Source organism: Nerophis ophidion, linkage group LG15, assembly GCF_033978795.1.
Source record: "Nerophis ophidion isolate RoL-2023_Sa linkage group LG15, RoL_Noph_v1.0, whole genome shotgun sequence".
Classification (NCBI taxonomy): Eukaryota; Metazoa; Chordata; class Actinopteri; order Syngnathiformes; family Syngnathidae; genus Nerophis; species Nerophis ophidion.
The window spans coordinates 24,973,517-25,045,605 of record NC_084625.1 but is presented as its reverse complement, the minus strand read 5'-3'; the positions used below and the strand labels follow the sequence as shown (position 1 = coordinate 25,045,605).

The window sequence follows — 72,089 nt, the reverse complement described above, 5'->3', positions numbered from 1 at the left end:
CCTTATCAGTGTGTTAGCTAACCACATTTTTTTCTTCTATTGCTGTATTTTATTTGTCCTTCATGTATTCTGTGCACAGTGTGAGGGACTTCAATGTTACTTTAGGTCAGGGGTCGGCAACCCAAAACGTTGAAAGAGCCATATCGCACCAAAAATAAAAAAATAAAAAGTCTGGAGCCGCAAAAAATTTGAATATGTGTTGTAATGAAGGCAACGCAAGATGTGAGTGTCAATATTAGCTATATTAGCCTACTATCAGACGCTGACGCAAATCTTTGTTGACAGAAATGTTGTATCTTATTTTTTATTCTACACATTTTTGCAAGATTGGAAATCATTAGTAAAATAGAGGCTTCTCACAGAATGAGATTTTTTCTAGAAATGACTGGCTCAGAATGGTCAAAGGTATTGATGTGTGAGTCCAAGTTTAAGGAAACAGCAGGCTGTTTTATGCTAATGGTTTGATTATAATCTTTGCAAGCTGGGTAACGTTTGTTGTGGTCTGGAACAACATGGCACACAAACAAGTATGAGAAATGCAGCCAATAATACATACAGATAATGTGTCATGAGACAAGGAAGTATAAAATAAATACACAGAGGATATCCATACATCCATCCATTTTCTACCGCTTGTCCCGTTCGGGGTCGCGAGAGGTGCTGGAGCCTATCTCAGCTGCATTCGGGCGGTAGGCGGGGTACAACCTGGACAAGTCGCCACATCATCGCAGGGCCAACACAGATAGACAGACAACATTCACACTCACATTCACACACTAGGGCTAATCTAGTGTTGCCAATCAGTGCATGTTTTTGGAAGTGGGAGGAAGCCGGAGTACCCGGAAGGAACCCACGCAGTCACAGGGAGAACATGTAAACTCCACACAGAAAGATCCCGAACCCAGGATTGAACTCAGGACCTTTGTATTGTGAGGCACACGCACTAACCCCTGTTCCATCACCGTGCTGCCCCACAGAGGACATATTGTGCATAGAGGAAATTAGATTAACTCAATTATGCCTACAAATGAGGCATAATGATAATAATAATAATAATGGATTAGATTTTATATCGCGCTTTTCTATTATTAGATACTCAAAGCGCTCACAGAGACGTGGTGGTAAGCTGCATTTGTAGCCACAGCTGCCCTGGGGTAGACTGACGGAAGCGTGGCTGCCAGGTTGCGCCTACGGCCCCTCCGACCACCACCAATCATTCATTCATCATTCATTCACCAGTGTAAGCGGCACCGGGGGCAAGGGTGAAGTATCCTGCCCAAGGACACAACGGCAGCGATTTGGATGTCAAGAGGTGGAGAGCGAACCTGCAACCCTCAGGTTTCTGGCACGGCTGCTCTACCCACTATGCCATACCGCCCCTAATGAGACAATAGCTACATACAGCTAGCTTAAATAGCATGTTAGCATTGATTAGCTTGCCTGATTAACACTCAAGCAAATCAATAAAATCAACAAATTTCGCCTTTTTGCATTCACGCACAGCATAAAACTTTTGGTGGACCAAACGAGACAAAGAAGAAGCGGTGTAAACCAAGTCTTTCTGTGGCAGCATCGGAGAAATGTGTACATGTAAACAAACTACGATGAGTTCAAGGATCGCCGAAATTAGTAGCACAAAACGGTGCTTGCCAAATACTCTCATCATTGATGCATGTATAAAATAAACCAGTGGTTCTCAAATGGGGGTACGCGTACCCTGGGGGTACTTTAAGGTATGCCAAGATTTTTTTTTAAATATTCTAATAATAGCAACAATTCTAAAATCCTTTATAAATATATTTTTTGAATAATACTTCAACAAAATATGAATGTAAGTTCATAAACTGTGAAAAGAAATACAACAATGCAATATTCAGTGTTGACAGCTAGATTTTTGTGGACATGTTCCATAACTATTAATGTTAAAGATTTATTTTTTTGTGAAGAAATGTCTAGAATTAAGTTGATGAATCCAGATGGATCTGTATTACAATCCCCAAAGAGGGCACTTTAAGTTGACGATTACTTCTATGTGTAGGAATATTTATTTATAATTGAATCACTTGTTTATTTTTCAACAAGTTTTTAGTTATTTTATATATTTTTTTCCAAATAGTTCAAGAAAAGACCACTACAAATGAGCAATATTTTGCACTGTTATACAATTTAATAAATCAGAAACTGATGACATAGTGCTGTATTTTACTTTTTTATCTCTTTTTTTTCATCCAAAAATGCTTTGCTTTGATTAGGGGGTAATTGAATTTAAAAAATGTTCACAGGGGGTACATCACTGAAAAAAGGTTGAGAACCACTGACATAAACAGTGGGATTTGTAACAATTAGAAAGGTTTGTGTCATGTTTGTTCTACTACATAAAAAATATATTATAACTTTTTCCAATCCCACACATCTCTGAAAGAGGTCCAGCGAGCCACTAGGGCAGCGGTAAAGAGCCGCATACGGACTGCTGACCCCCGCTTTAGGTGTAAGGTACACTAAAAATCAACCTACAATTTGTTGTAAGAACAGAAGTTGTTGGTGAACCTATACTCTCTCATGAACTATGCAGATGCACACGTATAAAGCCCTGCACGAAAAGAAAGACCAAGAAGGTTCTTTTAATGAGTGACACAACTAATAAACAGCACATCCTGCTTAAATGTCTTCAGGAAATCTATTTAAATCCAGACTGATACGCATCTCTGCTTGTCTGCCCCTAAGTGAATAATGCAGATAGGAAATTAGCAGACGAGGAGAGACCCGAACTGGACATGTGTTTGTGTTTTAAAGCTGCGTTTGTGTGACTGAATCATTCGCCGGTCCTCCTTTTTTCCCCCTCACCGCTCCTCCTTTTTTCCCCCCGTGTCTTTTTTTTTTTTAACTGGCACAAGTTTTCAGAACTCAATGTGAAAAAAAAATAAATTGGGTTTTGTTCAAACCCCTTTTTTTTCCTGGAGGTATGTTTGGGTTAACATGAACAGGTCCTAATGAGAGTGACAAGTTCAGTCCCCTCAAAAAATGGTAGTTTTTGTGTTAGACCGAGCGGCAGGGGCCTCCTTAAGGCTGGGACCAAAAAAAACCTCAGGCGGCTGCAGCTTATTGATGCATGTTTTGTTTTTGTGCATTGTTATGGAGCATAAACACAAACAGGTATGCAGGGGCACTGTGTGAATCTTTGTCATTTTCAAAACAAGTAGTGTCAGGTTTGATAGGTCAATATTTGCAAGACAAGTCAGTTGAGAGCCTTAGGATGACCTAAAAAATGATTGTATGATTCTAATAGATCAGTAAGATGGAGGCTGCTGCTTTTTGTTCAATGGCGTGGCACTCAATTAATTGCTGGTGCTGTCCATCCATCCATCCATTTTCTACCGCTTATTCCCTTTCGGGGTCGCGGGGGGCGCTGGCGCCTATCTCAGCTACAATCGGGCGGAAGGCAGGGTACACCCTGGACAAGTCGCCACCTCATCGCAGGGCCAACACAGATAGACAGACAACATTCACACTCACATTCACACACTAGGGCCAATTTAGTGTTGCCAATCAACCTATCCCCAGGTGCATGTCTTTGGAAGTGGGAGGAAGCCGGAGTACCCGGAGGGAACCCACGCATTCACGGGGAGAACATGCAAACTCCACACAGAAAGATCCCGAGCCTGGATTTGAACCCAGGACTGCAGGAACTTCGTATTGTGAGGCAGACGCACTAACCCCTCTGCCACCTCTGCTGGTATTTTAGAATTAAAGAAAATATGAGCGCTGTCAATCAATCAACAATTGTATTCAGATTTCTTTTTTTAAGTTTAATTTAAAAAAATTTTTGGGAAAATCCCAATTAATTACAGTAAATTGACTGTATACTTTAATCATCTTCCAGAAAAATGTCAATATATTATAACTTCAAATCAGAACAAATGCACTTTTGATTTTTGATTAATAACAATTATTCAAAATTAATTACAGTAAATTATTTGCTTGCGCTATATAAAAAAACAATTTTTAAAACCCTAATATTTTTACTTTGAATCAGATTAATTACTGTTTTGAATTTAGAAAAATCGCTAATAATCGCAGTATGTGACTTTCTTGCACAATTTAGATTAACTTTTAAAAAAACAATAGTTTGACTTTGGGTCGGATTAATTACACTTTTGAATCTTGATTCAGCCCGATTAATGGCAGTAAAACACAATTTAAACTAACTTTAAAAGTCACCGGTATTTTAACTTGAAGTTATTAATAACTTAATAACTTAATAATCGCAGTATGTGACTTTCTTGCACAATTTAGATTAGCTTTAAAAAAGACCCTAATATTTGACTTTGTGTCAAATTAATTACACTTTTTTAATTTTGATTCAGCACGATTAATCACAGTAAATTACTTGCTTGCACAATTTAAACAAACTTTAAAAAGTCACCGGTATTTTAACTTAAAAAAATCACGTTTAATCGCATAAGATTACTTGTTGGCTTAATTTGAATGATTTTTTTAAAAAACTGTAATATTTTCACTTTAATTAAGACTAATTGCATTTTTGGCTTATGATTAATCACGATTAATTAGAGTGAATTGCTTGCTTGCATGATTAAAATTAACTTTAAAAGGACCCCAATAGTTTGACTTTAAATAGGGTTACTGTATTTTACCGGACCATAGGGCGCACCGGATTATAAGCCGCACTTCCGATGAATGGTCTATTTTTGATCTTTTTCATATATCAGGCGCACCGGATTGTATGGCTCATTAAAGGAGTCATATTATTTATTTTTTTTTGTAAAAAGAAAACACCCTCTTGTGTTCTACATAACATGTTATGGTGGTTCTATGGTCAAAATGTTGCATAGTTGCATGTTTTACAGATCATCTTCGAGCCGCTTTCTGACGATCGCTTCCGGATGCGCCGTTTTGTGGGGGGTCTTATTTACGTGGCTCACCTTTGGCAGCGTCTTCTCCCCGTCATCTTTGTTGTTGCGGTGTAGCGTGCAAGGCCGGGAGTGGAGGAATTGTCAAAAGATGTAGCTAACTGTTTTAATGACATTCAGACTTTACTTAAATCTACAACGGAGCAGCATTGTGTCCTTTGAAAAACCGACCGACCGGAACTCTAATAACTAAAGTTCCTTGGGTGAATAATGTAAACTGTTCCCTGGGTGAATAATGTAAACTCACTACACCGGTATGTTTTAGCGCTTTCATGGCGAGTTTACTGACAGATATAAGTAAGAACTTTACACTACTTTATATTAGAAATGGCAACAGCGGAGGATGAATGTCACATAACAAGAAGATAGAGAAAAAGAAGAGACTTATCGAAATTGTTTTCAAAATTTATGCAGATCCCAAATACAGATCAGCAGGTATCAGAAGGTAGGAAAAGTTGCTCTTGCATAACATTGCGAAACAAGACGCCAGATAATTGTCTTACCTTATGCACACACCATAATAATACGTTTGTACTTGTATGTTTAATGCGCCGACCATTCATCAAGCGCTGCGACATTTGAGCGCTGTGTGTAATGTGTTATATTTTCAATGGAACATTTAAAATGTTGGTGTTGTTTACTTGATACTCAACATACTGTAGCCTACACTTATCTCTTGTGTTTGACCGCCATTTACTAGTCACACTTATCATTATACCATGTACAAGAAAAATAGCTTTGAGGTGGCTAAGCTCAGCCAAACATATTCTTTACATTAGGCGCACTGAGATATAAGGCGCACTGTCGAGTATTGAGGGGAAAAAAAGGATTTTAAATGCGCCTTATAGTACGGAAAATACGGTAATTGCACTTTTAAATTTTTAATTAATCACAATACCAGTGAATTACTTGATTTTATCACTCAAATTCACTTAAAAAAAAGAAATGCACTTTAATTGTCGGAATATTATACACTAAAAAATTTTAAATGGTTTACTCACCTGCACATCATTTATTTACTCACAACTTTGTGTCATTTGTATCTAAAGTCCCATTAGGGTGTATTTCGAAGTGACCTGATTACTATCAATCAATCAATCAATGTTTACTTATATAGGCCTAAATCACTATTGTCTCAAAGGGCTGCTAGAGAACACAAACCACTACGACATCCTCGGTAGGCCCACATAAGGGCAAGGAAAACTCACACCCAGTGGGACGTCGGTGACAATGATGACTATGAGAACCTTGGAGAGGACGAAAGCAATGGATGTCGAGCGGGTCTAACATGATACTGTGAAAGTTCAAACCATAGTGGATCCAACACATCCGCGAGAGTCCAGTCCAAAGCGGATCCAACACAGCAGCGAGAGTCCCGTTCACAGCGGAGCCAGTAGAAAACCATCCCAAGCGGAGGTGGATCAGCAGCGTAGGGATGTCCCCAAGCCGATACACAGGCAAGCGGTCCATCCTGGGTCCCGACTCTGGTCGAGCGGTCCATCCTGGGTCCCGACTCTGGACAGCCAGTACGTCATCCGTGGCCACCGGATCGGACCGGACCCCCTCCACAAGGGAGAGTGGGACATAGGAAAAAAAGAAAAGAAACGGCAGATCAACTGGTCTAAAAAGGGAGTCTATTTAAAGGCTAGAGTATACAAATGAGTTTTAACGTGAGACTTAAATGCTTCTACTGAGGTGGCATCTCGAACTGTATAGAAACCCATGGTTTTTAGGCAAACATAAATGAATTCATCCGTATTTATACAAAATAAATGCAATATTTTTTGTGATTACTTGCATGCGTTGATGCAATTCATTTGACAGATGTAAATGTGTAATGACAATAATAAATTAATAATGTTTTGAATATGATTATTCTATGTGGCATTAAAAATGCAATAAAATACTAATAATAAATAAAATCTAATTAACACAATATACATTAAACATCACGATTAATCACAATAAGTTGCGTGCATACTTTGATCAACTTAAAACAAAGTTTATATACAACTTAAAATCTGAATAAATATACTTTTGATTTTTGATTATACACGATTATTCACAATTATATACAGTAAATTACTTGCTTGCATTATACATTTTTTGTATTTTTTTTTAAACTTATAGTTTTACTTTGAATCAGATTAATTAATCTTTTGAATTTAAAAAAAAAATCACAAATAATCGCGGTACGTTACTTTCTTGCACAATTTAGATTAACTCTTAAAGAGCCCCCAATAGTTTGACTTTGTGAAATATTAATTACACTTTTCAAATTTTGATTCAGCACGATTAATCGCAGTAAATTACTTGCTTGCACAATTTACACTAACTTTAAAAAGTCACCGGTATTTTAGCTTACTCTCATGTTGGCATAATTAGAATGAACTTTTAAAAAGACTATAATATTTTGACTTTAATTTAGACTAATTACATCTTCGACTTATGATTAATCATGATTAATCGCAGTAAATTGTTTGCTTGCATAATTTGAATTAACTTTAAAAGGACCCCCAATAATTTGTTTGACTTTAAATATGATTAATTGCCCTTTTGAATTTTTATTAATCACAATTAATAGCAGGCAGCACGGTGGCAGAGGGGTTAGTGCATCTGCCTCACAATACGAAGGTCCTAAGTAGTCCTGGGTTCAATCCCGGGCTCGGAATCTTTCTGTGTGGAGTTTGCATGTTCTCCCCGTGACTGCGTGGGTTCCCTCCAGGTGCTCCGGCTTCCTCCCACTTCCAAAAACATGCACCTGGGGATAGGTTGATTGGCAACACTAAATTGGCCCTAGTGTGTGAATGTGAGGGTGAATCAGTGACGTGCAGTCAGGGGAGGCAGGTGAGGCGGGGCCTCATGTGCCATCATGGAAAGAAAAAAAATGTAAAAAGAAAAAATATTAATTAAATTGTTACTGTATATGTATCCATTGATTATACTTTTTAAAGTTATTTTTCATTTAACTTCACCAGTTTTAGATTATTTTTATTAAAAATCGCTGAATTTTCACATTTGCCGTTCAATAACTGAGAAGAGACTTGCGGTGAGTCAGCAGCCAGTTGAGCCTCACCATGGATTGCGCAATGACTCGGCTAACTGCTGGCTGCTGTGCAGTGAGACCGTATTTCTATATGAATTATATTATACATTTCCATAGTTTAGTTAGCTGAGGTATATAATGTACAGTGTATTTTATCAACAACTATATGTGTGTAACGTATTTCTTGCTGGGCAATCATAAAGCGGCTGCGAAGACGCCCTGGTGAGGCACCGGTTCTCCCGCCTTCTGGTGATAGAGGGCGCTAGTGATCCCAGGGATCATTATTGCGACAACTCGGCTGCAGAAGAAGTGACAACAAGCAGCAACAGTGAGCAGCATGTGTTTATTTTTTCCTCTCCCCTGGACTTTTAACACGGATGATTACATATCTAAAATAAAACAGTTTTCTAAACTGGACTTTCAATCGAAGCAGGAGGTAATAGTTAAAGGAAGACCAACGCCGAAGCTAAAAAGTTTGCTTCAGACAGGGATCTCCATCAAGACAGAGAGACTTTTAAAACTGAAGAAAGATAAGGAAGACTTCTATAAACAAGTTATCAATGTTTTTGTTAAGAAGGAGCGGCCCATTGACTTCATTTATAAGTAAAGGTAAGAGCATAATAACGTTTTTGTTTTTTTTATTAAATGTGCTGTTTTGTGTGCTAGAGTTTGTATGTGTAAAGAATGTTGGTATGAGTTTATAATCATAACCCGTTAACTGCTGCCAATCTAATGGTGAATAAGATACTCTTTAGGGTTCATCCATCCATCCATCCATTTCCTACCGCTTATTCCCTTTTGGGGTTGCGGGGGGCGCTGGCGCCTATCTCAGCTACAATCTGGTGGAAGGCGGGGTACACCCTGGACAAGTCGCCACCTCATCGCAGGGCCAACACAGATAGACAGACAACATTCACACTCACATTCACACACTAGGGCCAATTTAGTGTTGCCAATCAACCTATCCCCAGGTGCATGTCTTTGGAAGTGGGAGGAAGCCGGAGTACCCGGAGGGAACCCACGCAGTCACGAGGAGAACATGCAAACTCCACACAGAAAGATCCCGATCCTGGATTTGAACCCAGGACTGCAGGAACTTTGTATTGTGAGGCAGACGCACTAACCCCTCTTCCACCGTGAAGCCCTCTTTAATTCTTTAGGGTTCATATGTTTGTAAATCTGACTGTGATGAAGTCAGTGCCTCACCAGCCATGAACCTCACCGCACGTCACTGGTGTGAATGTTGTCTGTCTATCTGTGTTGGCCCTGTGGTGAGGTGGCGACTTGTCCATGGTGTACCCCGCCTTCCGCCCGAATGCAGCTGAGATAGGCTCCAGCACACCCCGCGACCCACAATGGGACAAGCGGTAGAAAATGGATGGATGGACAATAAATAGCAATAAATTACTTGATTTCATCACTCAAATTAACTTTAAAAAAAGACCACGATATTGACAGAAATACACTTTTATTGTCAGAATATCCATACACTACATATTTTAAAATAGTTTACTTGACTGCACATCATTTATTTGCTCAAAACCGTGTGTCCTTTTTATCTAAAGTCCCATCAGGGTATTATTTTGAAGTGACCTCTTGAAGGAACCCTCGTTTTTAGGTAGACATAAATGGATTCATTCGTGTTTACTTCATACAAAATAAATGCGATATTTTTTGTGATTAATCAATGCGATACATTTGAAAGATCTAAATTTATAATGATGATAATAAATGAATGTTCTAAATATAACAAATCCATGTGGCATTAAAAATGCAAATAAAAAATAAAATCGAATTAAAACAGTATTCAAATATGCAAACATGATAACTTATTGGAAAATATGAGCCATTAATGTGTGCACAGTATACCTGAGTGTAGTCAACAGTGCGGCTGACATTGACCCTGATAGAGTCCAATGAAAGGCATTAGTCCTGGGTCATTACATGGCTAAACTGGGGTGTCTCACACACACACACACACACACACACACACACACACACACACACACGACGAGAGTGGACGTGACACGGGCGGACATCTCCATCTAGCTCATTCCCACTAAACGTTAATGGGGGGAATGCCTACTAAGTAATCATTGCTCAGCTTTGGTTAGGGAGGTATTTATATATTAGAATGAATTCATTAGTGGGCAGCACGGTGACAGAGGGGATAGTGCGTCTGCCTCACAATACGAAGGTCCTGAGCAGTCCTGTGTTCAATCGCAGGCTCGGGATCTTTCTGTGTGGAGTCTGCATGTTCTCCCCGTGAATGCGTGGGTTCCCTCCTGGTACTCCGGCTTCCTCCCACCTCCAAAGACATGCACCTGGGAATAGGTTGATTGGCAACACTAAATTGGCCCTAGTGTGTGAATGTTGTCTGTCTATCTGTGTTGGCCCTGCGATGAGGTGGCGACTTGTCCTGGGTGTACCCCGCCTACCGCCCGAATGCAGCTGAGATGGGCGCCAGCGACCCCCCGCGAGCCCAAAAGGGACAAGCGGTAGAAAATGGGTGGATGGATGAAGTTCATTAGGCTTGCTGTGCATCATGCTGATATTTGGATTGAAAATAAGTTCCTATGTCCACATTTTAATTCCGATATGTAGCAAAATGTATTGTGTTCTTGCTGTGCACAAGTGCCACAAATGCACAAAGTTTCCTAAAAATCAAGGGGTGTGCTTTTTGTGTCATAATCTAATACACACACCAAGCAAGCCCTGTAGAGACTGAGAGTCTTCGTTTAGTGTCGACCAGTCTCGTCCGGCACTGATTCCCCCGTAATAAGCTTTGGTCTGGGCTCCCAGCGGAGAGTTTCCTTGACAATCTGACAACGTTATCTCAAGATAAATGGGTTACGGGTCGGAGGTGACGGGAGAGGAGCGAGAAAGTGACTTGACTTGTGATGTTTTGATGGAGGATGCGTTTAGCCACCAGCGCTCGCAGGTCCCGTCCCCCCTCCCCCCGCAGGTAGATGGCGATGATTGCCTGCAAACAGAGCACTCGTGCGGCGTAAGTGCGCCTTTGCTTGTGTGTGCATCGTTAAATCTGATCGCTTTACTAATAAGTGGGGAGATTCGCGAAGACAGAGCCCAGTGTCACCAGCAGGGCTGCAGACACCTGGGGCAAAGGTCACAAATTCATGATCCTAAAGATGGACAAAGATGATTGGCCATTTGGGTAATAACTGGGCCTGTCTCTCACCTCGGCACACACACTTACACACACAGGCAAAAAAAACTTCACCAGGATAGGACCGATATCGCCGAGCCAGACCTCTTTCAGCCTTTCATTTTCCAGATAAACAGACTTTTCTCTGATCGTGTCGCTCCACGTTATCGGCAACACCGCTCAGCCGGTCTGCCGCATGAAATGAGGTCCCCGAAATGTCACAGTCGTTACACTTTATTATGTTAATTAAAGACAGAGTGAAAGGACAATCTAGGCACTTATAGCACACCGATTATCTTGACACTATTCTCATTAGAAACCATTATTGTGTTCATGCTTGCAGCGTATCTGTCCCTAAATATTGTTTGCTGGGCTGGTTCTGAACTCCTCTTTCTGTACCAGAGCAGGACGGTTTGCGTTGTAGCTCAATCATGTTGTACTTCTTTAGAGAAATAATTATCTGCAAGTGCATCCACAGTGGTGCACTCTGTTTTGCCTAAAAATTACGTCAACCCTCGATTAAATTTTTGGTGACGAGGTAAGTCTTTTTTTTTTTTTTCATTAAATGGAAAAAGGTATTCACTTTACGGGTGATTTTCTTTTAGAAACATTTACCAATTTGATCTAAATAAATCTAAAATTAAATTAAAATTAATTATTTGTGCACTCAATACTGCCCCTGATTTTTTTACGTTTAATTTGACTTTATCTTCAGTTCAGTTCAGTTCAGTTTCAATTTATTTCCAACATGCATACGATACAATGTAATTCATCACACATTTCCAGTTGTTTCATCACAACTCGTCCGAAAAGGAGTAGGAAAAAACTGAGCTTATTTAATCCTAACCTTTTTCATACCATAGCAATTTTATCCTAGTTCCTTGTTCTCTGTAACATAACAGTGAACAAATAAATAAAATACCATAGTAAGTAAACAAATATTAAATACATAAATAATCTTTGTCTTAATAAAAAAAAATTTAAAAAAATTAAAAAGGGTTTAAGATGTTCATCATAATTATTGTTCTGTGTACTTTGTGAACACTTGTCTATATATAATGTAGTAACAAACACGTTTATAACAATATGTTATATGTACAATATTTACCCTATTTTGGTCAATTTAAGCATTTTCGCAGACTGTTTTCTTCAGCGCTTTAATTTTTGTTTCCACAGCAGCACACTTCTGACATCTGGCAACAAATGTGTGTTTCTACTTCGGGATACAAACAGAAACAAACACAAAGGTGTTTTCTAATCCCCAAAGATATTTGGTAATAGACCACGAAGACAACTATTTTTGGACAAATGAGGATTCACAACCTTATCTTTTTTAACTTGAATATACAGAAGATGAACAGCTGCTTATAGAAGCGAGCACGAAGAAGAGGGTGAAACGTTGGAGCAGACGGAAGTCGAAAGAGTGACATTGGTGAGACTCGAAGCTGCAAAATGTGGAATATGGAGCCACGTTATTTCGACATAAATGGATTGCTTAAGCAAAATCAACAGAGAACATCCCCGGCCAGCGGGATCAGATGAACAACTGTCCATCGAGTGAGTCACATTTTAATATTGATCATGATGCACGCAGCACGTCCTGCATGTTATTACATCTACAGTACATACATTGTCCAGCTAGCTGTGTCTAAAAACAAAACATAGAATGTGGGTTAATACTTTACAGAAACTGTAATATGATTGTTCATGTTTTTCAGTCAGTACAGATTGGTGTCCTGTTGCAGTTGTGTGCATTACAAACTCAAAGGTGTTTCGCATTGATGTATAAGTTATCTTATCTTTTGCTGTGGTTAGCTTCTTCAACTAATACCGGAGCATGGTGATGTGTTACTATGCTACAAAAAGAGTTCATCATTGTTTGCTCTTACAATAACAATCTTGCTACAGTTTAGTTGTTATACAGTTTACGGAATGTGAATTAAGTATTGTTGACTGTTTTTAAATGCATTTTTAAAGTGATCTAGAGGTAGAATTAGTTTCTCCCATTAGCTGCATTGCTAGACACCAAGAATGAGCCGAATTTTACATGTTAAAATGCAGAACAAAAAAAAAAATGTCTTGTCTCTCATAATGATTAAAGTTCAAGTTAAAGCACCACTGATAGTCACACACACAATAGGTGTGGTGAAATTACTCTCTGTATTTGATCTATCCCCTTGTTCCACCCCTTGGGAGGTGAGGGGAGCAGTGAGCAGCAGCTGTAGCCGCGCTCGGGAATAATTTTGGTGATTTTACCCCTAATTCCAACTCTTGATGCTGAGTGCCGAGCAGGGAGGTAATGGGTCCCATTTTTATAGTCTTTAGTATGACTCGGCCGGGGTTTGAACTCACGACCTACCGATCTCATGGTGGACACTCTAACCACAAGGCCACTGAAGAAAAATAGTTCCTCTGTGTTTGCTCTTACAATAGCAATGCTGCTACAGTTAAGTTATTATACAGGTTATGGAATGTGAATTAAGTATGTTTACTGTTTTTAAATGCATTTTTAAAGGGATTTAGAGGTAGAATGGATTTCTCCCATTAGCTGCATTGCTAGACATCAACAACGAGCCGACTTTTACATGTTAAAATGCAAAAAAAAAAAAAAAACCTTCTGTCTTCTTGTCTCTCATAATGATTGTGAACGAAGCAACATGGTTTTTCCATTCATTTATGTCAACGTACCGAACAGTCAAGCCCTTTCCTGTGTCCCATTTCTGGCTCTATGGTTATCATCACAAAAAGCCAGGGGAAAAAAACATAAACAATATATGAATATGGGAGCCGGGCTTCTCACTTTCCATGGTTCTCAAACTTTTTCTTTTTTTTTTTTCCGAAAAAATTTGGCTTTCAAAGTGCCACCATATTGACCGACAGTAAAAAAAATACAGTAGCGTAGTAGGCCCGAGTATCCATTAAAAACAAGACAGAGGTTTTATTTAATAAAATATATTTAATATTTTTCTCCACTTTAACACTACACACAGTTTGAGCAATAACACGGGCGGTATAGCTTAGTTGGGAGAGTGGCTGTGCCAGCAACTTGAGGGTTCCAGGTTCGATCCCTGCTTCCGCCATCCAAGTCTCTCCCGTTGTGTCCTTGGGCAAGACACTTTACCCACCTGCTTCCAGTGCCACCCACACTGGCTTAAATGTAACTTGGATATTGGGTTTCACTATCTCAAGTGTTTTGAGTCACTAGAGAAAAAGCGCTATATAAATATACTTCACTTCACTTCACTTCAACACCGTGGTTGAATATAGGAAAATTTAAAAATGTTTACTTTTTGGGTACGTGCCACAGCTTGCTCTATTTCTTTTGTCAGAGTTCCACATTTCAGAATCAAATACCCCTTGGTATGCAAAAACAAAAACTGCGCTGGTTCTCAGTGTTGATGTATTTATTCACCGATGTGTGTAAATTGGTCCTACTTAAATACGCAGGTGTGCCTAATGTTATGACCCGTGAGAGAATCATTTTGCGTGCACCTTTGTGCTGCTGCAAGAACCTCTCCCACCATCGCAGATCCATGGAAGCCGGCCAGTGATCAATGCCTCTGCAGACTGTTATTAATCGATTAGGAGCTGAACACGCGGGGACGGATCTAATGGCTGGTCCTGAATGAAGGGGACCTTTTTTCATAGGAGAGCAGTTGTTCATTACAGGGCCATTTCATGCTGTTGGTTACTTTGCAAGCTTGTGTCTTTCAGTGCGATGGCCTCGGGGTTATATCGTCTGCTCGCAGCCTCACTTTTGGCATGCTAGTTCCCGCTGATTTGCCCCGTGCGCTTCAAGACTTTGAAAAATGGGAAATGTGTTCCTGCGGGATTGTGCAGAATTGGGGCGGTCTGGATCCGAGTGGAATGCTGGAAGTTTTCAGTGCTCGAGGTTGCGTCGATGTTATATTGTTGTTTTTAGCATTATACTCCGAGAAGTCATGGACAAAGTCATAGTTTCATCACTTCAAAAATATGTCAAGTATCCATTAGGGCTGTGGGAAAAAATCAGAATCAATTCTCTTTTTTTTTTTTTAAATCGATTTTTTTTTTTTAATCAATCCAACAAGACAATACACAGCAATACCATAACAATGCAATCAATTTCAAAACCAAACCTGACCCAGCAACACTCAGAACTGTAGTAAAAAGAGCAATTGAGGAGACACAAACACGACACAGAACAAACCAAAAGTAATGAAACAAAAATGAATATTATCAACAACAGTATCAACATTAATATAATTTCAGCACAGCAGTGATTAAAAATCCCTCATTGACATTATCATTAGACATTTATAAAAAATAATATAAAAGAACAATAGTGTCACAGTGGCTTATTCTTGCATCGCATCTCATAAGCTTGACAACACACTGTGTCCATTATTTTCACAAAGATAAAATAAGTCATATTTTTGGTTCGTTTAATCGTTTAAACAAATTTACATTATTGCAATCAGTTGATAAAACATTGTCCTTTACAATTATAAAAGCTTTTTATTTTTTTTAATCTACTACTCTGCTAGCATGTCAGCAGACTGGGGTAGATCCTGCTGAAATCCTATGTATTGAATTAATACCGAATTGTTTTGAATCGGAAAAATATTGTTTTTGAATCGAGAATCGCGTTGAATCGAAAACATCGATATATAATCGAATCGCGACCCCAAGAATCGATATTGAATCGAACCGTGGGACACCCAAAGATTCACAGCCCTAGTATCCATCCGTAACGTGCATACATGATACACACGTTTATGGCTCATACGTGGACACATCACATGATGTATTATTCCTCAGTCACAGGTGAGCCCAGGACGCTTTCATCACAGTCCGGCTGTCCGGCTGCAGTCTCATCTGTCCCCGGGTTGAAATTGCCAATAAAGAGGGTCTCATATAGATCACCCCCGACGGGCGCTGGCGACCTGTCATGCAGACCATGATTCCTCGCTCTCACAGAAGGGGGAAGAGGGACAAATAACCCTGTGAAAATGCCCATATCTATCTCAGCACCAACACCTTTCTATTCTCCGTCTTCGTCCACACACACACACACACACACACACACACACACACACAACCACACGTCCCGTTTAGGAGGGCCATAAAGCGCCAAGCTAAAGGGATATATAGTGGACATAGTCATAGGAGAGACAAGTGCAAGCCTGAGCTTTCACTTTCACTTTCCAGAGGCGGTGAATCAAACTAATGGCTTAAAGACACGGAGACAGATGAGCACCCGGACATTTGCAACTTTTCCCGACACTTTCTTGTCACCAAACGTACACTCGCTGGCCATAACAATAGGTACGCCCACACAACGTACACTTACTCGCTGTAACATTAGGTACGCCCGCACAAGCCAGTAACAGGAGGAGAATTTGGGCCACGTTGAAATAAAAAAACTCAACCCCGCAACCCCGAAAGGAACAAGCGGTAGAAATTGAGTGAATGAATGAATGAAAGTTGTATTAGGAATGATACAATTATATTCATACATGAAATGCAGATATATTCACAAGAAAATGTATTTTTATTCACAAATCTTAATTCTTGTTAGATGACAGCTTTTTTGTTAGAAAAAAAAATAAAAAATATATATATATATTCCTCCCACTTCCAAAGACATGCACCTGGGGATAGGTTGATTGGCAACACTAAATTGGCCCTAGTGTGTGAATGTGAGTGTGAATGTTGTCTGTCTATCTGTGTTGGCCCTGCGATGAGGTGGCGACTTGTCCAGGGTGTACCCCGCCTTCCGCCCGATTGTAGCTGAGATAGGCACCAGCGCCCCCCGCGACCCCAAAAGGGAAAAAGCGGTACAAAATGGATATATATATATATATATATATATATATATACAGTGTGTGTGTATATATATATATATATATATATATATATATATGTATGTGTGGGAAAAATCACAAGACTACTTCATCTCTACAGAACTGTTTCATGAGGGGTTCCCTCAATCATCAGAAGATTTACCACGGTATCGAGCACTATTCTCTGGATAATCCAATCAAGACATATATATATATATATAGATATATATATATATAGATATATATATATATATATATATATATATATATATATATATATATATATATATCTATATATATATATATCTATATATATATATATGTATATATATATATATATATATATATATATATATATATATATATATATATATATATATATTAGGGGTGGGCAAATTAATGCGTTAATTACGAGTTAACTCATCAATCTATTAATGCCGACAATTATTTTATCGCACATTTGCGTATATTGTTTACATGCTTTTATTTTGTTAACGCCTTTTCTTAACAAGATGCCGTCGCCCGGATCGGCGTCGAGGGACTCTTGGTAAAGATGGAACATTTGTCAAAAATACCGGACAATTCTGCAAATTTCATGGCTGGCTTACAGCGTGGTCACTCCGGGATCACTTACGACCGCCAGACAATTCTGGATGTGGATAGATCGGGCCGTTTTGGACTGAATGACGCGTGCTTGCTAGACCGGCTAGCTAGCATGGGAATACTTTGCCGGCTACATCCAGCGGCCTGTGAAGCAGCGGAGTATATGTGTTGTCTGTCTATTTATCAATAATGCAGACGAGGAGTGTTGGCTGAGTTCTTAACGTTTACTTTCAGAGCGTCCATATCACAACATACAAGATGCCGTCATGGCGACACACAACCTATACCGGGCAACCGCGCATGCTCGTCACTCCTGTTGCATGCTGGGTAGGGTAGTTCTTTTTTTTCCCTGGCTCATACCATCACAATATAGTACCATGTATATGATGCGTTCAGTTTATCAAAGCACCAAGCAAACAATCGGAAAATTCCCATCATATCAATTCCTAGATATGGTCGTAATTATTTTAAGTGCACTACGCAGAATAAAGACAACATTATTAATATTGCTACTACAGATCATTTGATCAAAAATTCCCTAAAACAGCCCACTACCTATAATATAGGTTTTTTAAACATAAGATCCCTGATAAAAAAAATGTTTCTGTTGTTACCTCAGAAATTGCCTGTTCGGATGTTATGATTGTGGCTCAGAGATTTGTATGTAGATTATATTTATTTTCCATAACAAACAGGATAACTTAAATACCCTGGCAGTGGAAATAAGCTTAAATGTTTGTATTTACATTTTTTGAGTTGATTTTCATAAAATATGCTATTTAACTGCTACTGTTTAACAAGGACTGATTTAAATTGTGTTTGCACAACAAATGTTTTGGCGCATTTGTTCATGTGGGAGAATATTCCAATAAAGGTGCACTACACACTACTTTTGAATTCATTATTGGGCTTTGCGTATAAAATGCAGTTAATCGCGATTAATCGGAGAAATAGTGCAATTAACTTCGATTAAAATTTTTAATCGTTGCCCAGCCCTAATATATATATATACATATATATATTCTCAGAAAATGTAAACCTAAATCTTGTAATTCCATGAGTTTTTTATGTTTGAAAAAAAATGTGCTTCTTTTTTTCACCAAAATACTGAAATATTAGAATAGAAAAGCTTATTTGTGAACTTCTACAAAACATATTTATTTCAACAAAATATTACTTAATTATCCTAAAAATGTAATAAAATGTTTTTAAAAAATAAAACTTTTTTCTCCTAGAAGTATGACTTTTTTCTAAAAACTATTTAAAAAATATCATGTCGTAATGTTACAAAATATTGTGTATAATGATCCATCCATCCATCTTCTTCCGCTTATCCTTCTAGCTTATAATCATATTTAGTTGTATTACTATATCATAACATTATTAAGTTAAAGTGTGTTCTATATTACCATGTTGCCTTTTTAGTGTAACCATGATCCATCCATCCATCCATCCATTTTCTACCGCTTGTCCCTTTTGGGGTCGTGGGGGGTGCTGGAGCCTATGTCAGCTGCATTCATGATACCTAACAATATTTAAAAAAAAAAAAAAATGAACAAAGAAATTCTGCCTTTAAAAACACAACGCTTGATTTCAATTGACAAAATAACGCTTTTAATTTAAAGCCCTGCAGTGTAATAGTTCCGCATGTACCTTCGTCTTGAAAGTGAATAAATAAGTGAGGAAAATGTTGGGTAAAGTTATGTGACAATACTCATGATGCTGTCACTTTTCTAATGGCCTGTTTCATATTTTAGTTTCAAACTAAAAGAGAAAGCTTCTTTTATGTTGTGCTGCATTAAAAAAGGGGTAGTTTGGTTTTTTCTTGTTGTTTTTTTGAAAGACCCACAGTGCTCCCTACTGGTGGAAGACAAAACAGCAGCATGGTCAGAAAGTGGCTGCAAGCAGAGGTTCAACTTCCTTTTCCTACTTGTTTTTTTCCAACCTAGTGTGTGTGTTTGTGTGCGTGTGCGTGTGTGTGTGCACGTGCACGTGCGGCCCAAGCTCACGCACGTTAGGGATCGACCCTCGTCATCGGGAGTGTAACTGCTTCCTCCCAGCTTTTGCCTCTGAATCACGGAGGACGGACGTGGAAGAGCTGCAGAGGAACCTGCATGGCCAGTGGGCAACTCCAATAAAAGACAATCTGACTTTTCACAAGCTATCATAATCAGCATCCTCCCACTGAGGTTGTTTGTCTGAGGGGGACGCGGATGACTCCGGCCGGCTAAGGCGGAGGACATCCCGAGCGGTAATTAATAGTCTTAAGTGACTGCTGCTGGCTGGCAGGCAGGCGGACAGGGACTGCATGGTTTTGTTGTTTGCTGGTACCGTGTCCCCCAGCGTGTCCCACAGCCTCCTGGCTTGGCATGGAAGAGGAGGGAAATGGAGAAAGTGGCTTTTTATCGCTCGCTTGTTTGTCTCTCGGGGGCCTCTTCCATGATCACACACACCCTCGTGAGCACGTCTTCCAATGTTAATCTGGTGTCACAAATGTTAAGAGAAAGACATGAAATGCCACAAAAATGTCATTCCCCCACCCCCCTTCGTAAACATACATTTGCATGTGACTTTGTGTGATGATGGAGGAAGGCGGGGGAGGCGGCGGATAGGACCAGCTTGTTGTTTTTAGCCTTTGGGTGCCTGTTTGTACACGGAGCAGCGGAGCAGGGTGCTTCCAATAATCCCATCACGCTTGAAGGCCCGAAGGCCGTGCCTAAAGATGTGACTTTGCTGGCATCCTCCGTCTCTCCTGCACCGTGAGAGCCAAAAGGCCCTGTGTGGACCACCATTTGTCATACATGACTTAGTTTAAACCAGGGGGGCCTTAACCTTTTTGACAACGGGCCCCGCTCATTTTTTTAACACGGAATTGGTAATCTTACCCTCAATCATATTCATTAATTATATCTAACCTACTTAGAGTTTAACATGAAAAACCTCGGCTTACGTGGAGACGGCATAAATCGAACAACATGAACTATGAGATCTGTTGAAAACTAGCAATGACGCCAGGACGACTGACTGTCAAACACAGGCTTAAATAAGGGTCGTGATTAGAAACAGGTGCGCGGTCTGAACACCAGAGTTTGATTGATTGATTGAAACTTGTATTAGTAGATTGCACAGTACAGTACATCTTCCGCACAATTGACAACTAAATGGTAACACCCGAATAAGTTTTTCAACTTGTTTAAGTCGGGGTACATTTTAATCAATTCATGGTAAGGCAGGTGAAAATCATAAGTCGGCATGGTAACCAAACAAAACAAGAGAGCGCAAACAGGAACTAAAAGAGTCCAAAAATTAAAGGCCTACTGAAACCCACTACTACCGACCACGCAGTCTGATAGTTTATATATCAATGATGAAATATTAACATTGCAACACATGCCAATACGGCCGTTTTAGTTAACTAAATTTCAATTTTAAATTTCCCGCGGAGTTTCTTGTTGAAAACGTCGCGGAATGATGACGCGTGCGTGTGACGTCACGGACTGTCAGGAAATATTAGCGCAGCTCCATTTGCGGCCAAAAGTCGTCTCTTTACATCGCGCAATTAAACAGTATTTTGGACATCTGTGTTGCTGAATCTTTTGCAATTTATTCAATTAATAATGGAGAAGTCAAAGTAGAAAGATGTAGTTGGGAAGCTTTAGCCTTTAACCACACAAACACACGGTGATTCCTTGTTTAAAATTCCCGGAGGTGAAGCTTTACTATGGATCAGAGCGGTCAAGCGAACATGGTTCCCGACCACTTGTCAACCGGCAGGTTTCGGTGAAAAAATTGTGTTAAAAAGTCGCCTCTTACCGGAGATCTGTGGAGTTCGCGCCGTCCTTGTATCTGTCGTGACTTCCCTCAGACACTGAGTACCGCCGTGACAACAGAAATACAACAGCTGAAAAACAGATATTTTTTGGCGGCCCAACATTGGGTTAAACGTATACATTAGTACCTCAACTTCAAAGCTTAATTTGTTTTGTGACGGAGCTCATAACTAAAAATCCTCATATCTCAAATCTCTCATTGAAATGAATGGAAATCAATACAAAACATAAAAAAAGCACAATTTTACCATGTAACATGCCTTTTAAAAAGAAAAACACACTTATTGTATAAAAGAAATGCAATAGAATGCGTTACAAACAACTAAAGTATTTTTTGAAAGTGATGTGATTATTATTATAATGGATTAGATTTTATATAGCGCTTTTCTAGACACTCAAACCGCTTTACAGAGAAGTGAGAACCCGTCATTCATTCATTCATTCCACATTCACATCTGGTGGTGGTAAGCTACATTTGTAGCCACAGCTATCCTGGGGGTAGACTGACAGAATAGTGACACGTACTATCTGTATCGACACTGATGCTATCTTAGTGTTCCATTATGGTCATCTGCTGAATTCAAAAAGTCATAAAATGTGACGTGCAATTTTTTAATGACTATGATCCCCATTTGAAGCTGCAACAGTAGTCGCTATATTCTTTATAGGGCCCAAAACTTTAAAAATGCTTCGATATATGTACACTCATGACACATGACAAAAGCACCACAATCAAAATCAAACAGTGCCACACAAATTACATACATGTATAAAGTGCAATTGTTTACAGCAAAGTCCAACTCCTGACAAAAAATGCACAGATTATCAAGTTAGAAACCAAAAATAGACCAGAAAGAAAAAAAAGATCATATTTATTCCTGTGTGTGTTCTATTTTTTAAATTAACGTTACTGGATTCATTCCCAAAATCTAAAATGTAGCAAACTAAAGCAAGTCTGAATGTTTTGTTTTCATTATTAGTATAAATCAATTGGTGTTTGGCCCATGCCAAGTAATGTGCCTTTAAAAAAACTTCTTGTCAGGCTTTCCTCTGACAGTTTGTCTATGTTTTAGTTTTTTCCTCTGCATTTGTCTTTCCTCCTGTCTTTAGTTCCTGTCTAGTGCTCTTATTTTGTCAGCTTCCTGACTTGTTCCCTGAGTGCTGTGTTCCCCTTCAGCTGCGGCTGATTGGCATCTGGCCACACCTTTTGCCAATCAGCCGGCTACTATTTGTACCTCCTTTGTCTTGTGTCAGTTGCTGGATCATTGTATTGTCTTGTCGATGTCACGTCTAGTCGCTCTTGTGATGTGTTATCGCTCCTGTCGTGTCGTACCTTGTCTTTGCAGCGTAGCGGTAAGCTATATTCAGTTGATGTTTGTAGCTTACTGTTTTTTGTTCCCTGCTTCCGTTTTATTTTTCATCATACAAGTATGACTTCTGTTTGCCTGTTCGCTACCCGCTAGCTTCCACGCTAAGCTCCTGTTTGTTATTTTCTAACTCTCAGGCTAGCTCCTTTTGTTTGATTATCCGCCTCGTGCGCGCTTTGTGTTTGTACCCTATTGGTTTTGTTTTTGTCTTAGTATTTAATTAAATCATGTCTTCACATTCCATGCCTGCCTCCATCTCTGCATCTTGGGGTTCAACACCAAATAACTCTGACACTTGTAGGGAGTAAATATTGTTTGAAAACAATAAAATAGAATGTATTACAACTACAGTAGTTTTATGGAGTAATGTATTAAAAAACATGGGTCAATGATGTCTCTGTGAGTAAATGGCACACTCACTGCGTGTATTGACTTCCTGTTCACAAAAATATATAGAATTAATTCACTAAATTAAAAAAAATTGCAAACCTAATCAAATACAATAATTGTTATTATTAATAGTTGTGCAGAAAGAAATAATATCAACATTTATTTATTTTTTTTATTTTTTTTGGGAAACTGATGTCTAAATGCGGCACACTTCTCTTCCGACTTCTTTTAGTACAACCTGACACTTGTGAGCTGAAAGAAGCGCTTCCTGATAAAAACAGTTTTCAGTCAAATGTGTACCCTGTTTTCCACCCGAGTGTAGCTAGGATAGGCTCCAGCCCCCTCAGAACCCCAAGAGGCGGTAAGCGGTAAAAGATTGATGGATGTGGCATGGTGTTTTTTCTTAAAGTGACACACACATCAAAGCATGGAGGACAGAGTATCACTTATTGTGTTTCACGAGGCGTTGATTCTTCAGTCTCGTTAGACCCATCACTATGTAATAATAAAGTACAGTCTTTACCTTGGAGAGTGCTTTTCTACGGTATCTTCTTCAAGCTGTCTCTTCGTCAAATACACCATCAGCAGCCTTTCCATGTGTTCATTAATTATTTTAACATCCTTGGCAGGCTTTAGACTCATTCTGCTTGGGCATAGTGTATACTAGCAGTGAAACATACTGCTTGTCATGTTTTTGATCATTTATTTCTTTATTTCCAGGAATATCATCCATTTCTGTCCTCACTTGTGTTCCTTCTCATGGTTGGAAAACAAAGTTATGTCCATCTCTGGCTATAAGTCAACATGAGTGAGTAAGCGGTACAATGTTATATTGGCGACCCCAACCAATGGGGGGGATGTTTGTAACTCCAATTTTTGCTTGAGACTTAAATCATAACAATTAGCCGAGAGAAATGTCTTATCTCAAGACATTCTTAAGTTGAGGTACCACTTTACAACCATTTGAATTGTCCTACTTTTAAACCGCTGCACAAAAAAGGGGGCTAACATTTTAGTGTTGTCAGTGCTACTATTTTGCTAACAAATACACCACATGGCTGGTATTAGGTTGACTTGAATTTTCTCACACAGCTCAATACACTCTTGGAAACACCTACTTTAGCGTGAATTACTGCAAAATGTGATGAACACCCTTAAGGGAAGTATATGTGTCATGGAAAAATATGGCTGCTTGTGGTGGCAAAAAAATAAAAAATTAATAAATAAAAAATCAAATGAATTGCAACTCTTATTTGGAACAATTCATAATCTTTTCCCAAAAAATCCAAATATCTATTTTTATTTTTTTTGGGCGGGGGGTTATTTGTTTTAAATCTGTTCTTATTGATTAATTTGCAAAAGCAAAGTGTTGGATACTTCTCTTGTTGCCTTATTTATTTTTGCCTTTATGAAATGTTTGGGTTGAATTATACTAAACAAAACACGTTTTCTTTTAAGTAATATAGAAATGTATCAGAGCTAGAGATGTCCGATAATGGCTTTTTTTTGCCAATATCCGATATTCCGATATTGTCCAACTCTTAATTACCAATTCCGATATCAACCGATATGGATATATACAGTCGTGGAATTAGCACATTTTTATGCCTAATTTTGTTGTGATGCCCCGCTGGATGCACTAAACAATGTAACAAGGTTTTCCAAAATAAATCAACTCAAGTTATGGAAAAAAATGCCAACATGGCACTGCCATATTTATTATTGAAGTCACAAAGTGCATTATTTTTTTTAACATGCCTTAAAACTGTCACGTTGGGAGGGGTCGCAGCTTGTTCTCCCAGAAAGGCAGATGGACTACTCCGGACATGGAGTGCAGATAAAAACATAAAATCTAATCCTGAATCTCAAAAAGGTGAAAACAAAAAGGCGCACTCGGCGAAAGCACAACTTGACGCAGGAAACAAAACTAACACTTAAGACTGAACCATGGACATGAAACAACAGTAGCTAACTGTGGCATGAATAAACAAAAACGTACTTGGCGTGGCATGAAAACAACAGAGGCATTGCATGAAACAAGCAAGACATACTGTGGCAAGAAGAGAGCTTGAAACGAACAATGACGCCAGGCGACTGAATGGTAAAGACGAGCTTAAATAAATGATAAATGGGTTGTACTTGTATAGCGCTTTTCTACCTTCAAGGTACTCAAAGCGCTTTGACACTACTTCCACATTTACCCATTCACACACACATTCACACACTGATGGAGGGAGCTGCCATGCAAGGCGCCAACCAGCACCCATCAGGAGCAATACTGCCTCTGATTAGTGCCAGGGAAGCAGCACTAATCAGAGACATGAGACAATTTGTTTTTGTAACCAAGGTGACAAAAACAAATAAGGAAGTGCAAAAAACAGGAACTAATGGAGTCTAAAACTAGCAGAAAAATAACAAAACATAATTCAGAACATGACAAAAACAGCAGCTTGGAATGTGGGACATGCTCTCTTTGAGAGAGCATGAAGAGGTTGAGGTGGGCAGTGTTGGGGGGGGGGGGGGGGGTGAGGTGGGGGAGGTAGCGGGGGGTTGTATATTGTAGCGACCCGGAAGAGTTAGTGCTGCAAGGGTTTTTGAATATTTGTTACGTTGTATTTATGTTGTGTTACGGTGCAGATGTTCTCCCGAAATGTGTTTGTCATTCTTTGAGAAAGCATGAGGAGGTTGAGGTGGGCAGGGTTGGAGGGGGGGTTGAGGTGGGGGAGGTAGCGGGGGGTTGTATATTGTAGCGACCCGGAAGAGTTAGTGCTGCAAGGGTTTTTGAATATTTGTTACGTTGTATTTATGTTGTGTTACGGTGCAGATGTTCTCCCGAAATGTGTTTGTCATTCTTTGAGAAAGCATGAGGAGGTTGAGGTGGGCAGGGTTGGAGGGGGGGTTGAGGTGGGGGAGGTAGCGGGGGGTTGTATATTGTAGCGACCCGGAAGAGTTAGTGCTGCAAGGGTTTTTGAATATTTGTTATGTTGTATTTATGTTGTGTGACGGTGCAGATGTTCTCCCGAAATGTGTTTGTCATTCTTGTTTGGTGTGGGTTTACAGTGTGGCGGATATTGGTAACAGTGTTAAAGTTTTTTATACGGCCACCCTCAGTGTGACCTGTATGGCTGCTGACCAAGTATGCTTCGCATTCACTTGTGTGTGTGAAAAGCTGTAGAAATTATGTGACTTGGTCAGCATGCAAAGGCAGTGCCTTTAAGGTTTATTAGCTCTCTGTAGTTCTCCCTACGTTTGTGTACTTTTTCTAAAAGTCATAAATTTTACTTTTTCAAACTGATACCGATAATTTGGAAACCGATGCCAATAACTTCCGATGTTACATTTTAAAGGATTTATCGGCCGATTTAATCGGCAGTCCGATATTATCTGACATCTCTAATCAGACCTGTTTATCTAATGGAGGAATGTAATTAACCATAGAACTGGTACCCTGTGTTATTTAAAAAGTATTGATTTTGAATCGAGAAATGTTTTGAATCAATTCTGAATCAAATCATTGCCCCCAAGAATCGAATCAAATCGAACCGCGTGGTGCCTAAAAAGTAACAGCTCTAACCAGCATGCACAAGACATTGATACAACGTTGATTATACGTATATGTCCTTTAAAACTAACTTTGAAACAACCTTGCAAAATAATTTGTATTTGTAAATTGAGACAACGTTGATGTCTAACGTTGGATCCATGTTGTGGTGTGATCTGTGGCCCAAATCATGTTTTTGTTATTTTCTGTTAGTTTTGGACTCCCTTTGTTCCTGCTGTTGTGCACCCTTGAGTTTGTTTAGTTACCATGGCTACTTATTATTTTCACCTGCCTCTGATTGGTGTTGGGGACGCTCACCTGTTCCCCAAACACTAATCAGAGGCATTATTTAAGCCTGCCTTTGCCAGTCAGTCGGCCTGACTTCTTTGTTTGCTTCAAGCTTCTATTACGTGAATATTGCCAATCTCTAATCCATGCTAAGTGTTAGCCCTATCATCCAGTGCGATCGGCACGTTTCTCCTCTGACTTGTTTTCCGTTTTGGCACTTGTTCGAGTTTTTGAGAATAAATGATGTTCCTGCCTGCACATCCTGTCCGGAGTGGTCCGCTTACATCCCGGGGGAACGAGCCTTGCAGCAAGCTGCGACCCCCCGCCCGTAACACGTTGTTAGTTAAACGACCAAATTTCAATGGTCAAATCAACGCCACAACCTGACATTGAATAAACCTCGTCAAAAAATATGTGTTTGCGACGTTGTATAAATGTTGTAGAATATTGGTTGGAAAATGACCAAAATTCTATGGTTAAATCAACGTCAGAACCCAACATTGATTTAACGTTGTCAAAAAATATGTTGTTGCAACGTTGTGTATATGTTGTAGAATATTGGTTGGCAAATGACCAATATTCTATGGTTAAATCAACGTCAGAACCCAACATTGATTAAACGTTGTAAAAAAGCAGGTTGTTCCAATGTTATGTTTGTGTTGCTCACTGTCAGGACTTAATTCAACAAGTCTTGTGCCTGCTGGGTAATGGCCGCCATTAAGTAAAACATATTTTCACTTACGTCAGAGAGCGTTTGTCTATTCATTATAAAGCTTTGCGCATACAGCTTACAAACCTAATTAGTGATTGAAAGGGGTTCAGAAATGGAAAACGTTATTAATCGAGGTTCCTCTGTATATTTATCACATGCATGGTAGCATGTCTTATAAAGGGGGCGCCACGAATCATGAAAAAAAAAGTAGTATGGCGTGTCAATTTTTTTCTTTATGTGACATCATTTTTGAGTTTGCATGCAATATTTTTTTCATAAAGTTACATCACCACCTAGTGGCCAGGTATGCATGCTGCGTCACAGCGTTTTCTGCTTTTTTTCCTCGTAATTTTGGATTCATTAGTACAGCATGTTCCAAAGGAAAGCAAATATGTGATGAGATTGTCCAACAATTAGGGAGAAGGTCAAACATTTTAAAGATCAAAATTAAATGAGCCAAAATTCAGTTCACCATAGGATTTTTTTTTTTTTTAATCATTATTAATAAACCGTTGAGTAGTTTTTTTTACTGTAGCATGTGGCATGAAACAAACAGACAATGGATCACATAACATGTCCAATGTGTCACCCTAAGGCAGGGTGTCAAACTCTGGCTCGCGGGCCAAATTTGGCCCGCCGTGTAATTTAATTTGGCCCTTGAGGCAATATCAAAATAACATTACAGCTGGCCCGCCGTTATTACACAGCAGCGGTGCCGCTGTAACACCGCAATTTCTCACACTTGTCAATTTTCCCGAAGTTCAGCGCCCCTCCCGAAAATCTCCCAGGGCAAGCATTCTCCAGATTTTCACCTGGACAACAATATTGAGGGCGTGCCTTAAAGGCACTGCCTTTAGCATTCTCTACAACCTGTCGTCACATCCGCATTTCCTCCATAGAAACAGCGTGCAGGCCCACTCGCATAATATATGCGGCTATTACACACACATAAGTGAATGCAAGCATACTTGGTCAACAGCCATACAGGTCACACTGAGGATGGCCGTATAAACAACTTTACAACTGTTACAAATATGCACCACAACTGTGAACTCACACCAAACAAGAATGACAAACACATTTTGGGAGAACATCTGCACTGTAACATAACATAAACACAACAAAACAAATTCCCAGAACCCCTTGCAGCACTAACTCTAACGGGGCGCTACAATATATTTTGATAGTAGCCTCAGAAGGCTGTAAATAGAAAAGAGGCATTACATTTGTATTTAAATGTTATTTGAAAAGCCATTGATATTTTTTAATTATTATTATTATTATTTGAAGCTCGATTTTGCATGTCACTATAAAGTTACTGTATGTAAGCCTTGCTTGTTCAATGTTCAATGCAAAACTTGTTTGGGTCCTTATTAAAAGGTTAATTTGTTCAACCTTGGCCCGTGGCTTTGTTCAGTTTTAAATTTTGGCCCACTCTGTATTTGAGTTTGACACCCCTGCCCTAAGGCATTTTTTAAAATTATTTTGGTTGGCTTTTCTCTTTGGCAGTTAAAAAAAAAAGGCATGTGTTATAAATATAATCAGCGTAACCATCACAGATCACATTGTCACTTTTAGAGAGGGGAAGCCGTGAAGATTATTTGTCCAAATGTTTATATTTGTTATACTTTATTTTGCTTCAAACATGAATTATAGTGTGTGTTTGTGTGTGTGTGTGTGTGTGTGTGTGTGTGTGTGCGTGTGTGTGTGTGTGTGTGTGTGTGTGTATGTGTGTGTGTGTGTGTGTGCGTGTGTGTGTGTGTGTGTGTGTGTGTGTCTGTGTTCTGGCAATGCTTACTTAATGGGACATCGCTCTGTTTACACAGTCACCTCAGGCGGTATGAGGACAAAAAACATTTCAACATCTAAGTGGTGAAACCTCCTATAAGAGGACAGCTGTAGTGCTGTATTCTGAGGATCTTTCTTTGTGCTGTCCTCTAATCCAAATTTCAATATGAATATGATCAGCTGTACTCTTGACGCAATTGACACAGTCTTTTCGACAAGAAAAAGAGGTTCGGGGGAGCCTGGCTGCCCTGATGGAACCATCACTGCAGGTTACGTGAGGGACTCCCGGAACACATGGAGGATCATGTGCCTCCCGGCTCTTTCCATCGAGGACGTTGAAGACATCTACCTATTTGGAGCTGTGATCGCACGGCACTTGCTGATTGAGCTGGGCATTGTTCTGGTGTATCAACAAAATTCGGAAGACGATGGCAGGCACTCAAGGGGCCCAACGGCTGTTCAACGCAATGGAAGGATTGGGTCGAGCTGTGGGAACACAGACTGGAGCGATTTCTGAGTTGAATCGCAAAATGGATCTCATCTTGGAAAAGTTTGCAGAAAAGGAATAATTAATTGGAATTGAAGAAAATCCAGCATGGACAACAGAGGAGATAAGTCACTATTTTGTCTTCTCGAAGAAAAACAACTTTTTATCTACAATTTGGACTCCCTGAATGGCCTTGACAAGGGAACAGGCTGTTCTGAAGAAAATCTCCCTAAGACTCCTCAAAGATAGACGCTTTTGACCTTCCTTTTTGTCAACAACATCTGTAGCCAAATTTTATCGGCCTCAGTCATACAAAAACATTCATCATCTCTCCCAAATTAATTGGGCATATACACACGCATAATCCCCACCCTTGAAATCAATGCCTTCACCACCGCTTAATTCCTCTGGGGCTGTGGATGGCTAAGCGGCGCTATAGAGCGACAGCGGGCCTCCTCAAACCCACCCCTCCCTCTGTTGCAAGTTGGTGTGATATATGTATGTTTAATGTGTGCCATGCTATCTGAGGTTTTTTCCTTGGACTCAGTCTAGACCCCTCCTGAGGGTCTAGCCTTAGACTGATATTTTTTTTCTCCCCCCCCCCTCTCCTAATGTCACCCTATTCTCATCATTTTAAGGAGCGCTGTAAGTGGCTGATCCGTCGGCGGTCTCGTATGTCTGCTCTTAGCGGGACTGTGCCGAAAATGTAATTTCAGTTCTGATGTGTCTTGTACATGTTGGAATGGACAAATAAAGGATTTCTTCTTCTTCTTTAATTTGAACTTTCTTTTTTTTTAAATGGTTCTCAGTAGTCACGTACAAATTTGTGTGAATTATGCAAAATTGTTTAAATTTGGTCCCCATGAACCATATTAACTTGTTTTCCCCAGCGTCCCCAGTAAGAATGATCAGCACATTACTTCATCAATCCAAAGATTTAAAGACGTGAATGAGCTATCTGGGCAGTGGCCATTTTACCTCTTTTTTTTTTTTTTTTTTTTAATGCCTCAACAACCTGTAGAAAGAGTGGTCCCCACAAGTCATGATCAAAAACTTGGTCCCCATTCCAAATGATAACCTGTGTGTGTGTGTGTGTGTGTGTGTGTGTGTGTGTGTGTGTGTGTGTGTGTGTGTGTGCGCGCGCGTGCGTGCGTGCGTGTGTGTGTGAGCACGCTGCAATCTTTAGTTTCCCGGGTCATGAAAGGTAACATGGGAGACGATGATGACAAATCAGTGTAACAGCATATTGTGGGCTGCAGACCAAAGGAGGACATATCCATGAGGACTGAGGGCTGCGTTTATGGCTATGCCTGCCTCGGTAAGCCCCACGGCGCTGTAGCTGACCCCCCCGTTGCAGATTCCCTTACTAATGTGACCCCCGTATTGCGTATCGCAGTCGTCAAAACTCCCACAGGCTACGGTTAGTCGTGGCTACTGTGGGGATCGTCGTCCTCAGCCCGCATGAGCACAGACAGGATGTGGCAGCTTGGAGGCATTTAGTTAAAGGAGACGTACTTTAATGCTGCAGGCGTACATTTATGGAAGGCCTGGCAGGGGTTTGAAAGAAAAAAAATAGAAAATGTGTGACGTACGCAGCGGCGGATAACTGCAGAAAAAAAGGGAGAGAGATGCATAAGCCGTGTTGTATGGCATCTAATCATTTATGATAGTCTGGGTGCTCATTTCTGTAATTTGTTTCCTGAGACGGCTTTTTGCTCAACAAATTGGCTTTAGAAATATCATCTGTTCTTTTATATCAAGTGCTGAGGAGGAATGAAACAAATAATACAGCTTGGTGTGTCGTTTTAGCGCGTCTCTTGTATTAGTGTTTACCTAAATATGAGACGAGCCAGATTATAAAACCATCCTGATTTTTCTGAAAATTATCATTAAATTAGTTGGTGGATATTTCTTAGCCGGGGTGCTAAACCACTTCTTTAACAGGTTTTGACACAGTGGCTCCGACAAGCTCCTGCCCCCCCCCCCCCCCCCCCCCAAAAAACATGCGAGCCGGCCCTCTGACAACTTCAGCGAACCAATCCACACCCCTCCCCTCCTCACAGCCCCCCAACTCCAATGACTACCTCCCCCCACCTAAAACCTCACCATCAGAAGGATGACCCCGTCCTACCCCAACCACCTGAGACACCCCCAGTGTGTCCGTCTGCAGAACAGGTGAACGCACAGCTAAATAAGTTACACATAGGCAAAGCCGCGGCTCCTGACGGTGTGAGCCCCAGGGTGCTCAAAGCCTGCGCCCCACAGCTGTGTGGTGTGCTCTAGCACATCTTCAACATGAGCTTAAGGCTGCAGAAAGTCCCCACACTGTGGAAAACCTCATGCGTGGTCCCCATCCAAGTGCACGCGACCCAGCACGTCAAAGGACTACAGGCTCTAACCTCCCATATCATGAAGACCATAGAGAGGTTGGTCCTGGAACAACTCCGCCCTACAGTCAAGTCCCACCTGGACCCACTCCAATTCGCCTACCAGCCCCGACTGGGAATGGAGGACGCAGTCATCCACCTGCTGAACCGAGTCCACGCCCACCTGGACAAGCCTGCGAGCAGTGTGAGGGGTTATGTTTTTTGACTTCTCCAGTGCTTCCAATACCATACGGCCTGGGCTACTTGGTGTGAAGTTGGAGAGGATGCAGGTGGAGGCCCCCTTGGTGTCCTGGGTTGTAGATTACCTGACTGACAGACCACAGTACATGTAACTGCAGGACTGTGTGTCTGACAGGCTGGTCAGCAACACCGGGGCCCCGCAGGGCACAGTCCTCTCTCTCTTCCTCTTCACCATTTACACCACCGATTTCCACTATCAATCAGAGTCCTGCCACCTTCAGAAGTTTTCTGATGACTTTGCGATAGTGGGGTGTATTGAGGATGGTGATGACGAGGAATACAGGACACTGGTGGAGGACTTTGTCACATGGTGTGGAAAAAACCACCTCCAGCTCAATGTGATGAAGACCAAGGAGCTGGTTGTGGACCTGGGAAGGAGGAGGAGTACTCCAACGACCCCTGTTTCCATTAGGGGGGTCGATGTGGACATGGTAGAGGATTATAAATACCTCGGTGTACACATGGACAACAAGCTGAATGGGTCAAAACACGCTGAGGCCCTCTACAAGAAGGGACAGAGCCGCCTCTACTTCCTCAGGAGGCTAGGATCCTTCAACATCTGTAAAAAGATGTTGAAGATGGTCTACGAGTCGGTGGTGGCAGGCGCCTTCTTGTACGCCGTGGCTTGCTGGGGCAGCGGGCTAAGAGTGAGGGAGAAAAACAGACTGGACTAGTTGGTAGAGAAGGCCAGTAACGTGGTGGGAGTGGAACTGGACTCTCTGGTGGTGGTGTCAGAGAGGAGAAGTCTAGCAAAACTCCTAGCCATTATGGACAACACCTCCCACCCACTACACTCGGACCTTGCGGAGAGAATGAACACGTTCAGTGGAAGGCTCAGACTCCCAAAATGCAACACGGAACAACACAGGAGGTCACTCATACCGACAGCCACTTAAATGTAGAATATATGTAGAATATATCTATACTATTCATATATTATATATATAATACATGTTATATATTATTTATTATTATTATTGTCTATTGTGAGCGAACTGTGGTGCTGAATTTCCCCCAGGGATCAATTAAGTACTTTCTATTCTATTCTATTCTATTCTATTGTATTCTATTCTATTCTATATTTCAAGGTTGTCACTGCTGCATCTCTCCAGCAGACTGTTGACTGTTATGTGCGAGAATCGGTATGTATCGTTGCATGACTAAACCCCTGTCTTATAGTCCTATTAATATGATGTTTCTTACTGCGAATATGTTTTAGTTAACCCTTGGGGATCGCACAAATGTGGTGAATGTTATGGGTTCCGGGGACCCCAATCCCTGCTCACAGCATTCATGTTTACCTACTCAGTGGCCTAGTGGTTAGCGTCCGCCCTGAAATCGGTAGGTTGTGAGTTCAAACCCTGCCTGAGTCATACCAAAGACTGTAAAAATGGGACCCATTAGCTCCCTGCTTGGCCCTCAGCATCAAGGGTTGGAGGAATTGGGGGTCAAATCACCAAAATGATTCCCGGGCGCGGCCACCGCTGCTCCCTTCGCCTCCGAGGGGGTGAACAAGGGTATGTTGAAATGCAGAGGACAAATGTGTGTGTGACAATCATTGGTACTTTAACTTTAATTTTAAAAGGGCTTAAGCCATAAAAGTCATTAAATTAAGTTTCATATATAAATAATGTATTTTTACTTTCAATGTTTGGATCTCAATATGAAATTCAGAACAATCCTTTGGTATTAGCGTTGTCCTGATACCAATATTTTGGTACCGGTACAGTTACTCCTAAAGTTTTTGGTACTTTTCTAAATAAAGGGGACCACAAAAAAAAAAAAAAAAATAAAAAATAAAAAATATATATATATATATATATATATATATATATATATATATATATATATATATATGTGTGTGTATATATATATATATATATATATATATATATATATATATATATGTCTTGATTGGATTATCCGGAGAATAGTGCTCGATACCGTGGTAGAGCGCAATATGTAGGTGTGGGAAAAAATCACAAGACTACTTAATCTCTACAGATCTGTTTCATGAGGGGTTCATGAGGGGGTTCATGAGGGGTTCATGAGGGGTTCCCTCAATCATCAGAAAAATCTCCTGATGATTGAGGGAACCCCTCATGAAACAGATCTGTAGAGATGAAGTAGTCTTGTGATTTTTTCCCACACCTACATATATATATATATATATATATATATATATATATATATATATATATATATATATATATATACATATATATATATATATGTATATGTATATATATATATATTTACAAACCCCGTTTCCATATGAGTTGGGAAATTGTGTTAGATGTTAATATAAACGAAATACAATCATTTGCAAATCCTATTCAACCCATATTCAATTGAATGCACTACAAAGACAAGATATTTGATGTTCAAACTCATTTGCATAGTAGAGCTTTAACTTGCGCTTACAGATGTAGCGACGAACTGTATTTAGTGACAGTGGTTTTCTGAAGTGTTCCTGAGCCCATGTGGTGATATCCTTTACACACTGGTGTCGGTTTTTTGATACAGTGCCGTCTGAGGGATCAAAGGTCACGGTCATTCAATGTTGGTTTCCGGCCATGCCGCTTACGTGGAGTGATTTCTCCAGATTCTCTGAACCTTTTAATGATATTATGGACCGGAGATGTTGAAATCCCTAAATTTCTTGGAATTGCACTTTGAGAAACGTTGTTCTTAAACTGTTTGACTATTTGCTCACGCAGTTGTGGACAAAGGGGTGTACCTCGCCCCATCCTTTCTCGTGAAAGACTGAGCACTTTTGGGGAAGCTGTTTTTACACCCAATCATGGCACCCACCTGTCCCCAATTAACCTGCACACCTGTGGGATGTTCCAAATAAGAGTTTGATGAGCATTCCTCAACTTTATCAGTATTTATTGCCACCTTTCCCAACTTCTTTGTCACGTGTTGCTGGCATCAAATTCTAAAGTTAATGATAATTTGTAAAAAAAAAAATGTTTATCAGTTTGAACATCAAATATGTTGTCTTTGTAGCATATTCGACTGAATATGGGTTGAAAATGATTTGCAATCATTGTATTCCGTTCATATTTACATCTAACACAATTTCCAAACTCATGTGGAAACGGGGTTTGTATATATATATATATATATATATATATATATATATATATATATATATATATATATATATATATATATATATATATGTATATATATACATATATATACATATATATGTATATACATACATATGTTTGTATGTACGTGTGTGTGTGTGTGTGTGTGTGTGTGTGTGTGTGTGTGTGTGTGTGTGTGTGTGTGTGTGTGTGTGCGTGTGTGTGTGTGTGTGTGTGTATATATGTGTTTGTGCTTTACAAGGGTATTTTTACACTTTATTGACTTGTACCCATTCACAGAAATGAGGGGAGCCCTAAGGGTTACAATAAATGTAAATTGTATTGGTTATAAAAATGAAAAATATCAAAATGGCCTCCGCATCTTTTCAATTTTCAAGGTGTGGCCCTCAGTGTAAAAAGTTAGGATACGCCTGGTGTATTGCCAGCTCGTGTGGTTGCGCGATAGTGCAATAGGATGTTTTGTAAAGCCTATTCTCTGCTGCTGTAAGAGCTGTGCTGGACAACACTTTTTTTTAGCTCACTGTCTAGCGCTGCTCAACTTGTCTCCTAATCAATGGGGATTTGTGGTTGGCGTTTCGTGCTGGGCGTGTGCATGGGATGCGCAGTGACAGATGATTTAGATTTCCTACTCTGTGGTCATCATCACCCTTCTACAAAATCTGATCGTGTGAACTCCACATGAGGCATTATTTCCCCAAAACAAAAAACTGGGATTAGATCTGAATGGCTGCGTTTTGACCCGGAGCTTTGACATTCAGGTAAATACGTTCCAAACATGTCTCCATCAAGATGAACGCAACCCTTTGTCACCCCGGTCTTCATACCGTCACTCTCTGGTGTGGCACGTCGAAGCCGCACACCTGGACACAACAGGGTTAATAAATTGAGTGAGAGGTGACATTTCATTATGGAGACATCATAGAGGCCGAGTGCAAATCCAGCCAGACATGACACGTGCCAGGTCGCACAGCAGACGCAGACAAGACAGAGCAAGTCAACTTTTGCTGCAGGACTCAAGACCGCAAATCCTCACAGAGAACTTCTGTGGAAACAGACATGGTAGTTTGATCCGGCAGTTCTGCACAATACTCATTTTTGATCAATCTACTATGCATGGAGAAGATACTAAATCCCTATTATATTATGTATCATACATGCACATATTTCTTAATTTATCTATCTTATTATTCTTTGTAATAATCCATATGTTTGCATTAATTCTACTATTAAACCATGAATTGATTAACGTGGACCCCGACTTAAAGGCCTACTGAAATTAGATTTTCTTATTCAAACGGGGATAGCAGGTCCATTCTATGTGTCATACTTGATCATTTCGCAATATTGCCATATTTTTGCTGAAAGGATTTAGTAGAGAACATCGTCGATAAAGTTCGCAACTTTTGGTCGCTAATAAAAAAGCCTTGCCTGTACCGGAAGTAGCAGACAATGTGCGCGTGACGTCACTGGTTGTAGGGCTCCTCACATCCTCACATTGTTTATAATCATAGCGTCCAGCAGCAAGAGCTATTCGGACCGAGAAAGCGACAATTTCCTCATTAATTTGAGCGAGGATGAAAGATTCGTGGATTAGGAAAATTATAGTGAAGCACTGAAAAAAAAAAATGAAAAAAAAAGAAAAGGTGACGGCTCCAGGCGGTGGCAGTGGGAGCGTTTCAGATGTAATTAGACACATTTACTAGGAGAATTCTGGAAAGTCCCTTATCTGCATATTGTGTTAATAGTATTTTAGTGAGATTATAAAGTCATACCTGAAAGTCGGATGGCTGCGGTGAACGCCAGTGTCTCTGAGAGAAGCCGAGGAGCCAAGATCACAGCTGCCTTTTTGAGCTGCAGGATGAGGTCGCATAATCCACTCAAGTCTCCGGTAGGAGCCGACTTAATATCACAATTTTCCCATCCAAAAACTTGCGAGGTTGACGTAGAGAAACATGTTCGCTTGACCGCTCTGTGTTAAAGCTTCACAACAAACAAAGAAACACCGGCTGTGTTTCGGTTGCTAAAGGCAGCTGCAATCCACCGCTTTCCACCAACAGCATTCTTATTTGACGTCTCCATTATTAATTGATCAAATTGCAAAAGATTCAGCAACACAGATGTCCAAAATACTGTGTATTGGCATGTGTTGCAATGTTAAGATTTCATGATTTATATATAAACTATCAGACTGCGTGGTCGGTAGTAGTGGGTTTCAGTAGGCCTTTAAACAAGTTGAAAAACTTATTCGGGTGTTACCATTTAGTGGTCAATTGTACGAAATATGTTTTGTACTGTGCAATCTACTAATAACATTTTCAATTAATCATTTAAACCTATCTTCTGATGCTACGTATAATAAGCTCTTCTTCTTGTGTTCTAACTGGTCAACTTAGCTGTCATTCAAACACTATTGGGCGGAACTAATAACCCAACAGACAATCAGCTGTCCCGCCGGAGACGCAGTCTTCCGCCCTTCCTTCCTTCCAGCAGAAACATGGCGCTACGGGAGCTATCGTCGCTTGAGAAATATTTAGGACTGAAAAGGCTCAATAAGTACAGCACCCGGGGGGAGAGAAAGGTGACAAAACCATTCGGGAGTGTGAGGGTTTAAATTTGTTTTTAGTAAAGTTTGTATGCAGCGGTAAGGGCATCGTAGCTATGGAAGCTAATGCTAATAATAAGATAGCAATGTGTGTAGTAGCTCACTGGACATGTTCATTCATGCAGCATGAATAACGATTCAGCTGCGTGGCTTGTGTTTATGAGCATCATTTAAAACGTTTGGGCTTGTCCACTTGCTCGTGGGAGTGGGCTGACACTGTTAAACATCCACTGATTGTCTGTAGTAAGGAATATGCTCATCCTAGCTTGCATACTAGTATGAACATGCTACCTTTGTTTTGTTTTTCTTTACAGCCATACACCAGCCAGTCATATAACTTGGTATTTGACACATGCTAACTGCTAGCATGCTATAAGTAGCACCCTAACTTTTTGAGCTAGTTTTGCAACCCTCTACTACAGAGTAAACTGTTAGTATGCTAACATTGACGTGCTAACAATTATTTTGCTAAATTTACTATTTTTTCCAGCCATATACTAGGGGTTCGGCAACCCGCGGCTCCGGAGCCGCATGCGACTCTTTGATCACTCTGGTGTGGCTCAGCTGTTAACTTGCCGAATTTACCGGGAGATTTCTGACCTTAGTGCCTTTCCCTAAAATTGTCTGAGGTATGCATACTACGATTTTCACTCGGACAGCAACATTGAAGGCGGGCCGTGATAGCAACACTCATAACATATTTTAATACATGCAATTGTGCCCGTTGTTACACAACAGCATGTGCGTGTCGGCCGGTCACGTATTGTTTGAAATCCCTATTACAATCCTCAAGTGATTGCAAGGCTTACTTGTTCAACAGCCATACAGGTTACACTGAGGGTTGTGATACAAACAACTTTAACACTCTTACTAGTATGCGCCACACTGTGATCCCACACCAAACAAGAATGACAAACACATTTTGGGAAAACATCCGTACTGTAACACAACTTAAACACAACATAAAAAATACCCAGAATCCCATGCAACCCTGACTATTCCAGGCTACATCATACACCCCACCCCGCCCACCTCAACCGACGCGGGGGGGGGGGGGTTGGTGGTAGCGGGGTGTATAATGTAGCCTGGAAGAGTCAGGGTTGAATGGGATTCTGGGTATTTGTTATGTTGTGTTACAGTGCTGATGTTTTCCCTAAATGTGTTTGTCATTCTTGCTTGGTGTGGGTTCACCAGTGTGGCGCATATTTGTAACAGTGTTAAAGTTGTTTAAACTGGCACCCTCATTGTGGCCAGTATGGCTGTAGAACAAGAATGCCTTGCGATTGCAAATATGCGTCTGCAGAAGCCACATACAACACGTGACCTGACTGATAAGCTGTTTGTACAATTTGTGGAGGGCACAAAAGACGGTCCCATCGTCGCGCGTCTTTATTTCTGTTGATTGGGTATTACTCAGCAGGCGTCCGAGGGAATAGTCACTCTGTAACCCGCGAGACTCCTGGACAAATCAGGACAAATTGTATGCGTGATGCTAATAAGGGGCGTTCATATGAAACTCACTGGCCGCACTAACATCAAATCTTCATATTTAATTGTGGGCCGCGTGTCTGAGACCCCTGGTTTATACATAGCACTAAGCAAATAAAAACTCTGTATACAGTGTTATTTCATTATAAATTTCAAGAGTCTTGTGGCACCCATTATTTTCTTTATTTTGTGAAACGGGTCAAAATGGCTCTCTGAGTGGTAAACGTTGCCGACCCCTGCCTTAGAGTCATATAACTTGGTATGTGAAACTTGTTAACTGTTAGTCTGCTAATGTTAGCATTTTAGCACGGCAACAATACAGTGTTAACTTTTTTCAAATGTTACACTCTCTAAATCCGCAGCCATATAGCTTCCAGTCATATAACTTGGTATGTGATACAAGCCAATTATTAGCATATTAACTTTTTGAGCTACTTTTGCTACCGTTTAGCCCAGAGTCTTACAACTTTGTATGTGACAATTGTTGACTGTTAGCATGCTAGCAAGCTAACTTGGGCTTGGTAACTTTTTTTTTCTATTTCCGCAGCCAAACACATTTGAGTTGTACAACTTGGTATTTGAAACATGCTGACTGTTATCATGCTATCGTTAGCACACATGCTATGTGTTGGCCTTTTAATGTAAACATGCTACTGATTTAGGCTATATCTAGGCCGATTTAGACTCTCGGCACCAGGTAATAAGTAGGGCGAATCCGGCCAGAGGTCCACAGCACAGATAGCAGACCCATCAACATTTCCGCGGGAATTTTCTAGTTAATAATTGAAACAGTTAACACCAACCTGCCTCCCCTTAGGTTCCCGTGCTACAGAATAATAATGGCGCCCCCCTGGTGGGACTGGTGACCATCGCATGCCACCTGGTAAAAACGGCCAAGCGCCCTGAGCTGCTCGGTGTCTCTGCAGAGGACCGAGCTATCGTGCATCAGTGGCTGGAGTACAGAGTGAGCAAGCTGGATGGCTGTAGCAAGGACGACATCAGAACCGTATTGAAGGTAGGGCTGTAAATAAGTGGACATATGGCATGATGATGTATTCAAAACTCCACATAGACGCACGATATGGCCCAAAATCTATCGTGACACATTGCATCCTCCTGCGTTAACGATATTAATTATAATAGAACCTAGGCAGTGTTCATACAGGTGCTTAAAAACCTTGAAAATGCTTGGATTTGAATGTTGTCTTTTCAAAGTTTGAAAAATGCTTGAATTTTGGGTGAAGTGCTTGTAAATGCTTGGAAATGTTCATCATATTTCTCGGCAGTCCGACTCAATAGGATAATTAGAAAAATTGAAAAAAATTAAATATGTTTCCTTAAAAATCAAAGTTACACACTTGATCTGTTGGCTTTGCACGAGCCCTTACATTAGGTTGTTGTCATTCAAGAGCCGAGGACAGTGGTGCATCGGTCCATTATGCCAGGAGGAGGTTGACGTTTTAATAAACATTGGGATGGAAATTATTAGTCCATTATTGGACTTGTTTGTATTGTATAGGTCATGTAATGTATAATTTGTAATAGGGCTGGGCAATATGGGCTTTTTTTAATACCTCGATAGTTTTAGGCCATGCCACGATATATATCTCGATATTTTTGCCTTAGCCTTGAATGAGCACTTGATTCATATAATCACAGCAGTATGATGATTCTATGTGTCTACATTAAACATTCTTGTTCTTACTGCATTAATATATTCTCATTTTAAAATTTCATGCAGAGAGGGAAATCACAACTAAGTCAATTGACCAAAACTGTATTTATTAAACAGTTATTAAGCAGTGGCACACACATTCATGTCATTTCAAAACAGAAAGGGCAGGATTGTCAGAGACATTTTAAAACAAGCTCTGAGTGCACTTGTGTGCATGATGTCACGAAGATGACATCAAAACAACACTGAATTAAAGTACACTTTTTGTACAAAACGCCACTACAATAGTTTAAAACAAATAAAGTGCACTTTTGTGCATGATGTCAAACAAGATATTTCAATAACTGTCATATAAAAATGAGCTGCATAATAGGAAATCAAATAGTGTATGTCCTTTGCTATGTGGTAGGTTCCTTTGGACGTTATCTCCTTCTGTTATTGACTATTTTTTTCATACGGTGTTGATCTGGAAATGGTTGCCTCGGCGTTATGTTGGTGTGGCACTGAACAGAGATGTTGACATGCGGAGTATGCACTCTACATTCTTTAGCAAGTAACCTTTCAAATGATGCTACATATTAGCGGTAATGCTAATCGACATATTCCCATTTGAAGCCAAACCACCGTCAGACGATGGACCCCCTGCTGTTTTTCTTAGGAATTAATTCTTCCTTCATTTGTTACCAGATTCACACTTTCTTTCTCTCGTATTACCACTCGCACCACAGCTAACGTTACCCATCCCGGTGCCTCTCTGCTCCGCGAGGGCGTATACGTATCCGACGTATGTATGAAGGTGCGCTTGTTTTATGTCTCTGTGAAAAGGAGAGAGAACAAAGAGTGAGAAGAGCATGTATTGTAATGCCAGCAGCTAAAAGCAACTGCGTGAGAACGTATACTGGAATATCACGATATAGTCATTTTCTATATCGCACAAACACAAACCCGCGATATATCGAGTATATCGATGTATCGCCCAGCCCTAATTTGTAATATTTTTCACACCTTAGAGCTGAGGTAATATGAATAATTTTGTAGTTTTTACACAATGTGGTTGTATGGATTTCTTGCTCTATTATATTCGTTGTCTACTTAACTTGTCTGGCTACCTCAGTGAAAGCAATAGAAGTTAACTTTTGTCTTTTTGTTAATTTGTTATCATAGCCACAGTTAAAGGGTTAGATACGCTCAATGAAAGGTGACTGAGGTGTTGTGAAAAAAACAACATATTTTCCGTTGATTTATTATCCTTATATTAATGTGGAACAGTTTTCATAAAATAGTTAAATTTACATTTTGAGGGTGCGTGTATTTATATCACATTATGCAGTTTACAAGCACAAATACGGTGTGAATCAATCCATGCTGTTCGATGTCATTGAGTGCTGTAAATAGGAAAAAGAACAAGAAATTTGAAAAACAACACAAATGGAGACACGTTTGCAAACACCAATGACATTGAATTGTTTACAGAAACACTGCTTAATTTTCTATGCCCCATTCAGTTAACAATAACTGCTGGTTCAATGTTAGGCGTATGTTTTAGCAGATTTTCCGTATTTGTCCTACAGACAGCATTTGGTGACCTCTAACAACGAGGCTGTGGATTGCTTCACACTGGTTTTCGCCTTTTGAAGGTTACTGGAAAAACTGGAAAATTGATCTTGATAGTCCTTAAAAAGTGCTTGAATTTGACCATGGAAAAGGTGTACAAACCCTGCCTAGGGCCTGATTAATCTATTTTAAGTCGTAATACAATGATCAATGTTGACGGTCTTAATACAAGAACATTGTAACGTAAAATAGGGCAGGGCAGTAAATCAATATCAATAAAAAATGTGTTTAATAAAATGTTGGAAGTCGGAGCTGGGAATGGCGTCGGAGCCGAGTTGTGAGCGTTCCAGTTACAAGGTCGGAAATCAAGTTGGCCACAGCCACGAAAGCTGTTTTTGCACTTGCCTTGTCTGAATACATACAATTCATGGGGAAATATGCACTCTTTCTGCAACCTTCAAACATGGTAAATGAAGCATTGGTGTGTTTAGGGGGTGATACGTGCCACCCCTAAAATCTTACAGGCCACCCCCCTTAGATGTGAAAGGATTTGAAGCAGTGTTTTCTTTTGTTTTTTTAACTGTGGTACATGTACCACTCGGGCTCAATCTTCAAAATAGGCCACAGGATTTTCCCAAATTTACGTTTAAAACATGGATTAATACATTAGAATGTCCTCTGATCAGTATGGTCCACAGCAATTAGTTCTGACCACGTGACCACTTCACTTAAATAGGTGATGCACAGACTCATATAGCTACTGATTGGACAGCCAATTCAAACTCATGGTCTAATTCTTCCAAAACCAAGATAGAACTTTACAAACTGTGATACAAAAACACACAATTTGCCCATTGAGCTATGTGGACATTATGAAAAATATCTACTAGTACCACACAATTAAAATATAGACCAGTTTAATCCATTTAGTAGACCTAATGGGTAATACATGCAAAACACTCCACATTTGGACATGTTTGACGCATTTTAGTTGCTTGAGTGATAGCAAAAGAAAATGGATGGATAGATAGATAGATATTTCTGATGGATGACAAAACTTTTTTAGAGGTCAGGGAAGTAAACAAGGTAGGAATGGTTCACATACTCTTAATATTCAATGTTTATCGATTATACTTCATATTGTAGTGGCGGGCAATATAAAGCATGGTGTAAACTTTCGCATCACAACACTTGCGTAGGCGACGCCGTCTTCCCCCTGCCCCTGCAGCATTAAGTTAAAAAGTCAAAGTACCAATGATTGTCACACACACTAGGTGTGGCAAAATTATTCTCTGCATTCGACCCATCACCCTTGATGCACATATATACGAGCAATCTTTATCTGCATGCACATATCCGGTTGCCGGGCATTGTTTTTTGATTGATGAAGACCGATTATGAGCAGCCAGGTTCCAGACGTCCGTGGTCCTTCACTAAACTTAAGTCATTTTAGTTACAATATCTTTTTTTTACACGAACATGTTTAAAGGGGTTGCCTGCCAGCACAAGAACATTCATCTGTTTTGAACGTTGTCTCAATCCCACCAAAACAGATGCCATTACGAGCAGTGTAGAACGTTTAAATTAAATGAAATAAATGTAGTTACGCTACATGAACGTTACCATATATAAGCTTTCAACAATACATCGTAAATGGCTAATTTAGTGCGACAAAAATAAATCAGACGTGCTAATTACAGATATTTTAGAAGATGATTTCATTGTTTACATCCAGAGCAGCCATCTTTGAAACCAATTCGGGGTGAAAAAAGCTCTGACCTTCCAAGTTGGAAATCCAACCTCGAGGGACATTCCAGTTAAAATTCTGACTTGAATGGTACTTAAGGTACATAAGGTTGGTTGTATGAACAAAGGCACTCGGTAACTGAGCAAATCAGGAAGGGATCACAGATCAGTGGGGGTGACACGCTAACAGCCAATCAGGTAACTTATAAAACTATCAATTGTTTTTGCGTCATCTTGTCTTGCGGTTGATTCTTTGCATGGATTGAGAAGAGAAAATAAAAATGAGTGCTGTAGAAAGCGACACAATTGCCAATAAAACAGGCAGTTTAAGGGATTTTTAACAGATCATAGTCAGAATAAGTTGGTCGTATTCAATAATACCACACCACCTTAGCTGCGTTCATCCTGCAGCACAGCCAGCACTAAACCTGCAAAAAATAGTTTTTCTCAGGTTTCTCTGTGTACATTTTCAAATGTTTCACTATTTTGTTATAGTTTAAGCATTTCATACATATTCTTCACTTCTGTACCTTAAAGGCCTACTGAAATGAGATTTTCTTATTGAAACGGGGATAGCATGTCCATTGTATTTGTCATATTTGATCATTTCGCGATATTGCCATATTTTTGTTGAAAGGATTTAGTACAGAACATCGACGATAAAGTTCGCAACTTTTGGTCGCTAATAAAAAGCCTTGCCTTTACCGGAAGTCGCAGACGATGTGCGCGTGACGTCACTGGTTGTAGGGCTCCTCACATCCTCACATTGTTTACAAGGTGAGCCAGCAGCAGTAATTGTAATTCGTACCGAGAAAGCAACAATTTCCCCATTAATTTGGGCGAGGATGAAAAATTTGTTTATGAGGATATTGATAGTGAAGGACTAGAAAAAAAAACAGGCGAGGGCAAGTGAGAGCGATTCAGATGTTTTTAGACACATTTACTAGGATAATTCTGGAAAATCCCTTATCTGCTATTGTGTTGCTAGTGTTTTAGTGAGATTAAATAGTACCTGAAGTCGGAGGGGTGTGGCCACGGGTGTCTTGATGCCAGAGTCTCTGAGGGAAGCCACGCAGCTGCATGGACGGCGCAAGCTCCGCTGATCTCCGGTAAGAAGCGAATTTATACCACAATTTTCTCACCAAAAACTGCCGGCAGACATGTAGTCAGGATCCATGTTCGCTTGACCGCTCTGATCCATAGTAAAGCTTTACCTCCGGGAATTTTAAACAAGCAAACACCGGCCGTGTTTGTGTGGCTAAAGCTTCCCACCTCCATCTTTCTACTTTGACTTCGCCATTATTAATTGAACAAATTGCAAAAGATTCAGCAACACAGATGTCCAGAATACTGTGTAATTATGCGATTAAAGCAGAGTACTTATAGCTTGGATCGGGCTGGAAAATAATGTCTGGTACAACCCAAGACGTCAAACGCACGTGTCATCATACCGCAACGTTTTCAACACGACACTTAGTGGGAAATTTTAAATTGCAATTTAGTAAACTAAAAAGGCCGTATTGGCATGTGTTGCAATGTTAAGATTTCATCATTGATGTATAAACTATCAGAACGCGTGGTCGGTAGTAGTGGGTTTCAGTAGGCCTCTAATTTTAAGAGGTTATTGGTTAGTGTTCAGTGTGATTTTACAATTTTGTTAACACTATTTTCCATGGTTGTTTTGACTTTTCCTTTTCTTTCTGTCCTGATAGTTAAGGGTATTATAAATCCGAGAAAGGTTACATTTCAGATGAATTTTTTTAAATTTAATATACTTTTTTCAAGGTCCTTATTTTCAATAGATCGGAAAAAGTTTCAATAATTAACTATCGACCGATATAAAACACTAATATTGTGATACCGTTTTCAGCCATATAGCCATATGGTTTCGCTCAACATGTACCAACACATAGAAAACCTCCTGAGGCAATCATATCTTTATGACAGGTTGTACAATATTAGGTAATGCATACCATTCGTTGACTACCATAAATAATTTATTCCTAAATTGTTTTTTCCAGCACCTTTCTTTCTTTGTCACTGGAAGTTAACCTAATTTGAACATATAAATATAAATATACATGCATATTTGAACATGTAAAAGTCCCTTGTACCTCTTGATTTTGCAGGGGGCTGGAGTCTATCCAGCTGCAAAAAAACAAATTATTGACCCAAATCTTGTTGTTTTGACTGAGTTAAGTTGAGTCAACTTATACTGTCAAGTATATTACAATTCAAAACAGCCTAGTAACCTACTAAGTTATCAAATAAATAAATGTTCCTTGTTGGCGAGCAGGCATCTTTGATTTAATTGTTGTGCCTTTCATAAACCACAGAATGCACTTTAGCCCCAGTCACCATAAACTTGCAGCTCCTGTTGTCTATCAACCCAATCATACAGTATCTATGGGGACGGCGTGGCGAAGTTGGGAGAGTGCCCGTGCCAGCAATGTTAGGGTTACTGGTTCAATCCCCACCTTCTACCATCCTAGTCACGTCCGTTGTGTCCTTGGGCAAGACACTTCACCCGCCATCAGTGTGTGAATGGGTGACTGTGGAAATACTCTCAAAGCGCTTTGGGCTCCTTAAAAAGGGGTAGAAAAGCGCTATACAAGTACAACCATTTACCATATCTATGACTGAAAGTGTTGCCGGCCAAACTGAAAAGATATGACGTTCTGTCTTGACATATTAATTTACTTGCTAATTTACTCTTCTTAGCTGGTCTTAGCTGCAACACAGCTCCTGTTTACCTTCTGTTGAAGAAGTGTACAAAGCTTTTTTTTTTATTTCTTGTTTCACTACTCCACATTCAAGCGAGCTTACCAACGCAGTTAGCACCCCATAACGTTAAAAGAATGTTAGCTAATAGTTCTCCACTGGTTAGTTAGATCTAAACTTAGAATTCAATTTTGGAGAACATTAGCGCCGCATATTGAAACCTTCTGTTTTGTTTAACATACATGATGACCCGATATTTGGGCATTTTTCCATTGGTTAAAGAATCGTCCACATTGTAATCGTAATAAAACGGAAAATAATACAATTTTTAACACTTCTAATCGTCATATATTATATAAAATTGCTTATGTCGGGATATGCATTTTTGTCAAGATCTTACAACACTAATTGACACTTGATAAGACTTAAAATGTGTAACCTTGTCATATAAGTTGTCAAGGTTGTTCTTTTTTTGCAATAAGTTTGGCGAAAATTAAACCAATTAACTTTCTGCTGAAAAAGCCTTCATAGTCTTCATCCTTTGAGAAGCGCTTGCTTGTCAAAGTAGGGGCATGTTGTGTGTGCGAGTGTGTGTGTGTGTGGTTAAAGGCACATGCAACAGGAATACACAGTGATACATGGCCTTTCTGTGACATGGCCCCTCATGACAGAGTAAAACGCCTTTATGTGCTCGACGCCAGTCAGCGTGAAATGGATCGCCAGCCGTGGGTCTGTTGGACATTCTGCGCCTCTTGGCACTGTCCTGTCAGCATGGAGGGTGTGTGTGTGTGTGTGTGTGTATCTGTATGTGTGTGTGTAGCCTCGTCCAAAAGTCACACACACTGTTGTTGCGTGTCGGAGGAGTCACGCTGGGCGGCAGCATGTTATCTGGACAGGCCTCTTAAATATTTTAATGGTGCCACTTACAGACGGAAGTCGCCCTGAGCGGCTCAGCTCTGGTGCCCAGTGCACCCTCCAACCTCCCTCCACCCTGTCCTGCTGTGGCCATAACACCCTTCTTTCAAACACCAGTCATCTTCCATTAAATGACCCAAAGACACAAACTGTCAAGTCTGCCACTTTTTTAAAAAACCTTTTCACCCCAGGATGCAGACAGGAACCTCATAGCTTTTCACACAATCTGTCATTTATGTGAAAGTGTAACGTGCTGACCCTGAGCACAACTTAATCAATTACTTTGTTTCATAAAGTGAATGTTTTTATTTTCCCAGTTATGAGAACCCGAAAATGCATTCTTTCTGATTACTAAATGTCTCTTTGGGGGTTATTAATTCAGCAACATGAGCACACAGAGTGCATACCACATTTGACAGATATAGTCTGAACGTTGCTTAGAAGTTTCTATGCTGAATTAAATTGTCGTCTAACACAGTTGTCCCCAACCACCGGGCCGCAGAATAATTTTTTTATTTTTTTTATTTTTTTATTAAATCAACATAAAAAACACAATATACACTTACAATTATTGCACCAACCCAAAAAACCTCCCTTTTTCATGACGAAAAAATAAAATAAAAAAAATACATATCACCCGCCGGGCCGCAAAACAAATGATCAAACGTTGACCGGTCCGCAGCTACAAAAAGGTTGGGCACCACTGGTCTAACAGACAGTCTGGATTAGGGCTGGGCCATATGGACCAAAACTGATATCCCGGTATTTTTAGGCCAAGTGGCAAAAAAAACATGCAAAGTGTTTAGTTTAAACTCTCCACCACATGAGTGTTACTACCAGTATTCTGAAAATTACTTTTAAAAAGTAATTAATTATGGTTACTCATAACCAAAAAAGTAATGTAATTGCTAATGGAATTACCCTTTAACAAATAGAAATAATTACTACAGCAAGTCATTAAAGCGTTACTTAAAAAAATTAAAAAAAAAATCCTATTTGTCATATGCACTTGAGAAAAGTTTCAGATTGTGTGCCTTTAAAAGGTCATGTTTGTTACTTTTAGCAGTTAGCAGCTGCAGTTTGTCAACTCAGATAGCTGGTCTGTTTAATGTTCTCACTATTATGTTAGATCCACTATGGACTAGACTCTCACAGCATTATGCTAGATCCACTTGACGTCCATTGCACCGGTTCCCCTGGTGGGGTGGGGTCCATACATCTACGGTCCTCTCAAAGGTTTCTCATTGTCGCATTGGGTTGAGTTTTTCCTTGCCCTGATGTAGGATCTGAACTGAGGATGTCGTTGTGGCTTGTGCAGCCCTTTGAGACACTTGTGATTTAGGGCTATATAAATAAACATTGATTGATTGAGTGATTGTACCTCTTGTTAATAAAGAGATTGAATGTGCTTAGAGGGCTGTAAATGCAGTGTTTCACCCAGGGAATTTGTTAGTTAAGGTGGTGTCTATCCATGGGGTGTAAGGAACAGCGTAACTCGGCCTGTCGCCATCACGGCTATAGCTCATCGCTGCCACCCCAGTCAGGGGGGTGGCAATAGACTACAGACTGTGGTGACGTAGGCCGACTTCATCAATTTTTGGTTGTGTTTTCCGCTCCATATGCTGAATGCCGATATACTATACATATCTCAATATTTTTTCCGTAAAGTAAAAACAATACACAAAACAGCCCAAATTACCTGATATACTAAGTATGTCATTATTATGACTTAGTAAGTCAATATTTTAACTTACTAATTTACTAAGTCAAAATAATGACTTAATGAGTCAAATTAATGACTTGATTTAAGTAAGCTTTTGAAAAAAACTGTTAAAAGTGGGGCCACAGGCTGACATATGCTCAACTCATCATACTTAATTTATTACAGCATTTGGGAAGCCTGTAGTTGATTTTTATTATGTAAATGTTATATTTGTATCAACATGTGATAGCAGTGGCCCTGCTATTCAAAACTAGGCTGCTACATTACTAATGATTAATGTAACTATAGTGGAAAAAAATAGTACAGTAGCTATAGGAGAGACTATTCATCCCTGAACACCATGGAGTTCATGTAGGATTTATGATGCAGTTACATTATTATATCAACTATCAGAGACAGCTTCAGGAAACTCTTCATTTAACATAATGTCGTTTTTTGCTGCTTCAACACAGAAAAAGGTCAAGTGAAATAACTTAGTTGTTAACTGTAGGTCAATAATGCCAGTCTTTCTCTCAGACAGACGCACGCACACACGCACCGCACAATGAGCTAACGTCACACTAATTAGCCTACACCTCAAGGACTGTGAGCGAGCTGAGCTGCCGCTTATGTTTCTAGAACGTCAACGGGCTCATAGTGATGTTACTAGTAGTTGAGTTGTAGGGGACTGGGAGGTGTTTATTATACTTTGGGGAGAGTTTGCTGCCTTATGCTTACCTACTAAACACCTATCTGCTCACCCCACCGCAGAAGCACTGACTCCATGCGCTCTGAATACACACTGCTGATTGGCTGTTACCGCTCTGCGTGTAACCGATCAGATGGTTCTGTACTTGGGACAATGCTGGGTGCTGCAGAGACGTGCTGCAGAGGCAGAGGCAAAACGAAGCGTAGCAGCTTGTGAAGAGGTTAGTTTAGGAGGTGGCCCTCTGTTGTTTAGGCGGCCGCCTTAACAACAAAGCACTCCGGGAAACCCTGAAATGTTATTGTCCACAAATGGGGTATTATTTGGATTGAAAGCTTTTCACTTCAATAATTGATTTGTTGTACATTTTCCCATGGCACCCTGGAGCATTGCTGTCACTGCGTAATGTTGCCTCCTTCTATTTGATACCAAGTTAATTTTATTGTGGTGCTGGTTGTTGCTTTCATAAGTAAACATATATTTCCTGCATTGAACATACTGTGCTTCTGATGCTGTCTTGTTGACATAAAACCATATCAAAAATAGCGTGCCACGTTAGCTCTTGAGTGTAGCTAACGTTCTGATCTAGTACGAACTAGGGGAATCCGACTGTTTAAAGAATCTTGCATGTATGAATGCTTCCATAAAATTCAAACAAAGTGATGCAAAGGCCTGCGGCGGGTGTTCAGTTGTTGATTTCTACCCAGTGCTCTGAATGTCAGAAGAAATTCAATGAAGTGCAGTAAATGACAAGAGTAACTATCGGTTTGGCAGTATTGTGTTAAAAACATATCTATTTCTAAAATATACCAGTGTAACTCCTAATACCAGACCTAGTGTGGATTCAATAAAACTTGTTTTGATTTCAGTGTGTCTGACACTAAATACACGTTTTGTGTTCTTTAGAAATTTTTTTTTTTTTTTTTTTTTTTTTTTTTACTTCATATTCAAGTATATACAAGTGGTGTCCAAACTTTTCCATTCGACCGCATACTGAAAAATAAAAAATGCTGGTGGTAGGGATGGTTAAGGGATATGGTGCTTTTTTTGGCACTGACCAAATCTGGCCAGCCAATCTTACTCGGTATCACACTGCCTCTAAAAAGTAGCGGTTCGTGCTACCCCCGTCCCTTTTTTATTAACAGGCATGACGGGCATCCTCACAATGACATTGCTACATTTAGGAGCATGGGAGCATGTTCGGCAACGCGCAATCACAGAGTACTTACAGGCGGACAAGGTGTGTAGACAGAAAATGGAGAACGGACGCATTTTGGCTTAAAAACTAACGATAAAGGGGAAGTTATAACACTGAAACGTCCTCAGGAAGAGTTGCTTTAAGACCTGGCTAGCTAGGTAGTAGCTAACGTCAAGCCGCAGTCTGCATTGTTTTAGCTACTTCTAAATCACTAATCCTCGACTCCATGGCGACAAATAAAATATCATCCCTGCAGGACGAAGAATAGCTAAACATGCTTCATTACACACCGTAGCTTACCGGCGTCACAATGTAAACAAACGCCATGGGCGGATCTTCACCTGACATCAACTGACCAGAGCATCTATTAGTAGGCGGCGAGAAGGTATATTGTTGATGTGACAGATGTAAACAGAGGTCACAACACCAGAAGTATATTACTCAAGGTGGCGTGGCTATAAGATACAGTTGACACATGGGAAAAGTTTTCGCAGTTATAATGTTAGTAAATTAGTTTTTTGGTACAGAACATGGGACATGAAAGTGTCAAGAAGACAGCCAAAGAGGTTGGTCTATAAGAATAATTCTAACGGTAAAATATAGTGTATAAATGCCCCCAATTTCTTGGAATTTTAGTCTTCATTTTTAAAATTTGAAATGCAGCACTTCCTCCCAATAGACATTTTCCTTTTTTTCCTCAGTGTTACTCTTTTTTTTTTTAAAGGGTGTTTACATGCCTGAAGTATATACTGTATATATTTGTCAATGTAGTGCGCGCGTCTAGGTGCATAGAAATGTGCCGTCCCCTGGCCCACGTATTCTAAAATACTATTTCCAGAATGCGAGGTGTGCCGTACTGGATCAGTGCACACACACTAGCCAAACTTAAGGCAGGTCAGGTAAAGTGTGTTCTGATTTTAAAGATGATTGACATATCATCATACAGCTTATGTATCACACCAACAATGAACAGAGGCGTTTTGATGCGTGACCAAGTTAGCTGCGGCTACTTTTTCAGGCTTCTGATGGCCAAAATGCACAAGACAGCCTGTGAAGGTGTTTTAATTGGGAGAGTCCACTCTTGTGGTTGGAGATGTGTATTAACACCTTGCAGTAGTGAATGTCACAACAGCTATGGATTAATAAAATGGAAGCTACTTATGCAAACTCCCTATCCAAGATGGATATAAAAAGTCATTATTCTACTTAGAAAAACTTTCTCTTGATCCATTTTATTCAGTGTTCAGTGATAAACATTTTACTTCTTCAACCTGTATGTGACCTTAGTGCTGGGCGAGAGGGGCGTCAGCACCGCCTCTCCTCAGATGCTCGACTGGGCTTTAGCTGCATGGCTGTAGGCTACCAAGAAAAAAAAAAACAGCAAGAATCTGATGGTGGAAGTCTGCAGTCTTCATGCCTTGTTTGGCATCAACCACTCTTGCCGCACAATAACTCCATTTGCCCCCAAGACGCTCCGTGTGCATGGAGAGCTCCCCTTTGCAAGTGCTAAAGATACCCCCCGTGCCCTCCCGCTCCCTCGGGACCAGCACTTCCGTGCACGACTTTGGCCTCAGAAGCGCACATGACGCCGCCTAAGTTTAGTTGATTAGATATGCAAAGCGAGAGTTGGAGTCATTTGGCAGCGGAGTAAACAAACAGCCTGTTTAGTGTGACATCTGTGCTAAGTCGCCTGTCAGTGCTTGGGACGCCGTAACCCCTCAGGATATACATCCCATAGCTCACACGCCAACGAGTATCCACTGCACGCAGCCGTATAGATATATAGGTTAATGAACCTGCTGTCACGCACTGTTCTTTTTAGCTCTCAGAATACATGATCAGTACATTTTTTTATCAAAAGAAATACTCTCAAATAATCCACAGAGTAGAACCCAGAGAACGCTCACCCAGATAAATACATATGTGTGATAAAAATGTAATAATTCTAATACTGATAAGGGACTTGTTGGTCTAATGGTACACACGACTGCCTTTCGTGCAGACATAGCAGGATTGATTCCCTGCCAGGGCCATTTGATATGTCCACTCCATGGCTGGATAAATGGTAGCATTGCATTCAAAAGGCAGTCCTGGGTAAAAACCAAGCCGAACAAATCATGTGATTGACTGTACTCTGCATCCACATTGCAAGTTAGTAGTTGTGATATCTCTCAAATGATCTGAATGCATTAGTTTTGTTTTTTTTACAATTCAGTATTCTACATGTTCAAAGATTTTGGAGAACATTTTACAAAATATTGCGCACCATTGTTTGTTTGTACTGGACTACTTTACAATAACAATGCAGCCAAGTTCTGCTCTTACATATTTTGCCATATTTTTTCAAATAGGACATTTTTTTACAGCATACAATTATTTTGCCCATCATTCTCAATCCTGTGCATCTCCAAAGTATTCACAGTGCTTCATTTTTTTCCACATTTTGTTATGCTCCAGCCTTATTCCAAAATGGAATACATTATTTTTTTGCCCTCAAAATTCTCTATACAATATATTCCCCATAATGACAATAGGATTTTTTTCTTTTTTTTAAATGAAAACCACCGCTTCCCATTCAACCCGATGTTGCTTGAGAGGTGCTGCAAAGAGGAATGGGCAAAACTGCCAGAAGATAGGTGTGCCAAGCTTATGACATTATATTCAATAAGACTTGAGGCTAATCGCTGCCAAAGGTGCATCAACAAATTGTTGGGCAAAGGCTGGCAATACTTATGTACATGTGATTTTTTTATTTATTGATTTTTTATTTTTCATAAATTTGCAAAATGAAAAAAAATCATTTTCATACTGGAGTATTGTCTGTAGAATTTAAGGGACAAAATTAAATGCATTCCATTTTATTTTGGAATAATGCTTTGATAAAATATGAACAAACACAGGCGCTGTGAATACTTTCTGTATGCACGGTATGTGAGACAAGAACACAGATGTCTTTCTCTTTCCTGTGTGTTTTAATCCAATCAATCCAATCCACTTTAATTATATAGCACATTTAAACAACAAAAACGTTTCCAAAGTGCTGCACAGCCATGTTAAAACCAATATTTAAAAAAAACAATATTATGCACCACCATAATATTGTTTTTGTTTTTTAAATTAGCTAGTCCTCTATTACGACTATAAAACCCTCCAAAAAACATACAAATGCCACCAAAAACAGTAAGAGCATTGTAAGTGCGAATGTGTGAATAACTAGCAAAAAAAATAATGCTGTTCACTTTGAAGTAATTTTCAAAAATACTTATGAAGTAACAATAACCCTACTAAATACAGTGAAACAATTTTGCACATATGTCTTACAAATTTAATGTGTCCATGTTTTTTTTTCTTCTTCCAGGACCTCAACGTTTACCTGCAAGACAAAGTTTACATGGCCGGCAACTATTTCACCTTAGCAGATGTGCTCATGTATTATGGAATTCACCCATTAATAGTGAGTATTTTTGTGAACACAGTAGTTTTTGTGTTTAATGTTACCGTTCTAACAGCTTCAACCCCACCACAACTTTAGTCTGAAGACACAAAAAAGAGATCACATGTTGATGTCAGTGAGTTTAGCAGAGATGGATGGTCGTCATGCCTACGAGGCAGACGTCACTTTTATTTTGGACTCTGCGTGCCTTTTAACCTTAGGCACGTCGGTTCCAACTGCTCAATCTTTTAATGTTCACTTCACGCACAAGGAGACCTCACCATCATTAAGCCCGACTGATGATTGGAAGCGAGGATGTCAAATTTAAGTACTTTCCAAATCCAGCTCATTCGATGCCGATCCGAAGTTATATTAGGCTTACACTCACCTTTGCCAGTCCATGGTTAAAATGACATCACTGTTTCCGCTCTCTCTCTCTCTCTCTCTCTCTTTCACACCTAGGCGGACTTGACCCTGCAGGAAAAGGAGCACTACCTAAACGTAACGCGGTGGTTCAACCACATCCAGCACCACGCCGGCATCCGACACCACCTCCGTCCTGTGGTCGTGATTAGGAACAGGATTTACACCAGTAAACACCACTGAGGCTCCAAAAGTTATTAATTAAGGAGAATTTTTAACATCAGGATTCCCAGTTAAGATCTTTTTCAGTTATTTGCCACAATTGTAATTGTAAACTTTTTTAACCAGAATAAATCAAATAAACATGTTGAGAGGTGTCATAGGATTGCGTCCTAATAATAAATCCCCATTGCTGACATCCTCTCAGTCCTATTGTCACTGTTTAAAATAATCTGCAGGCGAAAATTAGTTTTATTGGTGTTATTTGTTTTGTGTGTGTGTGTGTGTGTGTGTGTGTGTGTGTGTGTGTGTGTGTGTGTGTGTGTGTGTGTGTGTGTGTGTGTGTGTGTGTGTGTGTGTGTGTTGTTTCGCAGAGAATGCGGTGTGATGACCAAACGATACATTTGCTGCTAACTTAATAAAAATGTAATTGACAAATTAACACTCATTGCTTAATTTTTGGTGTTGTTTAACTGGTAAAACACTTCTACTACACACTTGCCTAGATAGATGTCACTGAGTCAACGATAATCGCTAAATCAAACAAGGAATTAAAATGAATTTGCTAATTTTGCCGGCATTGATAAATCGTCTTTCGCTTTCAAACATGGTGCAAGAGGGTTCACTCTGCATCGCTGTCATTATCTGTATTTATTCAAAATTAAATGAACAGAGTCAATCTTCTTGTAATCCACAATCTTGGTCTTTGGGGCTGCTGGTTTACACACGCAGGATGCACCTATGCGGGTGAGAAACACCGCAAGCTAACAAAAATTAGGAAGAAAAAAGATGATTGATATTACAGCATCAAACCTAATAAGCAAGATAAGCCAGTCAACACAGACAAATTAACCAGTGTGCTGAATTTGTTGGAAAGTCAAGGCAACAAAACAAACTACCCAGTTTTTACAACTGAGTAAAAACTGCACTTCAAGATGTACAATTTTTGCTAACAGACTGAGAGTCCTTTTTATTTTGTTTGTTTACTCATTTAGCATAATTAAAGGTTATTGACATTCCAATTACAATGATAAAAAAATGTTTATTGCATTAAAAAGGGTTAATTGCATTGTTATATACTATTACATTAGTGCTTAATTTGCTCTCGATATATGCTGACAATAATATGGTTTATCGGATGTGAGATGTGGGACAATGCAGCAAAATTTATCGGCCCGGACCTTAATCAATACCATTCTACTGGCATTTGGCATTTCTACTGGAAAAACCAGGCACTACAGGGTGCTAGTTCCAATACCTAGTCAGAGGGGCGGTATAGCTCGGTTGGTAGAGTGGCCGTGCCGGCAACTTGAGGGTTGCAGGTACAATCCCCACTTCCGCCATCCTAGTCACTGCCGTTGTGTCTTTTGGCAAGACACTTTACCCATCTGCTCCAAGTGCCACCCACACTGGTTTAAAGACCTACTGAAATGTGATTTTCTTATTTAAACAGGGATAGCAGGTCCATTCTATGTGTCATACTTGATCATTTCGCGATATTGCCATATTTTTGCTGAAACGATTTAGTTGAGAACATCGACGATAAGGTTCGCAACTTTTGGTCGCTAATAAAAAAGCCTTGCCTTTACCGGAAGTAGCATACGATGACGTCACCGGTGTGAGGGCTCCTCACATCCTCACAGTTTTTATAATGTGAGCCTCCAGCAGCAAGAGCTAATCGGACCGAGAAAGCGACAATTTCCACATTAATTTGAGCGAGGATGAAAGATTCGTTTATGGGGAAATTTAGAGTGAAGGACTAGAAAGAAAAAAAAGTTTATTGCATTGGGAGCGATTCAGATGTTTTTAGACACATTTACTAGGATAATTCTGGGAAATCCCTTATCTTTCTATTGTGTTGCTAGTGTTTTAGTGAGTTAAATAGTACCTGATAGTCAGAGGGGTGTGTTGACGCCAGTGTCTGTGAGAAGTCACGAAGCTGCAGCAGGACAGAAGCTCCGCTGATCTCAGGTAAGAGGCGACTTTTTACCACCGAAACCTGCTGGTTGACAAGTGGTCGGGAACCATGTTCGCTTGACCGCTCTGATCCATAGTAAAGCTTCACCTCCGGGAATTTTAAACAAGGAAACACCTTGTGTTTGTGTGGCTAAATCGTAAAGCTTCTCACCTCCATCTTTCTACTTTGACTTCTCCATTATTAATTGAACAAATTGCAAAAGATTCAGCAACACAGATGTCCAAAATACTGTGTAATTACGCGATGAAAAGAGATGACTTTTAGCCGCAAGTGGTGCTGGGCTAATATGTCCCCTGCAACCAATAACGTCACAAACACGCGTCATCATTCTGCGACGTTTTCAACAGGAAACTACGCGGGAAATTTAAAATTGTAATTTAGTAAACTAAACCGGCCGTAATGGCATGTGTTGCAATGTTAATATTTCATCATTGATATATAAACTATCAGACTGCATGGTCGGTAGTAGTGGGTTTCAGTAGGCCTTTAAATGTAACTTAGATATTGGGTTTCACTATGTAAAGCGCTTTGAGTCACTAGAGAAAAAGCGCTATATAAGTATAATTCACTTCGCTTCAAGGGTTCTAAGCATGGCAAGCTAATGCGGTTAGCAATGACAAAAATAAACACACTAACCCTGTTGTTGTGTCTGCCAGTTTTACACTTCTCGGTCCCCTGTTTGCTGCCCTCGTTCTCCTCTTGAATCAACAGACACATTCTAAGATGCAAATACAGGAGATCTTCCTCCATTGTTTGCCAGCAAGTCTCACTCTGACCGATACCTTCAACGCAGCTGTGAGTTCACAATATTTTACATCTTGGTTGTGTGCATTAATTGTTTTCAGGCATAACTCGGATATGGCACAGGACCATTTTACGGGGTGGGGTGCGCACGCTCCATTGCCTCACTTTGTGTCACTTCCTAGGCACCAGTCATGTGGGCAGCAACGAGCAGTCGAACATCAGCCCCAGAGTCAAAAGATCAGACCGAGGCTCCTCGCAGTCCCACTAAGCACCGCTGTTGATGCTGCAGGCCAGGGAGAGGGCAGCGGGCTCACCAGCTGCCACACACATCCAAGCCAGCCAGACTAGGCTAGCCAAGCCCAGGCCGCCCCTGGGCGACAGTCAGCCACTGTGTGTCACTTCAACCCTCACACTCCTACAGGGCATTTTGAGGAGAGAGAAGGACGAAGGAAGGAAGGCGTCCATGGTGAGAGGAGAAAAGAGCACCCAGAGGCCGAAAGATCATTTTTTGATGTGAACAATGATCCGTGACCCCAGAAGGTGCACGATCTTAGTCAGAACCTGTGAAGGTATGATTATTTCCTTTGTGTTCTCATTGCAAATGATTTTAATACTAATAATGTCCTTTCTCTGGGCCTATGAGACGCACGACCCCCGGTTACGTCGAAGGAACTTATGACCCCTGCAATAGAATCCAGTGTGTAACTGTCATGCGTAATTAGGTTTTCTTAAATCCACCCAGAATACGAGCATTGTTGGGGGGGGGGAGAGGAGAGATGTCTGCCAAACCCCTTGTGTGTTTGTGGTGAAGTGTTATGAAGAAGATGTAAGGAAAGGGAAAATAGCTCGCAGTCATCCAAACAGGCCTTGTGACTCGACAGGACAGTTTGCGGTGTTGGGAGCCATTAAAGACGCCTTTGTCTCCTCGCTTGTATTAACATTTAGCGGAATGCTGGGCTGTCAAGATTGTTTGCCGCAAAAGTTGCCCCCGGACACATTTTCTAATTAATTAGTGATTCTAATGATGCAATAATTCCTTGTTTCGCTGCATATAACATGAATAATACGCTTAATGCATACTATCTGAGTTGAAAGTTTATTTTTTGACTTTAAACCAGCTATGGTAAATGATTTAAATGTAATGATAGAAATATTTACAATGCAATTTCCGTACAGTCCTTCAGCAATAAAAATGCAAAAAATAGTATAAACTTAGTTTATAATTTTGGGGGGAAAAAAGTTCTTACATTTTTTTTTTCTAAGTGCCATTATGTGTGTTTGTTTGTCATTGTGCACAATGCAAATATGTCATATTTATGACAAAAACAAACTTACCATATTTCCTTGAATTGCGGCCGGGGCGCTAATTAATTTAAAACCTCTTATCACTCCCACGCTTACCAAAGGCATGCAGTAAAAGTAAGCATGCGCTAATTATTTTAAAACCTCTTCTCACTCCAGTACTTACCAAAGGTATGCAGTAAAAAATTGAGTGTGATGTAAGCTTGGACCTTAAATCCTACTGAATAGCTCTTAATCTTCTTCCCTTTATTCGATTTCAAATTACCGGTATTGAAATCAACCACCTCCATTTTGAAAATGATGACAGGGGAAGTGTCACTCGTGACGTCACGAGTTTGACCAGGCGGTAATAGTAAGCATGCGCTAATTATTTTGGGAAGCGAGTTTGACCCGGCAGTAATTCAAGGCAGGCGCCTACTATATGCCCTGCGGCAATTCAAGGAAATACGGTATTCCAAAATATACATACCGTGTCATTCAGTTTTGCAACATTAATGAACATGTGAATTGCTAGAGATTTTTGGTTGTGTTTACTTTTAAAATGAGGTAAAACATGTTTTTTTTTCCATCATCAGAAGATCCCTCCTGTCACGCTCTGGGCCTCAAGAGTCAAGACCACGAGCAAAAATAAAAGCCCAATGATGAAAAGTTGCTGAGGTAGAGTAAATATGCAAACCTGTACTTTTATTTATTTAAGAATCTTTTTGTGAATGAAGGAATTTAAGTACACAGATAAAGTTTTTAACAAAAAAGCACAACAAAAACCGTAGACATCTGCGAATAAGAAGCATGCCCAGAAATGTTGGCAATGTCATAACTTTAGGACAAATTCCTCTAAATGTGCCAAAGCTGCATTCTATTGGGATCATGATTTATGAAAGGCTTTTTTGTTGGATGAGTTTAGCAATCACCCACCAGCCAAATTCTTAACCAAGACAATTGTTAAAGTATAGCTACAGTATGCATTTGTCTTGATCAGTGTTTTTTAATAAATGGTTAAACAAATCTTAACTATAATTCCAATGTAAAATAAAAGCACCTATTGCATTGCTATATAGCAAAAATAATAAATAAGAAAAAAATATGAGGATGAATAAATTCACAGAATAGAAAAAAATAATACCACTTTTGATAACATTTCCAAAATAAATATATACTACTAAAATTTCAGGTTTATTGGAGTGCTTTTAATAAAGAAAAAGATCATTAGAGGAAAACCATGCTTTTACCATGGCTTGCAGTAAAAGGAAATCACATAACTATATTTTTCTAAGTATTTGCACAATTTTAAGATCATAGGGGAATCCGAATAAGTGTATACAGTTGTCCCTTGCTACATTATGCTTCAAATATTGGACTGTCACTACATCACAGAACTTTTTAGGGAATACTGTCAAAGCATAATTTTAAAAAAAATGGTTCTAAATGAAACATTTTCAAACATAAAAAGGGCTTAATAAACTTAACTTGTAAATTTCTCTTTGGAGATGAATAAATATCTATCTATAAATATCCACACTAACATACTGTAAGTCACTAGATGAGACCAAACCAATCTGTGCCCGCTGTCCATTATTAGCCAATAGTGTTCTGTAGCCAATGAGTGGCTCAGCCTCAGGAAGCATTACGATATGGATTAGAAGAGTGGGAATGTGACTAAAGGGAGTTATTTCATGTCTACAGGGCTCTCATTTTGTTAAAAAACATTTAGACTGTCGTAAACAGTTTTTTTTAGCTATGAAAATATTTGATTTGTAATTAATGATTCCTACTTCATTTATTGCGGTCATGTTTGGAACCAACTAACAGCGGTAAACGCAGGAAGGCTCTAGTACAGTGGTTCTCAAATGGGGGTACTTGAAGGTATGCCAAGGGGTACGTGAGATGGTTTAAAAACATTCTAAAAATAGCAACAATTCAAAAATCCTCTATAAATATATTTATTGAATAATACTTCAACAAATTATGAATGTAAGTTCATAAACTGTGAAAAATAGTGCAATATTGCAATATTCAGTGTGGACAGCTAGATTTATGGGGACATGAAATTTTTAGAATTAAGTTCATGAATCCAGATGGATCTCTATTACAATCCCCGAAGAGGGCACTTTAAGTTGATGATTACTTCTATGTGTAGAAATCTTTATTTACAAACGTCGTTTCCATATGAGTTGGGAAATTGTGTTAGATGTAAATATAAACAAAATACAATGATTTGCAAATTTTGTTCAACCCATATTCAAATTGAATGCACTACAAAGAGAAGATATTAGATGTTCAAACTCATAAACTTTATTTTTTTTTTGCAAATAATAATTAACTTAGAATTTCATGGCTGCAACACGTGCCAAAGTAGTTGGGCAAGGGCATGTTCACCACTGTGTTACATCACCTTTTCTTTTAACAACACTCAATAAACATTTGGGAACTGAGGAAACTAATTGTTGAAGCTTTGAAAGTGGAATTCTTTCCCATTCTTTTTTTATGTAGAGCTTCAGTCGTTCAACAGTCCGGGGTCTCCTCGACCCCAAAAGGGACAAACGGTATAAAATGGATGGATGGATAGACTTACAACAGTCAAAATCATACATTGGCAATCAATAATGATTGTATTGTAATAAAATATGTATAGAAATTGTCACTGAACAAAAATCAACATTTTTAGTGTTTTAGTCGCAATGTCAGTATTAATGTACACACAGTGTCCTGATTGACTCTCAGCATTAAGGGTTGAAATTGAGGGTTAAATCACCAAAAATTATTCCCGGGCGCGGCAACCGCTGCTGCTCACTGCTCCCCTCACCTCCCAGGGGGTGATCAAGGATGATGGGTGAAATGCAGAGGATAATTTCACCACACCTAGCGTGTGTGTGACAATCATTGGTACTTTAAGTCGGGAATCAAAGTGTCAGCTTTATTTATAAGCTATTCTTATGTATGTAGTACAGCCTATAAGCTAAATCCTGGTTGGAAGGTGTCTGCTTTATGACGGAGTCAAGCATTGGCCACACGTCACCCCCACACGCTCCGTCAACACCTTCACCGCCTTGTGTTTTCCAATCACAGAAGATGGAGATCACCCAACCCTCCATTTGACACCGGCGCCACCACCCCTTTCACTGTTGTCATGAACATCAGGGAGAAGGCGTTGTGGAAACGCGCTAAGATGAGGGCAGCGTCTCTTGGCTGACTTATTCACTGGAATCATCAACAGCGAGTGGTGGGGAGGCCAGCGTTAGCATGTCATAAGCTCTTTTGACAGCGCTCATTATTGCGCCCTGACGCAGGGTGACAGTTGTACCATGCGCCCGTAAAGATGGCATCTGATTGTCTATTGCGATTACACGAGTGCACGAGCAAGGGCGTGAAGGACGTGAGGGGGGGGGGGACCAGCTTACCATGGTCCTCCAGGAAACGTGTTGATGGAAGCAGGCATTAAGTCTCTACTGAGGAGAAAAAGTGTTTTACCTGCATACTACCTTCCTTAAGTAGTGGCCTCCATTTTAATAGACGCCATGTTTCGATAAATCACCTCTTGAATAAGTATTACTTTGTTTCAAAGACCAAAAACAGCAGCACCTATCATGGTACGTAAACACTTAGCATTTCAGGCACCTGTCATGTGCTCGCTTCACAATGTTGTGTGTCGTGTCCATTTTTATCTTACAATTCTTGTCATTTTTGTATATATCTTTCTATTACTAGTCGTCTAAAAATATTAATGTTTGTATGTTGTTTTAATGAAATTATTTGAATTATGTTGATTATTTCATAGTAAGTAGTCTAATGGTTGTCAAAAAAAATTGTAAAATGATTACTTTAGTAAATCTAAGGGTTTTTTTTTTTATTTACAGGAGAATTATGTATATGTATAGCCAATATTTTATTGTTTAATAATATATATTTTTTCAAATGTGTCCCTCATCCATCAACAAACAAATACAATAAAAAAAAAAAGTGTTTTGTTTTTTTATTAAATCAATGCTGTTGTGTAATGCTTTAAATTACTAATCATTTGAATACTTGAATACTTTAGGAATTTATCTTTAAGTATTATTTACAGGAGAATTATGAATATGTATATATATTTTATTATTTAATAAAATAAAGTCCCCAATGATCCAAAAAAATATAATTTTTTAAAGTCCCGTTTCAATTAACACGTATCATCATATACATATATATATATATATATATATATATATATATATACATATATATATATATATATATATATATATATATATACATATATACACATATATATACAAATTACTTCTTTCTGTTTAATTTTATTTCAATATTCAGAATCGCCAAATCGGTCATTGTAATATGTATATACACAAATTATTGACAAATTATTTCATAGTTGATTTTTATTAATTTTATTGGTTATTTTTTTATACAATCATCAAACGTAGTTTATACATTTATATGTTTACAGTTTACAAGAAAATGAATACATATATTTATTATTAATTGGTATAAAGAAGAGTCCTGCCCGTAATAAACGTGTTTTCACAATTTTTTTAACGGTCCTTTTTAAAATCGACACTGTCCGACATGTATGTAGGACTTGAAAAAATGTGTTACATTTTGTGCAGGTTGACCTTATATTGTGTCCTGTCGTCAGTGCAGGAATGCATCTTGTTTGACCTGAGAGTATTAGTTCTCAAAAGTAAATGAGTCATAGGAACATGTTTGTGCAGTAACAAAAACTTCATATTCTTCTCTTTTTTTACTTTCTCAGAGCATCATACGTGACTTACATAAGGATCGCAGGTGTGCAGCCAAGCCAGACTTTATGAGATGCAGCCTCTCGGCTCATCAATCAGGGAGATGGGTGGCTGGTTCTGCACGTAAGGTGGCTGAGGTACATATGTGTGACCTGGGGCGAGGAGATTGCACAACCTCAAGTGTGTGTTTGTCGCTCTCTCCCCCGCACACGAGAATGTCCTTGAATTAGCCGCTCGCTCGCTTCTCTTCCCTTCTGTTCATTTACCTCAGCTGCTGCTCCTTTGCATATGTCTGCAAATACTGAAATCACACTTTAATTATACAACACAACTTCTTAAGTCATGCTAACTAGTGGTAGGTTCTTTCCTGTAGTTTCTCTTCTGCTCATGCTCGTTGTTTTTAACCCTATGCATGAAATTTGCAGAGCGGGATTTTTCCCCCAAAGTGTTTTTTTTTTACTCTTTAGGCATAAAAAATCATTTTGTGAGCACCTATATTTTTAAAAAAGTTTGTGAAATGTCTCGGTGAATAATATGCAAGAGTTAATTGATGAAATATATTTTTAAGAAAAAAACAGAACTATATTTGTATTGTTCTTTGACAGTATGTTCACGTTTTTTTTTAACCTAATCCATCCATTCATCCATCCATTTTCTACCGCTTGTCCCTGTTTTTGGTTGCGGGGGGTGCTGGAGCCTATCTCAGCTGCAGTCGGGCGGCCAATACTGTTAAATATATTCCAAAAATATTGAGCCTCCTGACCTAACTTAATGAAAGCATGATAAGACTAACATCCACTAAATATTGATGTATTCTCATACAATAACTAAGTTTTAATTCTGACATCAAATCATTGTTTTAGCATGTAATATTAAAAAAAAAAACAGGCTTCCCTGCTTGGGCTGCTGCCCCCACGAACTGACCTCGGATAAGCGGAAGAAGATGGATGGATGGATGGATTAAAAAAAACAATAATGTTGTAGCAGTTCTATTCAATAGCAGTCAAATTATAGCCCGCAACACGTTAGTTGCAATTTCCTTTTAACACAAAATCAATTAGGTGGTGTAAGGCTGCAACAGCAAATGTGCATAATTACACTTTGTTGCAAAAAGTAACTAAAACAAATATAAAAAGAAAAACAGAAAACAAAGGTAGGTATGAAAAACACTTTTCTATGTATTATTATCCGTCTGGAACGGACTAATGCTATGTTTAATTTGAAGTGGCATGCTATTTTTTTTTTTTTTTGGCGACACCTCGTGGCCACAATAATTAATTAAGTTAATCTCATGGCGCATTGAGTCGGAAAATGCGGACACGTTTGTTACTGGATACTTACTAATACGCTTCTGCCTGGGAGACTTTGTGTTTATTATATGCAACTATAATTTTTTTATATTTGTTTATGTTGACAAGTGTGTTTTAAACTGCAATATTGTTAAATTAAAGGCCTACTGAAACCCACAACTACCGACCACAAAGTCTGATAGTTTATACATCAATGATGAAATATTAACATTGCAACACATGCCAATACGGCATTTTTAGTTTACTAAATTGCAATTTTAAATTTCCCGGGAGTTTCTTGTTGAAAACGTCGCGGAATGATGACGTGTACGCGTGACGTCACGGACTGTTAGGAAATATAAGCGCTGCGCACACACACAGCTAAAAGTCGTCTGCTTTAACCGCATAATTACACAGTATTTTGGACATCGGTGTTGCTGAATCTTTTGCAATTTGTTCAATTAATAATGGAGAATTCAAAGTAGAAAGATGGAATTGGGAAGCTTTAGCCTTTAGCCACACAAACACACGGTGATTCCTTGTTTAAAATTCCTGGAGGTGAAGCTTTACTATGGATCAGAGCGGTCAAGCGAACATGGATCCCGACCAAATGTCAACCAGCAGTTTTCGGTGAGAAAATTGTGGTAAACAGTCGCCACTTACCGGAGATCAGCTGAGCTTGTGCCGTCCATAATGCTGCCGTCGACTTCCATCAGACACTGGCCTCAAGACACCCGTGGATACACCCTTCCGACTATCAGGTACTATTAAACTCACTAAAACACTAGCAACACAATAGAAAGATAAGGGATTTCCCAGAATTATCCTAGTAAATGTGTCTAAAAAAATCGGAATCCGTCCCAATGCAATCGCATTTTTTGGGGGTTTTTTTCCCTAGTCCGTCGCTATCAATATCCTCAAACACGAATCTTTCATCCTCGCTCAAATTAATGGGGAAATTGTTGTTTTCTCGGTTGGAACAGCTCTTTTTGTTGGAGACTCCCATTATAAACAATGTGAGGATGTGAGGAGCCCTCAACGGGTGACGTCATCGTCTGCTACTTCCGGTAAAGGCAGGGCTTTTCTATTAGCCACCAAAAGTTGCGAACTTTATCGTCGATGTTCTCTACTAAATCCTTTCAGCAAAAATATGGCAATATCGCGAATTGATCAAGTATGACACATAGAATGGACCTGCTATCCCCGTTTGAATAAGAACATCTCATTTGAGTAGGCCTTTAAGGACACATAATAAACATTTCTGGCTTGTGTGCTTAGCTGTTGTGTAGCCGCTAGTAACCTATGGCCTCCCATGTTTACATCTGTAAATGACTACTAAAGTACAAGAAAAGACCAACCTTGTGTGTTTATCGGAAGGACATCTACATGTTCACAGTCTGTCCAGCTTTGTTGTATGGGAGATTTTGTATCCAAGCTGATACTTGTCTTTTTGCTGCTGTCGGACCAATATCAATATGAGTTCGGGACACCCTTACTAAGTCTAGCAACAAATGCGCTAAATTGGCAACACCAGTGGCTCCTGCTCCGTCAGACCAGGTGCATTTCATTGTGTTTATGAACAAGGGCGACTGGTAGCATCATTTATTTCTGAAACACAACACATTCATAAGGCAAAAGTACATTTTGTAGGTCACATGCAAGGCTAAAGATGTTTAATAATTTGCCAGACCACGTTGACTTCTATCATTTACAATCCTTGATTCAAATTAGCCGTACATTTATAACCACCACCATAACCCAGCCCAGTCTGCTCCCTCCAACCCCACAGGTCATGTCACTTAACTTCAGCCGGCCCGCCTGCTCTAATAGGTTCTGATAGGGCGCCTCCAGGGATGTTGACTTCTCACTGAGAAGTGATACTAAAAGTAATTGCGGCTGAAACCTTGTGAGTGGAGGGGGTGTATTTGAAATAGTATTATTATGTAGGGGGTGGGGGATCCTAGGTGGGCAGAGAGCACTGCCCTCAGCCATTTCCTGTAATGTGACCACCATGGGAAAAAAACCCACACACAGCAACAGTCTCCTTAATTTGCATATTTCTCATCTGCATACGTCACCGCCTTGTGAATTTTTATCCCCTGTCTTTTAATATTATAGTATAACGGCTTTTAATTTGAGACGACTAATTTATTTAAACCTGCAGTTAAATGCAATGTGCCTCATTTGCCTAATGAATGAATAAAACCAGGGGGGCTCGCTGGTTATTTGAACATAAACACTTTCATTGGATTGAATAAGAATAGTTCTTTTCAATGACCTGTCTTCTGCAGACAATTTAAGACTCTGTTGTAAACTTTCACCTTTTAAATCCGGTTTTAAAAGTTATCTAATCCTAAAATTCCCATAATCGCATGTGGTTGCATTTCCCTTTAATAGGCTTTGCGCACACTTCTGGGAAGCGCCACGCCACATCTACCAGTACTCAAAACAAACTTTCTAGTCTTCTTGCAGTGGAATAATAAGATGCATTCAACAACAAAAAATAGCCTTTTCCAACAAAGTTCTTAGAATAAATGGGATGTTACATTCACAGAGTTTATTATGTAAGATTGTTTCCAGCTCTGCTGCCTCATACTGATTATAAAAGCAATCACTTACTAATTACAGGATATGTCCATAAAATGAAACCAAATAATGCAATGTTTATCTATTTAGACATAAAATGTACAGTTGGGAGCGTTTTATAATATTTTTTTATGAACCATACAGTGCATTTTCAGTGACTTTTGGGGTTTACACCGTTCATATAGTGGACGAAGGCGCAGCTTCAATCTGGTTAAAACAGACCACAAATCCCCTTTCACACACAAGCGTCTTTTTGGTCAAACTTTGTGGATTAAAATTACTATCAAATGCTGCAGTGTGACATAGAAATGAACATCCGAAAAAGCTCGGAGAGGTTTAAACGGCCGCCGTCTTATATATATATATATATATATATATATATATATATACATATATATATATATATGTATATATATATATATATATATATATATATATATATATATATTGTATATGTATAGGAGTGGGACCTAAAAAATTTACTTCTTTCCACTCCCTTTTGAGCCAATCTTGACATCTATAAAAGATTAGTCACATCTAATGTTTACAATGTAGGTGTAAATATAATGTAAATATATATTTCTTTTGAATTGTATGTCATTCTTTTTTTTTGTTTGCATGGCTCAAAATAAACCATTAATTCATTCATTCAAATGTGTTAGGTATTTATGGACTATCGCGATCAACTGTCATTAAAACTAAGGAGTATAGATATTCATGACAGCCAGAGTGGTCATTGATTCTGTGCCGTTTTAATATCTTGTATGAATGCATCATAATAATCCCCTCAATTCTCCCCAAAAACAGATTAACTCGCATGAATTTAAAGACAATATAACATACATTCATTAACGTGGATTCATAAGCAAAAGTGCAATATATTTATCCGTACAGAAATCTACTTATTTATAGCTGCACCTTATTGGTATTTTATCCTGCACTACAACAAGCTATTACAACAAAAGATGTAATAAAAGGAAGTCTAAGTCTAGTCTAAGTCTAATTAAACAGACGGAACTCGAAAATTAGCAGAGGACCTCTACCTATATTGCACAACGACAAGGTTTAAAAAGCCTGGATCAAAACCCAATTTTAGTGAAGACATTGAAGCAGGGGGTCCTTCTGTACTTCAGTTTCAGGGTACTTGGCCTGGATAACATTGAATACCACTGGTTGAGATGGTATTGATGTGCAGACTTGAATGAGTTTTGCTAGACTATTCTCTTGCTGCTATCTTTTTTGTTGGAGTTTTTCCTTCCACATGTTTTCATTCCGCTCAGCTTCCTGTATGAATATGCCACGATATACAGCAGTCTGTGATCAGCTTGTGTAACATTGACCTTTGGGACTTACCTGTCCTTACTGTCTTCTGGACATTTGTCAAGTCAGCAGTCTTCCCCGGGATTGTGTTGCGTAATAATCCAGACTGAGAGAGCATTTTAACCTTTGCTGGTGTTTTGAGGTATTGAGCTGGGTGTGACACCATGGCTTTTCAATGGTAAACCTATATTCCCATTTCCTGAGATGCAAAATTAGGCTTTCATATCGGCACGTAAGATATAGTCATCCATGGAACAAATACCAAAAAATTATAGCGGTCAAACAATTATTTTTTTTAAATCAGATTAATCACAGGGTGGCTGTGGATTAATTTACAAAGAAACTAAAAAGAGTATGTATGTATGTGTGTGTGTGTATATATATATATTTATATATATATTAAAGATAATTGACCGCTATAATTTTTTGGGTATTTTCTATCCTTATATATATATATGTATATATATATATATATATAATATATATGTGTGTGTGTGTATATATATATATTGTGTGTATATATATATATAGTATGTGTATGTATGTATGTGTGTGTGTGTATATATATATATATATATATATACACACACATACATACATACACATACTATATAGTAGTATATGCTTGTCTCAAAGATTAAGCCATGCAAGTGCAAGTGCAAACGAGTTTGACAGTGAAGTCAAATATATATATATATATATATATAGTATACATGTATATATATATATAATGTGTGTGTGTATATATATATATAGTATATATGTGTATATATGTGTGTGTGTATATATATATATATATATAATATATATATATATATATAATATATATATCCCTCCATTTTCTACCGCTTGTCCCTTTTGGGGTCATTGGGGGCGCTTGTGCCAATCTTAGTTACAATCGGTCGGAAGGCGGCGTACTAACCCCTCTACCACCAATCGACTTGCAACAAAGAATAACTTTAACATTGTTTTTTAGTCTGTAATAAAAAATTCAAAAATATATTCTGAAATAAAAAAAAAATGTCAATCCTTATTCATCCATCCATCCATTTCCTACCGCGTATTCCCTTTTGGGGTCGCGGGGGGCGCTGGTGCCTATCTCAGCTACAATCGGGCGGAAGGCGTGTACACCCTGGACAAGTCACTACCTCATCGCAGGGCCAACACAGATAGACGGACAACATTCACACTCACATTCACACACTAGGGCCAATTTAGTGTTGCCAATCAACCTATCCCCAGGTGCATGCCTTTGGAAGTGGGAGAAAGCCCAAGTACCCGGCGGGAACCCATCCAGTCAAGAGGAGAACATGCAAACTTCACACAGAAAGATTGAACCCAGGACTACTCAGGACCTTCGTATTGTGAGGCAGATGCACTAACCTCTCTTCCACAGTGCTGCCATATCATGGCGCAGTGAATAGAGTGGCCGTGCGCAATCCGAGGGTCCCTGGTTCAATCCCCACCTAGTACCAACCTCGTCACGTCCGTTGTGTCCTGAGCAAGACACTTCACCCTTGGTCCTGATGGATGCAGGTTAGCGCCTTGCATGGCAGCTCCCTCCATCAGTGTGTGTGAATGAGTAAATGTGGAAGTAGTGTCAAAGCGCTTTGAGTACCTTGAAGGTAGAAAAGCGCTATACAAGTACAACCCATTTATCATATATATATATATATATATATATATATATATATATATAATGTATGTATGTACAGTGAGGTCCACAAGTACTTGCACACCCTGCAATTTTGCAAGTTCTCCCACTTAGAAATTAGGGAGAGGTCTGAAATGTTCATCATAGATGTATTTTCACTGTTAGAGACATAATCTAAAAAGGAAAATCCGGAAATCATATTGTAAGATTTTTTTATATCGTTTATTTGTATGTTACTGGGGTTCATAAGTATTTGCACACATGAGAATCAGCAAGAATTATGACTCTCAAAGAGCTGTCAGTTTACCTTAAAAAGTCCACCTTGACCCCACAACTAATCACCCACCCACCACCCCTTTGAGCTCATTAAAGTCACGTGTGCAGCCCACAGTCAGTCAAGGTCCAACTGCTACCATGGGTAAGACACTGTCAAAAGAGGCC

At 39.5% G+C, this 72,089-nt stretch overlaps 1 protein-coding gene across 1 annotated transcript; it reads left to right on the top strand.

Moving 5' to 3' along the window:
- Positions 1–38,136: 38,136 nt before the first annotated feature.
- On the top strand, positions 38,137–56,481 carry eef1e1 (eukaryotic translation elongation factor 1 epsilon 1). The gene is made up of 4 exons (XM_061921912.1): positions 38,137–38,295; positions 40,625–40,822; positions 55,383–55,478; positions 55,920–56,481. Exons 1-4 carry the CDS (start codon positions 38,212–38,214, stop codon positions 56,061–56,063), a joined length of 522 nt encoding a protein of 173 aa, XP_061777896.1. The 5' UTR covers positions 38,137–38,211; the 3' UTR covers positions 56,064–56,481.
- The last annotated feature ends 15,608 nt before the right edge of the window (positions 56,482–72,089 follow it).

Bases quoted from the DNA above. Each gene is read 5' to 3' on its own strand.
- eef1e1 (XM_061921912.1), top strand. From the start codon at position 38,212: ATGGCGCTACGGGAGCTATCGTCGCTTGAGAAATATTTAGGACTGAAA. The intron at 40,823-55,382 runs GTAGGGCTGTAA...TTCTTCTTCCAG, and splicing joins ACATCAGAACCGTATTGAAG to GACCTCAACGTTTACCTGCA. The intron at 55,479-55,919 runs GTGAGTATTTTT...TTTCACACCTAG, and splicing joins ATGGAATTCACCCATTAATA to GCGGACTTGACCCTGCAGGA.